The sequence below is a fragment of the Magnolia sinica genome, chromosome 18 (genome assembly GCF_029962835.1).
Source record: "Magnolia sinica isolate HGM2019 chromosome 18, MsV1, whole genome shotgun sequence".
In the NCBI taxonomy this organism is placed as follows: domain Eukaryota; kingdom Viridiplantae; phylum Streptophyta; class Magnoliopsida; order Magnoliales; family Magnoliaceae; genus Magnolia; species Magnolia sinica.
The window spans coordinates 27066784-27138872 of NC_080590.1; the positions used below are offsets into that span (position 1 = coordinate 27066784).

Genomic DNA, 72089 nt, shown 5'->3' on the forward strand with positions numbered 1-72089 from the left:
GTACCACATGAGCCCTGCAAGTCTTGAGTTTCACTACTTTTTAAAGCAAAAAATAAATATGATAGCATTTTGTAATTAATTTCATCCTTGGAAAAGCATCTCCGTATCATTTCTAATGGTGGATGCTTAATTTGCTAAAATATTGATTCCTTAGGAATTTTGCGGTAAAAATTCCTTTATTATAACAAAGAAGAAAACATGAGTTATTCACAATTTTTTTTTCTGGGATTGTTTGGAAGTATCAGGGACCAAAATTAAGATTATTTGATCATCTGACTATTAGATTGGTAGATATTTAACCAAAGGCTAGAAATGAAAAGTATCCAAAGGTTCTATTTCAACAAACAAGTGATCAGAGGCTAGGATCGTTCGGCTAACCTGATTTTGAGGATCCACTAGCAACGGTGGATTCCACAATTTAGTTCACTTGTATAGTCCAATCAACCTATCTGAACTGTAGATGGGATGGTTTCTATCTGCAGATCCAATGCTCTAATATATCCTTGATTTGGCCTTATTTTCTATAACCATCCTTTTCTAAGCCATAGATGAGATGGTTCCTAATAAATAAATGAATAATATTGTTGATTGGACCTATTTTGGTATGAATGATCTTGATCATTGATATCAAAGGACATTGATCAAATGGTTACTATTTGTCAAATCCGTGTAATGTTTGCATGGTAGCCCATGAAATGTGCATGGAACCAGCCTGACTTTGGATAATATTTTTGGATTCAGAGTAGAGAAAGGTGTGCTTGTTGGGCCTGAGGCACATTATTGGGCTGGATCTGGGCTTTTTTAATAAGGCCCAAACAAAGTGGTCATTATTGTGTTTTTGCCAGTGGGATGACTTCGGGTCCATATGTCATGGTCCAATTGCAACCCTTACTTTTGTGAATCCACATCAGGGATATCAACCATTAGTTTTGTCTCGGCCTTTCGGCCTGACTTGTTCAGTACAGAGCTGACTCGAGGTGACTCAGATGAGTTGGACCGAGTCACCCTTTGATCTCGATACCCAACAAAGATGGACGCGGATTAGCTACTGACAGGTTGAGTAGCGAGACTCGCTACTGGAGTGATGTCACCAACTTTTGTTGGCCCCACCATAATGTATGTTTTGTATCCACACTGTCCATCCATTTGGAGAGATCATATTAGGTCATAATCCAAAGAATGAGTCAGATCCAAAGCTCTAGTGAACCCCACCACAGAAAACAGTGGGGAGAGTGATGCCCACAGTTGAAAACTTCCGAAGGTCCACCATGATGTTTATTTGAGATCCAACCTGTTCATGTGTTAAAGCAGACATGAAAGAAGGGAAAACACAAATATCAGCTTGATCGAAAACTTTTGTGGCCCTTAGAACTTTTTAATGGTGGGCGTCACTCTCCCCACTGATTTCTGTGGTGGGGTCTACTCGAACTTTGAATCTGACTCATTCTTTGTATTATGCCCTAATATGATCTCTCCAAATGGATGGACGGTGTGGATATAAAACATACATTATGGTGGGGCCCACAGAAGCTGGTGACGTCACTTCAGTAGCGAGTCTCGCTACTCAACCTATCAGTATCTAATCCGCATCCTGTTAGATGCTACTAGGTCAAAAGACGCTTCAACTATTCAAATTGATTTAGAGACTGAGGAGCCTGCGTTCCGTGCTTTACACTTCACTAGACTACTATTATTTAGTAAAATCTCAACTAATAACTATATAGAAATGATTCTGTATAAACCACGTCGTGAAATATTAAGTAATGGCTATATAAGAATGATCCGCTATAAACTGCATTTCAAACATTACTTTCAATGTTATAATATGATAATAATAATAATAAAGCTAACATCAGTTATAACCAGAAAGAAATCTTCAAGTTCGAAATCTCCTATCAATGACACATAAAAAACCCATTAAAAGGGATATATATATATATATATATATATATATAATGATCAAAGGGTTGAAATGCACAATTCCGATATATGTGTTTTGTGCATCCCCATCCGCATATGCAGTGTTCCCACTATATAAATGGTCTGGATTATTGCAACGTGGCCACAGATCCAACAGAAGCGGTCCTGGTGGGAAATTTTGCAACTTGAAGCCAACCCTCAAGTAGAAAGTATTAACATTGGCTGGTCTGGGATGAGGCTTTTCCAAGCTAATATGAGAGATAGATACTTTAGCTCAGGCCCAGTCCGCGCCCACCAGCGGACCATTTGGGTCCAGGCCAATAGCCAAGTACCTAAAAATATTGAGAAGGACTTTGATACTCGGACAGAGTGTGATGGATGATATGCAGCACTTAGAGACTACTTAAAAATTGTAAACTTGGAATATAATTAATTCAAATTAAGCTGACCAAATTATTATCCTAATTTCGAGATACTGTGATCCAAGAATTATGTGTATTTGATTTTCTGATCACCAGATTGGTGGGAAATTATTGGATGGTTGAAAATGATAAATATCTAATAACCCTATTTCAACAAGTGTCCACGGATCAGAGGTTGGGATTTTAATCTTATTTGGGGACTTTGACTCAGCTAAAGTTAGTTTGACAATTTATTCTGTTTAATGTGAGTTTATTTATACCATGCGTACACTTTCTCAGTGCCTGTATATCAACTGTAGCACCCGGCCAGAGTATCAAATAACTCCCGGAGAATGTTCAACAAGTCAGGCTGGGCCGAGGTATGAAGCCCTTACCTTCAGCCCATGGATGACTGGGCTGGCAGTCCGTTCCTCATTCCATTCCCTACACGTGTGTCTTCCAGATCTAGGCCGATCATCAAGTGAACGGCACTATCCATATGCAGTGGCCTGAAAATCAGTCTGGTAGGTGATTGAGAAGGCCACATGTGTACAACGAATGTGGACCGTTGATCAATCCTTAATGGTTTTCCTTTTCTTTTTTCGTTTTTTTTTTCCAATACCTTCGCCTGCTGAGGCCAGTCTCTCACTTACAAATTGTATGTGGGACCCTTTTCGGGTATTTTATAGGCTCAAAATCAGATGGTTGGATGATTTTAAACTACCACCAATGGAAATTAGTTTGTTGAATCGGGACCTTTGACTAGTTTTTCATTTTAATTGCCATCAGATTTCCACTAATCGGTCACTGAGGACATTATCACAATGAAAGTTTCAAGTTATAACAGGATTGGATAGATTAATTGATTAACACACGTGCACTGTGTATAACTTCTAAGTGCATGAGCATCAAGCATCACTCTACCAGAGTTTCAGATGATTTTCTTTGGTATACGTCAACATCATATTGGCCACCCGCAGATAACGTAAGGAATATCTTTTTTTGTTTTCTGTTCATATCATAACATTATTTCAGAATATACAATGCTTTTGCAAGTCAAAAGCAGTTCTGGTTTTACATCCATACAGTTTTCGAAAGCGAATTGGCTGGTGTACCACACATCAGCTATATAGCTGGTGTAGATACGTGTCGTGCGAAGACGAGCGCCGACGCTCCTCGAGCTCTTGTACGAACGGTTCAAAGGAGATCAAAGTTACATGGGCCACACAATGATGTATTTACTATATCCACACCGTTCATCGAATTTTAGAGATCATTTTAGAGCATCATAGAAAAAATGAATCATATCCAATACTCAGAAGGACCACACCAAAAATAGCAGCGGGGATAATGATTTTCACCATTAAAAAATTCACAGGGCCCACCGTAATGTTTATTTTCCATCTAATCTGTTAATAAGGTCACAAATACCTGGACGAAGAGGAAAAACAAATTTCATATTGATACGAAACTTCTATGACCCCGAAAGGGTTTCAATGGTATACGTTCAATCCCCACTACTTTTTGCAGTGTGGTCCACTTTATCTTTAGATCTGTCTTATTTTTTGGCTCAAGGCTTAAGACGAACTGGCAAAATGAATCGACCGTTTGGATATAACATATACCTCATGAAGGGACCACAAAACTTGCTGACGTCAATACATCAGCTATATAGTTGGTGTGTGCTACACCAGCCAACCCGCTTCCACAGTTTTTCATCCGTAAAAGTAGGCCCCACCCGGTCTTGTTTTGTTAGCAGGGGTTAGACGGCTCCCCTTTAACCCAAAGCTTTGTGGGGCCCACCATGATGTTTGTCTTACATCCATTCCATCCGTCCCTTTCTTCAGCTCATTTAAGGACATGAGCTCGAACACGAGTGAGATCCGAAACTCAAGTGGTTCATAGCACATGAAACAGTGGGGATGGAGACACCCACCGTTGAAACCTTTCTGGGCCACCATAATGTTTCGATGCCATCCCACCTTTTCATAAAAGTGACTCCCACCTGCAAAAAGGGAAAACAAAAATATAACCCTGATCCAAAATTTATGTGACCCTCACAAATTTCAACAGTGGAGGTTCTATCCTCACTCGTGTGGTCCACTTGAGTTTTGAATCTGTCTCATATTTGGGCTCGTATCTTGAAATGAGCTGATGAAACGGGTGAACGGAGTGGATATAACACAGACATTGTGGTCGGCCCCACAGAGCTTTGGGTCACAGGGAAGCTGTGTAACCCCGGGTTACAGGCAAGTAGTGTCTCCAATGTGCACGTGGTTTTACAAACAGTGAATTCTGGCCGTCTATCTAGTGAGTCATTCCGTAGATGGGCTAAGTTTGAAAAATCAAACCGCACACGCAATCTTGACGTCTGATTTCTGACCAGAAAAATTGTAGTGGAAAAGAACAAGTTTTAACGGTCAGCTTCAAGGAAAAAAAGGAGTCGTTATCAGATGTCTGGGTATATCTACTCCATGTGATCTGTACAGTGAACTGTCAATGATAGGGCCACTTTCTGGACGGTCAGGATTCAATATTATTCATCCAGGTGTGCTAGAGGAGCAACAACAAGTCATGATTGATTGAGTGGTTCATCGAGCACGGAATCTGAAAGATCCTCCTCGTTAGCACAAGAGCCATCCAGCGTCGGCAGTATGGTCCACCCCATGGACGGTCTGGATTCAACTACATTACTATATTGGTTTGTTATGCAATGGAATGAAAATAAATAAATAAATAAACAAAGTCAAAATAGTTTACTTCAATATATTTTAAGACATCGTTACTGACCAGTCAGCGGTTTACCAGGATGTTTCTTTCACCACGTGCAGAGGATCCTGGCCGTAGATATGGTGGCCGTACAATTGATGAACCTTGGTTTGACTGATGGTGGTCTTGGCGGACGCGATCTGGGTGTACTACCCCCGCCTGTTCCGATTTCGAGACAGGCTGGGGCTCTGATGGGCTACCGTGACTTACGGGTTATATCCACACGGTTCATCCATTTTTTCATATGGTTTCAAATCATGAACCCAAAAATGAGGCAGATCCAATGCTCAAGTGGACCACACAGAGGGGATTAAAACTTTACCGTTGAAAACTTCCTGAGGCCACATAAATTTTGGATGAAGCTGATATCTTTGTTTTCCCTTCATCCAGTTTATACGACCTTATAAACAGGTTTGATGGCAAATAAACATTACAATGGGCCCTAGGAAGGTTTCAACAGTAGGCGGCATTAGCGCTGCTGGTTCATGCGGTGTGGTCCACTTGAACCTTGATCTTCCTAATTTTTGGTATCATCCGATAAATGATATAGGAAAATATATGGACAGTGTGGATAAAATTCACACATCACGGGGGTCCATCAGAGCCCAGCCTGTCTTTTAGCTCCATGCATGCCAGCGCCCACAGCTTGGAATTTGAACTAGTCAGGCCGGGCCTGCTGGATATAGCTGGAGGAAACGGATTGGCTACTCCCCCTGACACCAGCTCCGTGGCCGGTGGTCGGTGATCTATGGGCCCAACCATGATGTATGTTTTTCATCCATTCCATTCATCCATTTTTACTGATCATTTTATGGCATTATCCCAAAAATAAGGGGATATAGATCTCAGGTGAACCACACAAACAATAGTGATTGGATATCTACCATTAAAATCTTCCTAAGTACCATTATACTGTTTATTTGACATCCAATATGTTAATTAGGTCATACGAGCCAAGATGAAGAGAAAAAACAAAGATTAGCTTGATCTAAAACCTTTATGGCCCCCAAAATATTTTTAATGATCGACTCTCATTCAACACTATTTCATATAATGTGGTTCACTTGAGATTTGGATATACTCATTTTTGGAATTATAACGTAAAATTATCTGTAAAAATAGATGGATGAAATAAATGAAACACATACATCATGGTGGGTTCCACATACCACCGGCTACCAGCCATTGGCTGGTGTCAGGGGAGTAGCCAATCCGTTACTCACCCGAGTTGAACATAGTCAGACGCGGATTAGCTATTGACAGGTTGATTAGCCAAAATAGCTACTGAAGCCATGTCACCAAGTTATGTGGGACCCGTCATGATGCATGTGTTATATCCGCACAGTAAATGGTGATATAAATTTAAGGTATGATACAAATAATGAGTCATATCTAAAGCTCGAGTGGACCCACAACAGAGAATAGTAGAGAGTGCCATCCACCATTAAAAATTTCTAAGAGTCACAAAAGTTTTCGATCAAGCTGAAATTTGTGTTTTACCTTTCATGTCTGTCTTAACTTATAAACACGCTGGATCTCAGATAAACATCATGGTAGACCTTAGGAAGGTTTCAACGGTGGGCGTCACTCTTCCCACTGTTTTCTGTGATGGGGTCCACTCCAGATTTGGATCTGACTCATTCTTTGTCTCTTGCCTTAAATTGATATCTCCAAATGGATGGATGGTGTGGATACAACACATATATCATGGTGGGTCCCACATAACTTGGTGACGTCACTTCAGTAGCCAGTCTGGCTTCTCAACCTGTATCTAATCCGCCTCCAACAGGGTCATTCACCACGGAAATAGATTCGCTACTCACGCTGCCACTAGCCAATGGCTAGTGGTCGGTGCTCTGTGGGCCCCACCATGATGTAGGTGTTTCATCCATACTGTCTGCTAATTCTTCAAAATCATTTTATGGCATGAGCCCAAAAATGAGCTTGATCCAAATCTCAAGTGGACCGCAGAGTGTTAATTAAAGGCCCACCATTAAAAACTTCTTAGGGCCATGAAAGTTTTGGATCAAGCTGATATTTTGCTTTTCCCTTCATCCAAGTCTGTATGACCTAATCAACAGGTCAGATGTCAAATAACTATTACAGTAGGCCTTAGGAGGTTTTTAATGGTGGACATTCAATCACTACTCTTTTCCAATGGTGTGGTCCACCTGATACTTATATCTACCTCATTTTTAACATAAAGTCCTAAAATTATCTTTCAAAACGGATGGACTGCATGGATAAAACAATTACATCATGGTGGGGTCTGCATAGCACGGACCACTGGCCACCTGGCTGGTGGCAGCGTCACTAGCCAAATCGCATCCATCCACCACGGCCTGCTGATTGGAACCTATTTAAAACATGGACTTGGACAGCCCGGCCCTAGGCCATTGACAGCCGTAGCTAAAAGGAGACTTAAGATTCTTACTCATGGCTATCGTGGCAAATTGCCAAGATTCCAAAATCTCAGATATTATTGTGAAAAAAATCATAAACCGATTTCAAAATCTTAGTAATTTTTAATTTTTCATAATATTATTTCGATCTTAAAATAATAAATACTTAAAAACTTAAACTAATTAATTTCCACCAACATTTTAAATTTAAAAATTATTTATTAATTTAATAATTTTTTTATTTTCAGTGAGATTTTCCCAATAATATCGAGGAATAAAAATTTGAAAATCTCCGGGAAAGGGATTTGTGAGGTGACTTTGTCCAGGAGAACATGGTTCTGTTCTTTTCAGCTATGAAAACTATCTTACATTGCTTTTAGTTGATAGCGCTGTATTCCACGATTTCCCGAGTAATTAGTCTTATTTGGTGCCACCAAATGCACCCAACATTTGCTAACACAGACTTAGGTAAAGAATCCATCTGGTCTTTGAGTTGACTCAAGTTCGTTGTTTTTGAATTGCAGTATTGGTCCATAATTAATGTAAGGATGGATGTGATGAGGTTGAGCATTATCTTCCTCAATGATAACTACTTTGAACTCATGGAGTTTCTCTGTACTCTTTATAGAGATTCATTAAATCTACTAGAAAAGAAAATAGAAAATAATTTCTTATAATTTTGAAAATAAATTGATTGATGATAACAAGTTTATAATCCTTTAAATAGTGATATCAAATTTAAGAATAAGTTTTATAATCAAACTCAAACTCAAACTCTTTGAATTCATGACTTACTATAAATAGTAAACTTGCTATGGTCATAATTTCTACTAAACTTCATGGTTTTCGGCCAAAAATAATAAGCGTCCAATTTGGCCTAATCACGTTATTACCTTAAATTTTCTAAGCACTTTTCATGTCGGGCACGACTCCTAAAACTCAATGGATCAAAAGTTATCATCCAACTAAAACTTATTATAAATAGTGAAAACATAAATAAAATGAATTTTTGACCGTCAATGCTGATATGATGGAATCTTGCATATTCAGCGTGGGCAACCCAGTGTAACGGGTCAGTTGGCTAAAATAGCTTCTTCTACTCTAAAATCATATATGGTACATCGAATAACTTATTCCGGTTTGCTGGATAAGCCTGTTTTAAGGTTATGACCATCCAGATCACTTCTGCATCCGATCAGGCTTTCTCTAGTCTATCTTGGCCACGAAATTGTCTGCAACCCGCTCTACATCAATGATCTCATCCAAACAGTAGATAAAAACATGGATGAGTTGGATGGTCTGGATTTATCAGTACGGTTGCTAACACCCTTAAATATTTTTAATGAGTTAGACGGGCTGGATTCATCAAGCGGAATGGTATGCATGGACTAAGTCTTACCAGAAGTAGGTGGGAATTGTAACAAGCATTCCAAAATGGGTTTTTAAGAAATTACACTTGGAAATGCATGCTCGATTCCGGCAGACCTTTGAATGGTTGGAGATAACGTGTTGGCTGGCTGTTGCTGCTTGCTGTCTGCATTGAAGTCAAAACGATGACCACACGACTGCAAGAAAAACTGTGATACTCGGGAAGAGTATGATGATTGATATGTGGGCCTGCAGATATGGAACACTTGAAATCTAATAAAGTCTAAATAAACGGTTCAAATTATTGACCTTGATATGGATGGCTCTTAAATAGACATTAAATATTGATTGGATTTTCAAATTCACTGAACGGTGGATATTCGATGAATAGTGAAAATGAAACAGTCAAATGGTCCGGATTTGACAAAAAATGCCTTATAATAAGAAGTTAGGACTGTCACCCAATTTTGGATGATGTTGTATCTATTTTAGATCAATATAATTAGTGTATTCATGTATGCAATTTCTAAGTGAGTATGGGGTTTGGAATCCAACCATCGCCTGCGGTCGACAAAATGCATCTCAACACTGAAGTCATGGGTTGTAGTGGTTGTGAAGTCATGGGTTGTAGTGCCCACAACCATCACACTCCAGCAAATACAGAGTAGCTATGTCTCATTCGTGTTTTGAATCAAACTGTAGGTTTCATTTTTATTTTATTTTATTTTATTTTGAGATAAGTCATTTTTCAATGGTCCAAACCATTTATACGATGTTTTATTAGATAGAAAGAAAAGAAAAAAATAAAAACATTTATATAATTAGACTTTAATATGGCCCTAAAAAGAAATCTTGATCAGTGAAAGTACTATCATCAATATGGTGTGCCATAACATATTGTTACAAGACTATAAACGCCGTTGTGTAATGATAATGGTGGCAACCATTATAGGATGGTAACGGACATTATCGGAAAATGACTTGTAACAGCCAGGCCCCTATAATGGCGGGGTATGTTCTCTACAAAGTTTGTAGCTATCCAATAATAGTCTATTACAAGGTAAATACAAAATTTTTAAGTTTTTTCAATTTTATATGTGTGTGTACGCGTGCGCGCATATAAAAGAATATACAAGCAATTACAACAACCGTTACCGTTACAAACTACTTTGGTTATCAACATATAAAAGAATAAGTAGATGATACTGTTGTTAACATATGTCTTAAATCTGAGGAAATTCGATTACCCGAGAAAGTTCGAGTGAAAGTCCAACAACAATGTAGTCGGAGGACAAGTTCGACTAATCGAAGATTGCGCAGATTGTATGCGGACTACGTAAATTTGAAGCGATCTCCGCACTATTCTAAGTCAGCGCAAAAGCTGGGATTTCCTAACTATAAATAAGAGTCCGTATGGTCATTCTAAGATATTGCAAGGCTTCTTAAAAGTACTTCAAGGTTTTCTAAAAGGGATTCTCGAGTTTCAAAGGGTATAGCAAATGGTGAGATTCGAGGTTGTTCGAATCGAGTAACTCTTTTCTCTTTGTAACTTATGCTTTCATAGTGGATTTCTGTCGCTTTGTGCTGTGATTTTTTTCGAAATGATTTTTCACGTTAAATCTCTGTGTTCTCTTGCGTTTGCTTGGTACTCTTGGATTACAATCCTAGATCCATCTCTCTGTGATTTCGCGGAACAATCCCCAATAGATTTATATGGAAAACAAAGAATTTAAAATTATTGTGCACTAAAATATTCTAATAAGAGAGGTTTTTTCTTTTTATGTTCTTTATTGATGATGAAACCCCTTCAACAAAATTTGGATCATTGAAAACCAATTGGGTCCAAAAAGAATGGCTCCTACTTCAAAATTTTAATTTGTTATAGCAAACCTCCCTATGAAAGTGGGAAATTGAAATGATTGTAAACAGGTTTGTTTGGCTACTACCAAGTAACTTTAAAAAAAAAAAAAAAAACTTGTGTAAGTTAATAAGTTACTTTTCTTAAATAAATTGGTTTGATTATTAAACTTAAATAAGTAACTTTGTAAGTTATTTTTTATTACTAATCAACTTCCAAAATTGACTTGCTTTATTTTTATTGGTAAGACAACAACTTAAGAATTTATTTAAGGGAATATGCTCTTTGCTGCAATGAACCCCTTTAAGTTCATGAGACTAGAAAATCCTCCAATGATGTATGTGTAGATGATCCGATAGGCCCCATGTGATGATAGCCCATATCAAGGTGGCCCCATGTGATGGATGATTCACATCAAAGGTTCTCTCCTAATGATGAATGGCCCACATCCAAAGTGAGCCTCCCATGATGGGCAACCCACATTGAAGGTGAGACTCAAATGATGGGCAACCCACATCAAAGGGGACACGGATTATGTACTGACATTGCCAATAATGAGGTGGCTACCGATAGTGCTCTGCGGGCCCCATCACGATGTATGTATCATATTCACGCCCTCCATCCAATTTTTCAGACAATTTTGTGGCATGAGCCCAAAAATGAGACAAATTCAAATCTCATATGGACCACACCACAGGAAAGGGTGGTGATTGAACACTCACCATTAAAAACATATTAAGGGCCACAAAAGTTTTGGATTAAGCTGATATTTATGTTTTCTCTTCATCTAGGTGTGCGTGACCTAATCAATAGGTTGGATGATAAATAAACATTACAGTCGGCCTTATGAAGTTTTTAATGGTGGGCATTCAATTGCCACGATTTTTTTTTCCTTTTGTGGTGTGGTCCACTAGAAGTTTGGATCTCCCTCATTTTCCGGCTCATGCTCTATAATAGTCTTAAAAAATAGATGGACGCTTTAATAAAACACATATATATCATGGGGGCTCATAAAGCACTATTAGTAGCCACCTCGCTCCTGACGTTGTCAGTACGCAATCCGCGTCCCATCAAAGGTGGGCTCCACATGATGGCAATTAATAATGGTGGCCCTCACATGATGGATGATCCACATTAAGGTGGGGTTCACATGATGGACAATCCACATCAAAGGTTGGCCTAATGATGAGGGGCCATATCCAAGATGGTCCCGCATAAGGGAAGTCCCATATGGAAGGTGGGCCCACATGATGGACGGTCCACATCAAAGGTGGGCTCCACATGATTGGTCATGGATATTGAAGATGGGCCTCATGTGATGGACAATAACATTGATGGTAGGCCTCACATGATGGATGACTAACATCAAATGTGGGCCTTATCTAATGAACTGTGCACATTAAAGGTCGGCTCCTAATGATGAATGGCCCACAACTAAGGTGGGCCATGTATCATAGACGGCCCACATCAAATGTTGGGCCCACACAATAAATGATCCACATTAAATGTTGGCCTCGCGTGATGGACGGTGGATGTGAGGGACCAATCAAACTTTCGAAATAATTACTTATAATGTTGGAAACCAAATATACTTTTTTACTTTTTGAATGATAAGTATGTTGTTTACTAAACATACTTATTTGTTGCTTAAGTAAAAACCAAAATAAGTTGCTTATGACATGAACAACTTATCTAAAGTAACTTAGATCTAAAAGGCCCCTTAATATATATCCTTTGTTTTATTATTATTATTATTATTTTGTTTTTTGTGTAGAAATGAATTCAAAATAAATTTCCCCACATTTTCTCTTCACACGTTTATCTTTAAACATTGAACATTTTATCCCTATCTCACATGCATCTAGTGGTAGGCATGGACCTATTGAAATGCTCATATGCCATCCAATCCATTCAACATGGTTGCTCCACCAAAAAATAAAAAATAAAAAAAATGAGACACTCTAAAAATTAAATTGTCCAACCATCACATAACTTTAAGGTTTTGAGTAGTTGTCCATTATTTTCTAAGAGGTGATGATTTGATTAGCTTGATTTTTTTTAAATGCTAGAGAAAACCCTGCTAAGTATCACATGCATGTGAAATGAACACCTAAGAAAAGGCTATTTTTGTCCTTTTGTATATATTTCCATAACATCTCTAATCTCTTTAATAGAGGGAAGGCGCTTGAAATAATCTGAAATTGGGGGTCTGTTTCCAATTATACGTTGAATATTTTCCAAGCCGTCTCGTAGAAAGTACTTATTGCACATATTCCCGTAATATCTCTAACGTAGGGGATGTACTTGGAATAAGATGAAGTAAGGGGTCTGTTTCCAATTATTCCAGGAATATTTTCCAAGCCGTCTCCAAGGAAAAAAAAAAAAAAAAACGTTTTGCACGGGAGAAAACTGTTGCAATGCATGGCTTTTCAACCTCTAAGAATCCCTAGTTGGAACTTGCATCGACCAAGTGGAGCCACCATCAACATTTAGTGGTCCAAAATTCAAGAGGGACCACGAATCATATGGGCCCCCCACCCCGCCCATACCATCACATGTACGTTGAAAAAAAAGTGGGCAGTTTGAAAAAAGACGTCGGCATATATTCAATGTTGATGTATGTCCACTTTAAGTAGTGGACCTTGATATTTGGTCCAAGCTCATTCACCTCTCCTCTAGATAATCTCCTCAGCATTTCTCTGGACTTGAATTGCTTCACCCTTGGCTTGTTTGCTTGATCATATCCATACTCATAGTCGGTCGGTACACCGAAGAGAAATGACTAGGGTTGGAACTGGGTCCACCAGCTGTATCTTGTCTTTAGCCCTTGTAAAAAAAATGGGCCGGGCTTGGGCGTATTTTTCAAGTGTTTCAGAGTGCAGCTTGAGAACTCCGGCTAAGTTGTAAAACCTGGTTTTAGAATTAACAAGTTGGGTCTCATGATGGTGATGGAGAATCTAAAAGCACTCACATATTGTTGGATACAGTGGTGGATTGTGCAAATCCAAAACCGTGTGAATGACGTCTGAGCTAGCTGCGCATACCGTCTGAGCTAGCTGTGGTGTTGAGATTTTTTTCTAAGTTTAGTTTGCTAGCTGGGTGAAGATAAACAATAGATATTTTCTAAATTTTTTTCTTTCTTTAGCTGCCCTAGGATTAACTTAGACAGGAATAAATTAGTCATTTCACATAATATGAAAAGCCTATAAAAAGGCACCTTGTATTCGTTCCTATTCATTCAATTCCAATACAGCAGCAATCTCTCTTCTTCTTCCAAAAGTTTCAGTTTTTTCTTTTTGGTGGCTGCAGCCACACATCGGTAAGAAGATGGGTTTTAGACCCAACAAAGTGGTATCAGAGCTACTGATCATTGGGCCTCATCAACAAAAAGCAGGTCCTGCGCTACTTGCTTTAGGTCTGAAATACCCAAAACAAATCAGCCGTGAGAAAGAGGTCCTGCACTCCCTGTTTTGGGTTTGCAAATACCCAATAAAAAAAAAAAAAAAAAAAAAAAAAATCAGCCGTGAGGAGGCTAAACTGCATTTCTTCATCATTTTTTTCTGTCCAGATTGTGTTTGAAACGTCTAGATTTTTTGCTTGTAAAATTTGTCAAGCCTACTATCTAGGTTTTGTTTGAAACGTCAGTTGTGGTGGGCCCATAACCCATAGGTCCCAGTTTTTTTTTTCAGAAAAAGTTTCCAACAAGTTTTCAGCCACAACAGAATTTTTTTTCAGAAAAATCTGTCCAATTTTTTTTTTTTCAGATTACAGCAAAAAAAATAAATAAATCTGTTTATCTGTTTTCTAAAATTCAGATTGCAGCAAAAAAATTCTGCGGAAGAATCTGTTTATCTGTTTTCGCGAATCTATGAAAAAAAAATTGTTTATCTGTTTTCAAGAAGCTGTGCAAGACTCCACCGTTTCAACCAAGAATCTGTCCAAGACTCCACTGTTTCAACAAAAAAAAAAAAAAAGATCAGTCATTCTTAAAAAATAGAAAAAGATGGCGAGCACCATCCAGCTGCAGGTTCATAAGTTGTCAAAGGACAAATATGAAAAATGGTGCATCCAAATGAAGGCATTGTTCGGGTCGCAAGAACTATGGGAGATTGTCACCGATGGGTATGAAGAACCCACTATGGAAGAAGAAGCCGCTTTCACCAATGAAGAAAAGATCGCTCTAAAAAATCAAAGGAAGAGAGACAATGAGGCTTTGTTTCTCCTCTATCAAGGGTTGGATGAATCCACCTTCGAAAATATTGCCGAAGCAATATCAAGCAAGCAAGCATGGGATACCCTTGGCACCATCTTCAAGGGTATAGATCGAGTGAAGCGGGTTCACCTTCAAACATTAAGAGCCGAGTTCGAAACGACTCACATGAAGGAAGGTGAAAATATTACTGATTATTTTTCGTGTTTGCTTGTAACTGTCAATAATTTGAAAAAAAAAATGGTGAAAAAATTGAAAATGTCCGAGTTATTGAAAAGATACTTCGATCCCTCACAACCAAGTTTGAGCATGTAGTTGTAGCAATTGAAGAATGAAAAGATATTGAGAAACTCTCCATTGAGGAGTTGATGGGATCGTTACAAGTTCATGAGCAACGAATGCAGAAGAATGCCAGTTCCATACCGATGGAACAAGCTTTGGAGTCAAGATTGACTCTAAATGATAACAATGATGGACGTAGAAGTTCACAACGTGGTGGACGTTTTGCTAACAATCGCACAAGAGGCAGAGGGCACGGATACCAACAAAGCCACAGCCAAAACCAACAGAAAAATACAAATTTTTGTAAAAGAGGAAATGGTAGAGGTAAATCTATACATGGACGAGGAAGTACAAAGAACATACAATGCTATAACTGCAACAAGCCTCTGGAGTAAGCCGGTGACTCAAGACTAGCTATCCAACTATGCTAAAGCATCAGGCCATAAACAAGAAAGCTCCACACTTCTCCTTGCACAAGAAAAAGGTAGTGATCAGTAGGATGTATGGTATCTCGACACAGGTGCAAGTAATCACATGTGCGGCGACAAGAAACTCTTTGTGGAACTCACAGAAGGAGTTCATGGCGATGTAACGTTTGGAGACTCATCAAAAACGCCAGTGAAAGGTAAAGGTAAAATCAAAATCTTTCAGAAAAATAGTGTTCCAAACTATATCTTCAATGTGTACTACGTGCCCAACATGAAAAGTAATATACTAAGTCTTAGACAACTCCTCGAAAAAGGGTATGTCATACACATGGAGAACTCTTCTTTTTCCATAAGAGATATGCATAGACGTTTGATTGTAAAAGTCCAGATGGCAAAGAATCGTATGTTTTCTCTCCATATAAACACAATGCTTGAGAAGTATTTTTATGGAAAATCAAAGAATGATTCCTGGATGTGGCATCTTCGCTTTGGCCATCTAAATTCAGTAGCCTGAAACTTCTGTCCTCATCAAGCATGGTGCATGACTTACCTGCTATTGAAGCTTCAGAACATGTGTGTGAGGCGTGCACACTTGGAAAATAACAAAGGAACTCCTTTCCGAGTGGAGTATCCCGAAGAGCAAGAGAACCGTTACAGTTGGTTCACACTGACATCTGTGGACCATCACACTGACATCTGTGGACCATTAAAGTCAATCTCTCTTGGAGGTAATAAATACTTTATTACCTTCATTGACGATTTCAGTAGAAAATTGTGGGTGTATGTAATCAAAGAGAAGTCTGTTGCTTTTACTATTTTTAAAATTTTTAAGGCCTTTGTTGAAAAAGAAAGTGATCTTAAAATCAAAACCCTCCAATCTGACAGAGGTAGGGAGTACACCTCAAATGTTTTTCGAGAATATTGCAGAGAACATAACATTAAGCAACAACACACTGCAGCGTACACGCCACAATAAAATAAAATTGCGGAACGGAAGAACCGCACTATCCTCGACATGACGAGGACCATGTTGAAGGAGAAAAGTCTGCCAAAGAATTTCTAAGTAGAGGCAATTGCATGTACTACCTATCTGCTCAATAGGTGTCCGACCAAGAGTGTCAGATTCCAGACACCGCAGGAAGCATGGAGTGGATACAAGCCGAGTGTGGCGCACCTTAAGATCTTTGGGCGTGTCGCCTACGCTCAAGTTCCAGAAGTGAGAAAGAAAAAGCTTGATGATCGTGGCGAGAAGTGCATCTTCATCAGCTACAGGGAAGAGCCAAAGGCATACAAGCTCTACAACCCACTAACCAATAAGCTGGTGTTGAGTAAGATGTGGTATTTTGTGAGGAAGAAGCATGGAAATGGAACGAGGGAAACTCGGCCAAAGAAAAGTAAGTCAAGGTCGAAGAATACGAAGAAGAGAGACAAGAGAAGCAAGAGCAGACACCCACATCACCCCCTTCGGATCTCAGAAGTCCAGGAGTACGCTCCATCTCTCCTAAAAATACTTCATCAAATCAGAATTCATCCAGCATATCTTCATCCGATTCTCCTTCACCCTTGGCTCCCATTAAAATCAGAAGCCTCAATGACATCTATGCAGAAACTGAGCAAGTGAATTTATTCTGCCTGTATGCGGACCACGAGCTTCTCACATTCGAGGAGGCTGTGAATGAAGAATGTTGGGGAAAGGCTATGGAAGAAGAGATTCATGCCATCAAGAAGAATCGAACATGGAAGTGCACCTCACTCCCTAAAAGCCAGAAGACCATTGGTCTCAAATGGGTGTACAAAATCAAGCGGAATGTCGATGGTAAGATCGAACGATATAAAGCAAGGCTCGTAGCAAAAGGTTACAAACAGAAATATGGGGTAGACTATGAAGAAGTTTTCGCCCCAGTTGCTCACCTTGACACTGTAAGAATGATTATCTCCCTTACAGCTCATCACAGTTGGATGATTTACCAACTGGATGTGAAATCTGCATTCCTAAATGGGGTACTCGAAGAAGAAGTATACGTTGACCAACTTGAAGGTTTTGTCATGCAAGGAGAGGAACACAAGGTGTATCGGCTGAAGAAAGCCTTGTATGGGTTGAAGCAAGCTCCTCGTGCTTGGAATGCACGGATCGACGGTTATCTTCAAGAGAATGGTTTTGTCAAATGTCCATATGAGCATGCCATCTACACAAAGAAGAATGCCCATGGTGATATGTTTATCGCTTGTTTATATGTTGATGATCTGTTGTTCACTGGGAACAGTCAGGCGATGTTTGAAGAATTCAAGCAAGCTATGTTTAAAGAATTCGAGATGACTGATGGTGGATTGATGTCCTTTTTTTTGGGCATTGAAGTGAAGCAACAAGTCGACGACATTTACATATCCCAGAAGAAGTACACAAAGGAACTTCTTGAGAAGTTTCAAATGATCGACTGTAAAGCTGTAAATACACTTGTTACAACAGGCCTGAAGCTCACAAAAGATGGAGAAGGAAGAAACGTCGATTCAACCCTATTCCAGAGCCTAATCGGAAGCTTAAGGTACCTCACAAACATTAGGCCAGATATAGTCTACAGTGTTGAGCTTCTAAGCCGTTATATGGAATCCCCAAAAGAGTCACACTAGCTAGCTGTAAAACGAGTACTGAGGTATATCAAAGGGACTATTGAATTCAGTCTCTTTTATCCATACGATGATAAAGCAATGTTGTATGGATACTCAGACAGTGATTGGGGGAGGTGACCAACATGAGAGAAAGAGCACCACTGGCTATGTATTCTATCTCGAAATGACTGCTTTCACATGGAATTCGAAGAAGCAAAGTGTGGTCGCCCTATCTACATGTGAAGCAGAGTACATGGCAGCATCATCCACCGTCTGTAAGGGAATTTGGTTGAGAAACCTGCTAAAGGAGCTGAAGCATCCGCAGGAAGAATCTAAAGTCATATATGTTGATAATAAGTCGGCAATCGAGCTAGCAAAAAATCTGGTGCAGCATGGAAGAAGTAAACACATTGATACCCAATACCATTTTCTGAGAGATCATGTGAAGTAGAAAACGGTGAAATTAGAGTATTGTCATACTACGAAACAGGTGACAGATATTTTCACAAAGGCATTGCCGATAGATGCATTCAAACGACTAAAAACGATGCTCAGAAAGAAGCTGGTTTTGGTTTGAAGGGGAGTGTTGGATACGGTGGTGGATTGTGCAAATCCAAAACCGTGTGAATGACGTGTGAGCTAGCTGTGCATACCGTGTGAGCTAGCTGTGGTGTTGAGATTTTTTTCTAAGTTTAGTTTGCTAGCTGGGTGAAGATAAACAGTAGATATTTTTTGGATTCTTTTCTTTCTTTAGCTGCCCCTAGGATGAATCTAGACAGGGATAAATTAGTCATTTCACATAATATGAAAAGCCTATAAAAAGGCACCTTGTATTCGTTCCTATTCATTCAATTCCAATACAGCAGCAATCTCTCTTCTTCTTCCAAAAGTTTCAGTTTTTTCTTTTTGGTGGCTGCAGCCACACATCAGCAAGAAGCTGGGTTTTAGACCCAACACATATGTTATGCATCTGTCAATCTAATGCAATTTGTGGATGGATTTTAGCCCCATGGTGGGCCCATCTAGACATGAATAGTTAGGGTTGTAAACGGTTTGGCATGGGACAAGCTGATTAATCCAAGCCCATTCGATAAATGCCCAGGCCAAGAACTGACCCAGCTCGCTTGATCAACATCAAGCCTAGCAGATCATGCTAGGAAGAGGTGTACACAAGTGGAACCGAGTCGAGCTTGGCATAGGTCGAACTCAGCTCAGCTCGATCCTCGGCTTGGTTTAGTCAGTAGATTGAGCCAGTTCGAGTCGAGTTCGAGCCAAGATTGAGCCGAGTTTGCCTACGCGGCATTTTCACAAACACATGGACTGCGTCTTCAAAATCTCACTGTATGTAAAACAGCAGCAGCAGTGGTTTTATAGGTATTTCATCAAACACCTTGTAAGCAACATAAAAATCAAGAAAGAAAAAAAAAAGGTATTTGTTTCAAATACATACCTTCCTTTCCACCAACCACACTTCGTTGAGTCATTTCATCAAGCACTTGGTGAGCAACATCAATATCAAAGTAACCAAGTCACCGAATTGGTTCGATCTGAGTTCAATTCAAGTTGCGTTCGATCTGAGTCGAGTCGAGCTCAGGCAAGCTCGAACACAGTTCGAAATTTTTTCGAGCTCAAAAAATCAGCTTGACTCAGCGCGAAGTCAGTTTTGAACCAAGTCGAATCGAGCTTTTTCGAGTCCAGTCGAGCAAGCTAACCAAGCTAACTCGGTTCGTGTACAGGCCGCAAGTATGTGAAAACAGCTTTAAAATGGGCCATGGCTAGAGCTGGGCATCGGACCGAGTTGGATCGGATTGGGTCCAACTCGATTTGGTCTAAAATCTACGTAGGCTGACCTGAACTCAATCCGATCTAGGACCAAGTCCAGGACATCTAACTCAAACCGATCCGATGCACGGTTGGCTTGACTCGAACCGAGTTCGACTCGGTCAGGGAAACCGAGTCGAATCGGGTTGGGTACGATTCAGATTGAATTTTTTAATGGTGAATCATTATCCTCGCTGCTATTTTCGGTGTGGTCCATTTGAGCTTTAGATATGATTCAATTTTTTTCAAATGCTCTAAAATGATCACGAAAAATGGATAAACGGTATGGATATAATAAATACAACATTGTGGGGCCCAAGTAATTTTGATCTCATTTGAGTCATTCGTACAACTCAGAGCTTGAGGCATGTCTCGGCTCGCCTTTGCACGACATGTATCTACACGGTGTTGACGTGTTGTGCATGAAAGTGTAGTGACATGCTGTGCACGAAAGTGCAACCGTGCACGGTGCATTGCTGTATTGACGTTAACAAGTCCTGTGGGTCTGATCATGGGGTATGTGTTATATCCAAACCGTCCATCCATTTGGCGAGCTCGTATTAAGGCTTGAGACAAAAAATAAGACAGATCTAACTATCAAGTGGACCACATGAATTGTTTAATGGTGAAAATCATTATCTTTGCTGCTATTTGTGGTGTGGTTCAGATGATCTTTAGATATTATTCATTTTTTGGATAATGCTCTGTAATGATCTCTAAAAATATATGAACAGTGTAGATATAATAAATACAGCACTGTGGGGCCCATATAACTTGATCTCTTTTAAACCATTCGTACAACTCGGAGCTCGAGAAGCATCAGTACTCGTCTTCGCATGACACGTACCTACAGCAGCTATATAGCTGGTGTGAGGTACAACACTAGCCAATCCGCTTCCGATGCGTGGGATATTTTAGGTGTAAGGTACTCCAGAAGAGTAAACATCATCATAACCATTCAGACCCATCCAATGCCTGCGATCGTGTATTTACATCAATCCACATGATTCAAAACATTAGATCACCGTTGATGATGCAGAGACTGAATGATAAAGACTACGTGAGTGTAAATGCACCATCAATAGACATTTATTTATTGAAATCAGTAAGGTGAAGGTTTCTGTCTGTCTTTTATCCGAAATCGGTAAGGTGAAAAAATAAGAACGGTGTAACTCAGTGGGCTCTTTTATCATACTGAGTAAACTCTATTAGGGCCCACCGTGAATGCATGTGGTTTATCCACTCCAGATCGGATTGGATCGGATCGGTCAGGATTGACCACGATCCGAAAAACATTCGGATCTAAATGGCCCAACTCAATCCACACCAATTTATGCCGTTGGTTCGGTTTGGATCAGGTCGGATCCACCGAATCGAGTTAGACATGCTCAACTCTAGCCATGGCTTCCTCCATCCATTCCTAACTATTGGGCCCACCACGATGTTTTTGCCTTACATCTGCGCCGTCCATCTGTTTTGACAGCTCGTTTTAGGGCATGATCCCAGAAATGAAGCAGATACAATTCTTAGGTGGACCACACTACACGAAACAGTGGTGATTAAATACCCACCATTAAAAACTTCTTGGGAGCCACCGGAATGCTCATTTGCGATCAAACCTGTTGATAAGGTTACAAAGACATGGATGAAGGCACCACACGAATATCAGCTTGATCCAAAATTTCTATGGCCCACAAGAATATTTTAATAGCCAATAACCACTATTTACTGTAACGTGGTCCACCTAAGATTTGAATCTGCTTCATCTTCTGGATCATACCCTAAAATCAGCTGTAAAAACAAATGTATCCACGGTCAGAGACCTTCCCTCTACCATGTGACCGGTTGCCTGCGATCCAAACCGTTCATATGATGGGCCTCCCAACGGATGATACGTATACAAAAATACTCCGACATGCGATGGATCTGATTCTTTCGATTTCTTAACAAGCAAATAGACGGTTTAGAATGGCAATACAACAACGTTCCAAATTCAAACCATGGAAGGGCTAATATTCAATGGCCATCATCTCCTGATGTATGGTACTACTCTTAGAATGGGACACTGATGATTGGGGCCGACTATTTCAATGGTTCGGATCGCTCAACCATGAACCCTACCTGTACCAACCACAGCTTTAGTTGAGCATTTCATGGTTAATTACTCCTCCGTTTTAACCGTCCATTTTGACGGACGAATTGGACGATCTGATCATCCATCACTGTCACCTTCCGTTAAACCCAATACACGTTGGGGCCCACGGACTGAACTCTGGCTTCAAAACTGCGTGCCACGTGTGCATGTGATGACATACGATTACGCACAAAGCATCATTAGTCGGTTCCTTTATTGTGAAGGAGGTTGTAGTCATCCAGCATCTTATGCAACTCCACCTTGATTAAGCCAAAGTCCCCCGAAAAATCATTTGATACACTGATGGAGTATGACCATCTCATACTCATGCACAGGGCCATTATACACTGTAAATATATACATACCTCAATCGAAACCGTCCAGATCACGTGTTCCGATGTGATTAAATCATATCGATGAGTTCATTTTATTTTTCCCATATTTCAATGGATATCCATCCATCTACAGTCCGTTCTTAGAATTTGAACAGTTTGGATTTGGTTAACCATATGCCTTTTGTACGGTGATGCATGCATGAGCATCGATACTTACGCTCTACCAGAGGGACACGGATTGCGTACTACCCCCGCCCGTCCCTAGCTCCGAACGGGCAGTTCTGTGGGAGGGCTCACCGTGATGTATCTGTACATCCAAGCTGTCTATCCCTTTTCTCAAATTATTTTAAGGCATCAAAACAAATATGAGGCAGATCCAACGATCAACTGGACCACACCAAATAATAAGCTTGGTTGCATTAAAATGCGCAGAGCATTAAATGTCAGTTGCAACGAACCGCCCGCCCGTCCCTACCAGAGTATCAAATGTTTTCAACGAACCCTGCAGGTGAGTGCGGTTTGCAGCCACGCACTACACACTACACGCTCCATAAACAAGCGTTACACTACTGCCAACACGGCAAACATGTTCGATATCCCAGCCATCCATTCGGTGGGCTCCGAAACAAATTTCCAACGCAGAACCCTTCCGATCCACTCGTAGTTTTTATAATAATTCAACGAAAAAAATGATCCACGGTCCAAATCAACTTATAAGTATGACCCGTCTGATGAACGGTCCAGATCCATTTTATCCTACCCCCAATGAACAGCCCAGATCCATATATTCCAAGTAGGCACTTCGGTGCGGCTGCTTTCGACGCTTGCCGACGCACCGCTGCAAATATCATTCATCATCATGCATGTTACACTATCGTCAACGCTTATTTTAGCAACTTGGCGCACCCAAATCACATCACCCACCACCTCCTCCCTCTTAGTAAAAAGACACCGCAGATTCTCTCTCCCTCTCTCTCTCTCTCTCTCTCTCTTCAATGGCGATTCTCATTTCCAAAACCCTAAAACCCTTTCTCTCCTAGAAGAATCTAAATACAGGCAGAAGGGCGGAGGGGGAAATTACGACGATGCCCCTGAAGGGCCTAGTCCGGGACGTCCGGGATGGCCTCAGCAGAAGCTTCTCGAGACGGAGCTTCGATTTCCGTGGAAGCAGACGGTTCAGATCGGCATCGGCGAACAGATTCGATTTTGATGCGGTGGAGATCAACGGCGGAGGAAGCGGCGGCGATCAGGGTTGCTGGGCGAGCCTGCCCCCGGAGCTGCTGAGGGATGTGGTGAAACGGTTGGAGGCCAGCGAGAGCACGTGGCCCGCGCGGAAGCATGTGGTGGCTTGCGCGGCTGTTTGCCGGTCGTGGCGACATATGTGCAAGGAGATCGTTGGGGCGCCTGAGATCAGCGCTAAGCTCACCTTCCCCATCTCTTTGAAGCAGGTGAGGATTTTTCCTTTTTCTTCTCTGTAATTTTGGTCGGATTTCTTTCTTTCTTTTTTCTTTATAAATTTCTGCTCTTTTTTTTTTTTTTTTTTGGAGATTTTGGGTGGTTGGATTTTATTTATTGTGACATTGGTGCTCATTATTGGAATTTCTTTTGCAAAGTATGCTCAGATGAGGCCCATGATTCAGTAATCTAGACGTTGGTATGTTGTGTCCCACTGCAGATGGACCATGCCCGGAAAATCAGCTTCATAGGGAAATCCCAGCCTTTTTCTAATTGGAGATGGTTAGGAAGAAGAATATAGCGATGTTCTTCATTCAATTAGAAGAAGTCACTAAGAATAGGTGGCTAGGATCTTCCAATCTGGGTTACATTTGGGGCATGCTCTATCCATTGTGGGTCATGACGGATGAATGGTCTGGATTTAGGGAACCATGTGTCCCACTTGTCAGAACTGAAAAACCATGTTTTGTAGAAAGCTCAGGGTTATGGATCGTGTAATTATTCTTGGATAGTTTTCATGATACATTTTAGTTGTATAGTGTTTGCTGATTCCTCCATCAGATAGTATACAGAGCTGCAGTGGTGATTAATTTTTGAGGAATTATTGGCTCCTGACCTACACAAATGTATAATTTGCTGAAGTGTTTGATTCTGACATGTGGGAAGCTGGGTCTGTGGTCCGGTGATCCGACTATTGATCCGAAGGGCTCCACCATGGATGGTTGATGTGTAGGAAAATCTCTTAGATTGGAAAGTCCTAAATCCTTTGATCTGTGGTATCTCTCCCATCGGAAAGTCCTAAATCCTTTGATCTGTGGTATCTTTCCCATCGGAAAGTCCTAAATCCTTTGATCTGTGATACCACAGATTTGATGGGCCCACACTGATAGAACGGTTGGCATCATCCAATGAAAGATTTTGGGACATTCCTGTCCTGAGTGGGCCCATCAGATCAACAGTTTGGATTCCCAAATCATGGGCCTCACATTTATGGCATCTTCCCACTTAGCAGACTGCACATTTGCTGAGTCTCAGAACCAGATAATTCATCTTAATTCTATTTATTAATATTCTATTGATCCATTCCATTTTCTTTTTCTTCTATAATCTGGTTCTACTGGATATTTTCCTTAATTTATAGGGAAGTAATATGGGATGTTTTTTTTTCTCTCTAATTTCAAATATACTGGATCTTGCAGCCTGGACCTCGGGCTGGACCGATTCAATGCTATATCAAGAGGAATAAGGCCACTTCTACGTACCAACTCTACTTGGGTCTTAATCCTGGTATGCCTTTCTTGAATTGTCATCAACTATTGTTTGCATGTTTTATTTTTCTCCCTCCCTTGCTTGCAGAAACCGAGCTTCCTAACATTCCCAGCATATTCTCTAGTCTCTACAAGTGTTTGGAAGGTGAATTTTATTTAGTTGTAGAAATACTGTTAATACATCGGTCAGTTTCCTGTTATTCTTGTGTTTGACAAGAGGGTCTAGCCAAGCTGCACTAACCTGTAACTTTTCTTTGGGAAACGATTATGTGAACCGAAAGTTTGTCCATACCTCTCTCCCACCAACCAATAATGGTGGGTATATTAACATATGTTTCAAAATTGGTGTTTGAAAGTTTGCATTTGGAATGATTGTGAGATTCCTGGGCCAGCCAGCCATCTTTTAATGGTATGAGATAATGTGTGCTCCCTGTGCTCATTGTAATCGAGGTCATGCTCTTTTTATATAACTAATCAAACTTAATTTTAGAACAAGACCCTACGATCAAATATTAGATTGGTCAGACTTAAATGTTTGCTGTGAGGATTAGGGTTTGGTTGGAAGTACTTCAAGAAACGTGTTTGTGAGATTGTTTGGGCAGAAGATCTGGGAATGAGTAACTCACCCATTCAGGTTTGTTTTTCCATGCCACCCAAAGTGCTCTGTAAGTTACAAAAGAGGTCGACCTCCTGATGTATTCAACTAAATATCCAATTGGGCATACTTCCATACCTTTCATGGTATTTACTGCATCTCCCAAAGAAAGGGAAAGTGGACTTTCAGTTTACAATTTAGGGCTTTGGACAACCAACTTTTGAGGTGGCTTCATTTATTAGGTCCAGAGTTACAATTTTGGACTACAACAGCATTTGAGGCCATCATATCCAAGTTTGCTAGGTTAGTGGGAGTGAGATCTAATGTAACCCTAGGGATGATATCAAACTAGAAGCACAAAGATCCTGATATCTACCATCTTTCGCTATTGATTCCGTCTCTATATGCTGCAACATATCTCCAATCAACTCAAGAATTGGCAAGAAATGCAATAACGGTAAGGAAAAGGATAAAGACTTGTTTGGTAGACACCTAAGAATGAGTTTGTCTCATTTTAGTTAACCATAAGTATGTATTAGAGATCATATTTCTTTTTAGTAAAGATAAAAAATAATCTTGATAACCAACTATCATCATCTCTAATATACAATTACATTTAACTAAAGTGAGAGGTATCTACCAAAAATGTCTTAGGAATGCAGGATTGCTCCAGGAAAAAAAAAAAAAAAAACCAATGGAGTGATTGAGGGGTGAGGGGAGGGGGCTTTTGAGCCCCACTGCAAGTAACAAGTATAAACTGTTAAAGAACCTCAGTCTATTGATAATAAAGTGTATCACGCCTCATATCTACAGTCTTGGACTTTGTAGGGTTATTCTTATCTGCATCATTATAGGACCTGAAATTTGGCATATCTTTGGGGATAGCTTTTGATTTAGTTCGCATGGTCTTGTACCTTTGCCTGGTTCATCATCGTTGAACTTGCCTTTTCTTTTCCTTTGATACTCCATTGTGTTTCTCCTTGTTCGTGTTAACTTGGAACACTCATTAATATGTAAATTGCTGCAATAGAGGTGTTTCTGGAAGAACATAGACTTGAGTTTGTTCATGCCTGCTGAGTCCACAACCAAATTCACAAACAATACCAGATAATGCAGATGTGATATGTTCTTGGCCTGATGCTTGTCTAGCATTTGCTGTGCATCATATGATACTTGAAAACCAAATGGGCTTTTGGTTCTCTGAGCAACTATCCAGGTGGAGCGCACCTTTAGTGATCTGGACCTTTCATCTGGTGGGTTGTCTGCCTCAAATAGTACATATACCCTTTGATATTAATCTAGTTGATGACAATGGATGGTTCATGAGCCCTAATCCAATATCAATAAAGAAACAGTTCACAGTTGACAAGAAAAAGAAATATACCAATTGTGTGATGGGATCTTCTGGTAACCAATAGTTCCAGGGCATGACTTATTCAGTTGGTTCCCACCGGATAACAGCTTGGAGAACAAAAAATGCAGGTGCACCTTAGCTGTTTGATCTAATAATGTAGTTGATTTTTGATTGAGCATTGTATATTCTCTCATGTTAACGTGAAATCTGTATAGTGTTGCTAATGAGTCCTTAATAACACTGTCCAGTCATTCCTTTATTAATGCAGGCATTTACAATTCATTCATCGATTATACTCTGCTCTGCTTCTATCATTTATTCTATGTATGTTCTTTGAATCAATCTTACTTCCATCCAAAAACATACATATAAATTTAAGGAAGTTTGAGACTTTGGTTTGAATTTATTGTGTAAATTTTAGATATGTTTCCTTGGACAGTGTTATAAATTCTTTAGAAAAACAAAGAAAAAGAAAACTAGTTGTCAGTTTCAGACATGGAAACGAGCAACTCGTGCGTACAATCATTTTGTAAGGTGAACTGAATTCCAGCATCCCTTAACCATGTCTTTTCTCTTCTTTTGTTCCTAGCCTGGTTTTACTTGGCCAAAATATCCCCTTTTGAATCATGGGCTTCTTCTTCTTCTTCTTCTTCTTTTTCCTTCTCTGAAATTCATTGGCATTCATCATTGCTTATTTCATATGCTCCCCAGAATGGTTTCATTCTGTTCTTCCATCCTCTGTATCATCTCTAGAAGTTTCTACCTTCCACAGATCATTCTTGGACACCAACTCCACTTTCCTGGTCCATTTCCCGTGTGCTTCTAGTAACTATTGGATATCGTCATTTAGTAGGGCTAAATTTCATGTTATGGAGTGGGCGATTGCTTCGAAGGCGATTGCTCATTTTCTGATTTCTTGGCTCGAATTGTAACTTTCTTTTGGGGTTTTTTTTGGCATTGTAATCTTTGGTTGCGGCCTTTCTCAATAAAATCACTATTGTTTTTTAAAAAAAAAAAAAACCTATTGTATATTGCCAGTAGTCTGTGCCATGTACAGGTGCATGTGCTGTCTTTGAAACTTTAATTTAATTGAGATCGTATGACAACTGTGTCATTCTCATGGTCTTGCCATTCAACCAAGGGTGGCTTTTATGTTGACTGTTGAAATATGGTTAATTGTTGAGAACCAGCCAACAGAAAGGAAATTCAAGGGCCCGCAGCATTACAAAAGAGATGCATTGGTAAATGTTTCAAGATGTAATTGTACATATAACATGTGTACATTGCTGTAACCCTCCAGACCTCTGAGCTTATGTCCCAATGACTTTGGGCGTGATTCTTTGACATATATAATCTTGGCATGATTCTTTTACATATATAATCTTAGGGGCCTCAGCATTATTTCAGGAACCAGTGTTGTGTTCTTCTGGTAGACAACAATGTAAATATCTGCTGATGAGTGGGAGGTTTACTTCTAGTTTTGGAGTTTGTATGCCATTTCTGATGGACTTGTTTGAGGCCTTGGACATTGAGTCTAGCTATTGTATAATAGTGGCGAACCACTATCTTTTCCACATTTCGCATGGTGAAGAACGATTAGCGTGTTTCTGAATTACTGAGAACAATAATACTTGGCACTGATGCATTGATGTTTACCTATTGTAATTATTTCTGCTATGATGTTTGGCGCTGATGTTATATATTTGGCTGTAGACAACGGAAAGTTTCTTCTTGCTGCTCGAAAGATCAGGCACCCAACACGTGCGGAGTACATTATATCTTTGGATGCTGAAGACATATCTCGGAGTAGCGTCAGTTACATGGGAAAACTAAGGTAAGAGCCACCCATTTTGCACCTAAACCAAGTGAATTCTTCTAGCATGCATCCTTGACGAGCATGTATGGGATTTGCACATTCGAAATCATAGGTGGCACTTGCATGCATGTGTCAACATGTCTCAAATGCAGGTAACTTGGAGGGGGTGGGGCAAGGTCTGCTCTATTCATTAGGTTGGCCACCTGTACATTGGATGCGGTATCGGATAAATGCCCATCTTTGCAGTGCATGTCTCCACCTAATGAGTGGCCCGGGGCTGGGACATTTTCTACCCGTGTTTGACTCTGCCTAATGAATGGCCTGGATCCCATGCATGTGCCATGTTGGCCCTGTTCTGTGAGTCCCTTCAACAGGCTCAGTCATTACTAAACATTTGTTGTGCTAAACAAATCATTCTTCTGTTGTTCCTGTCTGCTCAGGTCTAACTTTTTGGGCACCAAATTCGCCATCTACGACAGCCAACCACCTTACCGCGGAGCCGTGACATCGACAGGCCGCTCCAGCCGGCGATTCTACAGCAGGAAAGTATCACCAAAGGTGCCTTCTGGGAGCTATGGCATTGCCCACATTGCTTACGAGCTCAACATGCTTGGCACCCGTGGTCCCCGCCGCATGCGCTGCACCATGCACTCCATTCCTGCATCTGCCCTCGAACCCAACGGCACCGTCCCATGCTACTCGGACCTCCCTCGTTCCTTGGAGGATTCCTTTTCTGGCATTTCTCTCTCACAACCCCTAGACCACTCTGCTGCAGACCTTAAATCAATCGACTCTTCCAGGTTTTCTAGCACCCGTTTCACAGAAGTCTCAGTTGACGTTGCTGGGAAGGACGGCCCGCTGATTCTGAAGAACAAGGCACCAAGGTGGCATGAGCAGCTCCAGTGCTGGTGCCTCAACTTCCGCGGACGAGTGACAGTCGCTTCTGTGAAGAACTTCCAGCTGATAGCTGCTTCGGGCGGGGGAGAGACAGCAGACAATGCTGGTGCAGGGACGTCCCAGGCAGGGTCAAGTGAGCATGACAAGATCATCCTCCAGTTTGGTAAGATCGGCAAGGATTTGTTCACAATGGATTACCGGTACCCATTGTCTGCTTTTCAGGCATTCGGCATATGCATGAGCAGCTTTGATACCAAACTGGCATGTGAATGATAGAGACAATCACTAGTGGTGGTTATTCGCTGTCGCTATTTCTGCATTTTAGCTGTTTTGTTGTTGTTTGTTTTTTGCCGTTTCTGTTGTTTTTATTGTCATGGTCATCATCGTTGTTTATAACATTGAAGTTCGATTGGCTATGTTGAGGGCTACACATCAAGGTGACATAGCTGCTGCTGCGAGAAAGCCATGACCTTTGATGAATATTGTATCTTGTAGTTGTGGTTGTATAATCAATCTTTGTCAGAAAACAGTGGGAATGGTTGTCAATGTATCTTCTGAGAGATCTCATTTATGTGGTTTGATTCCTCTGACTCGTTAATTTCCTTTTCAGGAATGGATCCAGTGGCCGACGCCCTGGTGAGAAAGACGAGCATCTTGTGTCTCTTATCATCTTTCATCTTCTCTTCTCGTATTCTCCTACCCTAGTGAGCTTTCTCACCGGCAAAATGCCCAAAGCACCATATCTTTTCAAAGATTGGATGGTGATAGAGACTCTGGGATATATCAATGTCACCATGTCATCTTAGATTGAATGGTGATGGGGGCCATCCGGAAGTCGAAAAGTTGCGCTGATTGGCTGGCGGTGTCCAGATCTCTATTTGGTGGACTCCAAAAGGTGAAGCAAGAAACTGAAAACTCCCTTGTTCTCAACTCATGCTTGAAAGAGTAATGATTTCAAGAGCGGTTTGAGGTCTAGAGCAATAGCCTACTCAAATTGTGGAATGTACCTAGTGCGCATTTGCATTTCCAATCAAACGGTGGATGGCCCACTCATTTCAACTGTTCTTAAGAAATTCGTGAGTGGAATGATGATTCCAGAGGCAGCAGGTACGATGGAAAAGCAACAACCCACTCAAATGTGTAATGAACACGCCTCCACGAATTTCCCACTGCAAATTAGCCAATGATACAGGTGGGCCCGCTCATGGTCGGCAGGGTATTTCCCATTGCAAATTAGCCAATGATGCAAGTGGATCCTTCGATTGGAAGGGTTCCGTCATGTGATATGAAATCACCTCGACCAGATGACCAACAATAATGGTCTGCAAAATGGATGGTAAGATAATTTTCTTTTTAATTATTTTTTATTACTTTTCACTGCCATTTTTCATGTCTTGAGGTGGATCGCTTTGATCATCCGATGACAATGAGTTTTAGAACTCATTCCTCTCCCCTATCAAATGGCTATGGGCGGATCATAGATGAGCCTGCCAAGGAGAGTGCGAGGACCTTGTAAATCATCAGAATTTTTTCCCTATAAATTGGTTTCACTCACTATTTTAGTTTTGATCATCCATTTGGTGGGCCATTTATTGGATAGGAGTGATTGATCAGTTCGTTTCTGCATTTATGCTCACTCTGGAGAGCTCTACATCAGTCCCACGTGTGGAAGATGAGTTGTCATCATCATCTAACATATTAAAAGATAGTGACTTTGGGGACATGAATCTACCCATGCAGCACGCCTCTTTCAATTCAAACTATAAACATGGGAGTTGGTACAACTGAGACAAAGACACCTCTCTCCGGACTCGGATTGCTTAGCCTAGTTTGCTGCTGTAAAAGCTCTATGGGCCCCACCATGATTTATGTGTTTTATCCACACCATCCATCCATTTTGCCCTCTCATTTTAGTGCATGAGCCAAAAATGAGGCAGATCCAAATCTTATTTGGACCACACCGCAGGAAACAGTGGTGATTGAATGCGCTCACCGTTTAAAAATTCCTGGGGCCACTGTAATGTTTATTTGCCATCCAACCTGTTGGTTAGGTTACACAGACATGGTTGAAAGGAAAACACGAATATCAGCTTCATTCAAAACCTTTGTAGCCCCCATGAAGTTTTTAATGGTGGGCATTCCATCTCGACTGTTTCATGTCCACGTGGCATGGTAACTTCTTAATCAATACCATCCATTTAGTTAGTTTACCCTACTCGATGGCGCGTGGCTGAAACCAAATATAGATTGAATGGTTCAGATCATCTGATTGGTGACCTTTGAAAGAACAAAAGTTATTAGCCGTCAACATTCAGTGGGGAAATGTGATGTTTGTTTGCTAAATGCAATTTTTGAAGTACCTGCACCAAGTATCCTCTCAAAACCTGTTATTTTCATGGTCCAGATCGATGAATCATCTTACCATCTGTCCTGCCGAGAGTATGGGCTCCACCATATTCAGCTTTGACCTTTTCTGCTATATCCTGCCGAGAGATGGGTTCCCACCATATTCAGATTAGACCTGTTCTGCTATCTCATTAGCACGCCTTGCATAGAGATATCCATCAATCAGGTCCATCCATATATTTGAACCCTAGCAAATAGCATAGAGATGCATCGATAAGGTCCATCCATATATTGCACAATAGGTAGTGGTGTATGTATAAAAATCACATCTGCATGGACCTGATTGATCATTACATACCATGGATGTTGTCTTTTTACATGTGCACCATCAAGTGGTTTCTTACTAGTTCTTTAATGAATGTAAAACCAACAAAGGGTGTCTACTCCTTTATAAAGTGCTTCCCCCCATGAGGGGATCCATTATAGAGAATCATGCCCTCCACATACACATGCAAGGTGTCCCACCGCCGGCTTCGAAAATTTTGGACCACTCATTTTCCATGAACTTGGTGGTAAGAACTAGTGTCTTTGGCAACAAATGAATGGGAGGTCCACTAGAAGCAACGTTTTCAGATCATTGGCCAAGATCTTTATGCGCCATTTCGGGCCACACATGGAATGAAAAAGGAGATAGAAAATTTGAGACCAGAGATGGTGTCGGTGGAGTATAAGGGATTAGCAAAAAAAAAAGTCCCTTGTTCATCATTTGCAATGGTATACTTTAAGAGGGGCTAATAAAGTTAGCTGCTTGTCTTGCAAATGAAGGGTGATTAATGAAATTTGGTAGGCAATCACTAATAGATAAACCACTGTATTGATGACCAGAAGATAAGTGGGCCCCACATGCTTTCGCCTTTGTAGGAAGTCATGTTATCCGGTTGGGTCCAATTTCCTATTGCCGAGATCGATCTTATTAAGATGGTGATTAGGTTACTTAGGTAAAGATCCAACAAACCTTTGGGGTAACAAATGTGCAGAAGAATGTAATCCTGTTTGGACTTGCTGAGATGTATACTTAAAATGCGGTTTCCATGGAAAGAACATTTCTGTTTTGCTTTTGTAAATCTTTAGGAGATCCAATTTCATCCCTCCTGTTTCCTGAAATATGCTCATTTTCCATTCTGCACTCATATATAAAAAATGTAATTTCTGAGAAATTGGGGTGAAAGGAGAAGAAACAATTAATCCCTATAAAGTGCCCTACATGGCTACATGTACCACGTGTCCCTGCCCACACGTGCACAGGTGTTATTATCAATATCCAAGTGCTCCACATGTGCCAATGTGCCACATGTGCATCATATCCAGGCCTTACCCTAGGATGGCCCACCTTGGGTTGTATGGGAGCTGAGCTTAAGGAACCATTCAGATGCACCCTCAAAAGATGCGATTGATGCCTAAACATCATTTTGAGCCAAGCCCCTTTTTCGTGTGTTGTTCATTTGGATACACTTTCACAAACCTTGTTTAATTCCCCACTCATTGAAAAAGGCACTAAAAAGCCCACTCGCCAAAAACCAATTGAATCAGTTTTTGAAAATCAACTGACAAAGTCTTTATGGACTTGCTTTTGCAAGAAAACCCTTTTGCAGAAGTTGCGTCCAAACAGGCCGTAAAGGTCCATGGGATAATCCTAGGATTCATAACACTTGCATGTTCTACAGACTACTAACAATCTAGTGCTTGAGATCCTTTTGTGACTATAAGAAAATACTTGCATGTCCTGTTTGAGATTATGAAGATTTGACAGTTTCTTGCAAAGGAATGATGTTTGGCCCTCAAACTTCATAAGAAGAACAGTAGGCAATCAAAAGAAAATATATTTAGCCTTCACAAACTTTCGAACCTGGGTAGGAGAACACTCGTACCGCATTTCTATAGCTTAATTCCGCAAGTTCTTCCTCCGGCATCTCGATGAGGGATGCAACATAATGCAGTACCTGAAAATAGATTCTCTTGTTATTGTTTGCATGGAAAAGATGTTGGAAGTTCAAAGCAGAAAAAATAGAAAATAAAATCTCTGATCTTTCAGAGTGGCAGCTTATATTGTTTCAGAGAAATGCTTTTTGTTTTTTTGTTTTTGTTTTTGTTTTTGTTTTTGAAAGCTGATGCAATTTATTAGGGCCCAAGGCAAAGAAAGAAAAGGAAACAAACACAACAAAAGAGAAATAAAAAAGAGAAGAAAACAAGGAAACAGAAGCCCCAATTCAAATCCAAACAGAACAAAACATCAACACACACTCAAACAACATGGTAAATACCCAACAGAGAAGGGGGCATCCCATTCGAAGAGATTTGCTAGTTCCCAAAGACAGTTGTTTCTCTCCAACCAAAGCGACCAGAGGGAAGCCAAAAGGGCGAGCCTCCATTTCCAAGTGGGGAAGCATCTACCCAAATCACCGTGCCAGGAATAAAACTAATGGGTCTAAATTTTTTTAGACAATCCATACCATAACTCTTGGGGATATGAGCCAGAAAGGTGCAGTCCAGCTCCGAGGACAATCGAGCAAAGTCAAAGAACACCACTGTAACAACCCGTACTTTTCAGTACTCTAGTGTTACCATTTATATTAAATCTAGCACAAGCGTGGGTGGGAACATGCGTAGCATACATTAGACATCACCACCCAACAATTTAAAATCCGTCCATCTTGACAAATTGAATTGGACCGCGACGACAATGGACGCTTAAATGTCGAGATCGGTTTATGAATACAATTATACATCAATCTAACTGTCTAGGACACTGTTCACCCATATTTCGAGTCATCCAACCAATTGATTTTTCAGATGGACCCTTACGTTAATAGGGAAACCTATTTTCATATTGCTATCTCCTGAATAGGTAAATCTAATAATCTACCTTAGATCTAGAAGTCCGTATCACGAGACCCCCCGCTGCTCATCGTACCCTCAATGTTCCGTCGATCAATCTAACACTTCATTCCTCTAATCCATCCATCGATTATAGAAATCGACCTTTAGGTTGTAATTAGACGACCCTGGAAACTGTTAAAACCGTTCAATGGAAGACCCTGACCTTATTAAAGGGGACCCAACTTACCAAACCTATCTATCATTAGGCTTACAACACCTAAGTTAACAATCCACTACTTGCCCACCCTCATCCCAACTTTTTATGACTAAATATATGGTTAGGACTCACCTAAATAGGCCCTGGGAACCTATAAACGGGTGATGATCAAATTAGGTAACGATCTGACCATCAAAATAATGCTTATCAACAAATCGAATCAAGATCACTTGATGTGACCCACCTGAACATTTGAACTACCTGATCTTTAGGCAAGGGTACCGATTTGGGTCGTCCAAAGTGACTGGATGGGGAGGATTTCACCTAAACATCATTGTGGGCCCCACACATGGTGCATGTGTAAGCCAACAAGTGTGCAGCTGCGACCACAAATCCCAGTTAAGTCAAGTTTGACCCGCTGACCCGAGCAAAAGAAGAGAATTCTTCTTTTCTCTCTCCTTCCCGCTAGTGACGAACTGGGTTCGTCCGTTTGAATGTGGGCCCACCATATGAAATTGGATCAATGATCCGAACTGTCCATCGGGTCCGCACGAAAAATATGACCAGAACCCAGCTCTTCATGCCCATTACAGTAAACACGTGTGACCACAACCACCAGCACAAATCGGGTTGTGCGGCTAGAATTTTCAAAAACGAAAACCGTTCCGCCTTTTTGCTGTGAGGCTGGCTAACCGCGTGCGGGATTCCCTCAATCTCAGCCCTTCGTGCGGAAACATCCCAGCCCTCCATTCTCTCCGTTCTCTAGGGCTTTCTTTACAACAAAAGAGCCGCGGCCGCTTATTGCACTCAAACCATTAGGGAAGTTAATGACCACCCAAAATGTGGACCCCACAACGATCAACGGACACATCCAGTCCGTTTAGAAGCATTGGATCATAGGATAAGGCCGTGGAGGAGAATCTGCCATGGGTGGCCATATCATCTCCTCCGCCCGACCGTAAAACCCACCACTGTGTAATGGGCCTTATTTCGCGATCCGAGGCCTTCACTTGGTAGGCCAGGCCATCAAAAACATATTCATTGTATTACGTTGTTAGCAGACAAACAGGATTCGATTAGATCAACTCAAACCAGCATCTTAACTCAACAACTAATCCCGAATTAGTTACATCCGAAAGTTTTAGAAAGGCTTTCGAGAGCTATAAAAGCCCTCTTTCTATTTTGGGTAGTCGGCCCTAAAAATCCGAGAGAGAGAGAGAGAGAGAGAGAGAGAGAGAGAGAGAGCATGGAGCGGCTCTAAGTTGTGCCGCACCCACCCATCCAAGTCGTGGCCGAGTCGTAGCAGAGCCAGGCTCCATTTGGATGCGGAAGATGAGCAGACGAAGAAAGGAAGGAGAGAAGAAGAAGGTGAAGAAGAAAAGAAAGAGAGAAAGAAGCAGGGGCGTGGGATATGAGCTGCTGGCTGTTGCCACCATGCCGCACTAAGACTCGACCCGAGTTGTCGAGTTTGGGTTGAGTCCAGATACTCCTGGACTTTCGAGAAGCAAAGAAAAGGAGAAGAGAAAGGGAGAGGATAGAAGAGACAGAAAGAAATGGAGAAGAAGGAAGAGGAAGAGCGAGAAGATGGAGGGAGAGATAGCGCCCCTGTTACACGGTGTATGCGGACTCGATGACGAGTCGGGCTGAGTCCAGCACCTCATTTGGGGGTTTTTCTAACAGAAATCAGAGCTCGAGATTGGTTGCTACAATTTCTCTGCACCCTCAGGTATCACAAATCAGTCTCAACTGGTTGTCTTGATATTGCACTCAACTCGTTATCGAATTATCTCTGCGAACACCCGACCGAGTCAAAGTACGTATTACCTCCAGAGCTCCACGGTTGAAATCAGCCAAACAGGCCCTAGAGATAACACAAAACCCCTGAGTTGAAATAACCTAGAAGTTGTAAATGGGCTCCATCATCCTCTCATTTTTACCATTAGTAACTAGATTGAGTTGACTCAGTGCTAACTTGTTGAATCAGTGCATCTAGGAATGCATTTAACGGGCTACACTGAGGGTTAATCATACCTCATCCACCCTCCAACGGATGAGAACAATCACCGTTCAGATATAAAAACTGACACCTACTTGGTTGTGAGTTGACTCATTCAGTTCCCAACTGAGTTGACTCGGTTGTGACTCACAAATGTCTTGTGACATTTTATCCAAGTACAACCAGCAACTATCTATCCTGGAAGACATACTTCCCTTCAACAAACCCCGACAAGTGAGTAGAAGTGGAGATTTATGTAAACATTAGGCTATAGGTAAGTAGGATTGGAAATCTAAACTTACACTTGCTTGGATTTTAGGATCCTGACATTCACCCGTAGGAGCATTTCAAATCAGCAAAAGGATACATACCCAAGGTGAGGGATATCCCACATGGCTTCCTCATATCATTGAATTCCAATATAGTTTAAGCTTAAGTGTATAAAGCCATTGAAATTGTGAAAGTATTGATTGTGGTTCCTTTAGTCTTGAATCGACATTGTTAATCATGTAGGAATGTCTTAAATTGTATTACTCTAACCTATTTTATAAGAATCGAATTACAATCATTATGTTATATTTGGAATTACTCATGTACATGCATATTTCTACTAGTTGCACTAAGAGGCAATAGATCTTGTTTCCATGATGAGGTTGCTCCATCAATTCCATATATATATGCTAGATTAGTTTTAAATGGAAGTTAATGATGTATTAGAATATTGTAGATAATAACTGGGGTCCTTAGTTTCTCATTTGGATATGGTGAACATGAGTTATTTCATTAACTTCTATTACTCCAATTCTATAATTAATAATTATGTGACTAGGACTTAGAATTGAGTTATTTATGCTACCCTAGCAATTTCTCAATTTTGTACATAGTTTTTTATGCCTATATTCCTTCTATCTCATAAGATGTACAATGAATATCTCTTTTCTTAAGATGAGCAGAAATCCAGTTACTATCCTAATGTGTGGAAATGTCATATTTGGGCTTTCCTTTGGACCTAGAGAGTGTAAATGAATTTATATTAAACCCACATGTGGACAGTTGATATATTATTAAAAGATCATGAGCTTTGACCATATTTATAAAAGTAATCATGTTAATCCTATGGTGTACATGAGTATCATGGTGCATGGCATACACGCATGACATATGAGCTTTTCCGAGTGCTCAATGTAAGTCGCAGTCTAATTGAATGCCTGAAAGTTCTATCACTTCAGTCAAACTCACAGAGCATGTGCATTTGTATCACTTTGGGCGATCTTTCTTTACATGAGGCTTTTCCGGGATTGAACACTCCTCGGGCATACCCCCGTGTATTTTTCCAGGAGATATCCTTGGGCGCACTCACTTGCATGGTCTTTTCTAGGTGGCTAGTTCTCCTTGGGCGTACCTATGAGTATTTTTCTGGGTGACTAGTCCGCCTTGGGCAACCTTTTATTTTGACAGCTAGATGTGCATCCCCAAACTGCGACTTGAACATACATTCATACATCCATACATTTACATTGGAGTTCATACTATTTTCATTATGATGCACCATGTTGGCTGAAACTATCTTAGAATAAATTCATGTGCATGAATCCTTGCGGGAAATTCCCACTGAGTTTTCACTCACACAATCGTGTGGTTGTACCAAATAGATACAGGTATGATGAACAGGTGAAGACCCCTATGATGGGATTCCAGTGATGGCTGGGATGGAGTTTGGCAAGGAGGGCCTCTATGCTGATGCAGTTGAGCAGTGGGAGCTCAACTGATATTTTAGGATTTACTTGCTTTCATATTTCAGACTGTGTTTTGTTTGAGTTGTAAAAATATTTCCCCGGTTGTGGGATCTCATTCTGCTCCCATTTACATGTATTAAACTTCTTTATTGTTACTCTTAATATTCCAGTTTACATGGTAGTTGTCTTGTTTTACGTTATGAGATTTGCTACTAATTAGATGTGAAATTGTTCACTCCATAGTGTGATACTCGGGTTCTCAATGAGGAGCGACTATCCTCCGGTTTTGAGAACCAGAGTGTTACAACCACAAAGGCAAATAAATCCTTATAGATCAAGTCCTAAAAGGATTGAAAAAAAAAGGCAGAGGAAAACCATTCAGGCCCGGATCTTTATCCCACCCTAATCCCCAAACAACTTCCATAACTTCCTCCAACCAAACAAGCAATTCGAGGCTAGAAGCTTCCTCGGAGGAGAGAATCAAAATCCAAATTAACTAAAGAGGGCCCATTCTCCCCTTATCCGACAACAGATTAGAATAGAAATTACTTATAGCCTGAGAGAGAATCTTTATCTGAAACCTTCTTACCATCAACTACCAAAGATGAGATACAATTGGCCTTAGCTTTAGCGCTTGCTATTCCATGAAAGTATTTCGTGTTTTTATCACCTTCCTTGAGCCATAACGACCTCGAGCGTTGGCACCATTTGATCTCAAGCTCTTTAACCCTAGAGGAACAGTCAGAAGATAGCTCTGGTTAGGATCTCATCATCCAAAAGAGCTCTAGCTTCCTCCTTGACATCCAGACCCTGGATCTCCCCGAGAAGAGCATCCATCTCTTGCTCTGAGAATTAAAGACTTCGCAATTCGAGGAAGCTAATTTGGATATCAGCGGCTTCATCTTTTTAAACAAAATAAAGCCAGCATGACCTACAACATGGAAGGAAGACCACCAATCAGCTAAACCCTTCGACTTTGATCCAAGCTAGCTCAAAGCAGAAGGGCTTGGACCCCAATTAACCTTGTCAACTTCCACAAGGATAGGGCAATGATCTGAGACCAGTTTAGGCAATCCTCTCTGTCGAGCCAAAGGAAACTTTTAGATCCAACTAGGAGAAACAATAAACTTGTCTAACAACGACATTGCTGGAGGAGATTGCCCATTTGACCACAAAAATTGGATACTCCCCACCAAGAGATCCACCATACCATGCTTAAGGACCCAATCATGAAGCCTTACATGCTTTGAGTAACCCTACCTCCATGCAGCTTCTCATGAGCGAAATGAATGACATTAAAGTTTCCTCCTACGCACCAAGTAAGCTGACATTTATCATAGATGAGACAATCCTCCCAAAAGGAAGGCCTCAAAGGCAGGTAATTGAGGCGTAAATCCCTTTAAAAACCCATCTAAAAATGGAAGAAATCTCTTGGGAAACCACACTGACCGAGAAAGACCCCACCTAGCTATCCTCTTTACACTAGAAGGAGAGACTCTACATCAGAAGAATCCCTCCAGTCGCCCTAATGGAATCGAGGGATCCCCACTTAACATTTCATCAACCCCAAATGGAATCAACAATCCCCTGATCAACCAATTGGAGTTTAGATTCTTGATGTAAATCCTATCACCTAAGGCCTTAGATTTGAAATATAATCAAAGAACCATCAATTTTTCTGAATTTTCCAAATTTTCCAATCCAGAAAATTCATATTTCCTGGATTAGAAAATCCACCTAGATCGTTAGACGGACCTATTGCAAGACGAAAGTCCTATCTGTCGCCGGATCCGACTAAATTCAGATTTTAAGGGTCAATACAACATGTTTGTGATGGATGGCCATGATCATTGCTGAATTTTCCTTATTTCCTTCTTGTTTTATATGTATAATGTTGAATTTTATTGTTAATGCTTGCATAAATCTGCCCCTTTCAAATACCACATTCATTTTATTAATTAATTTGTTTTGTTTTTTTTGCATAAATCTGCCCCTTTCAAATACCGCATTCATTTAGGGTTGGATTAGGCCGTCCTACACCACAGATAGTCAAATTGCTAGTTTGTCTAATTTACTTTACCGCTTGCAGGGAATTGTAATTCACTCAGAGGAAAATGATTCTTTTTTTTTGGAAGATGAAAGCTTCAGGTTCCGTCACAGTCCGCTCCTTCGAGTTTCTCTCCAAGCTGGCGAGCCCAAATCCTTCCACGTTCGTGCAGACGTATGGGGCACCTCCCAAGATCATGGCATTTGTGTGGCTGGCAGGGAGGGGTCACGTTCTCACCATTGACAACCTTAGGAAAGGGGGAATGATTCTCCCGAATATGTCCCTCTTGTGCCAAAGAGATGAAGAGACCGTCAACCACCGATTTCTCAAATGTCCTTTCTTGACTGTCATTTGGTCAAAGGTTTCTCCCTAGCTAATGTCTGTTGGGTCATGCCTTTTGCCATCAGAAATTTTCTGCTCATGTAGCATGCAATGGACAGAGGATAATTGAGTAGAAAGAAATGGAGCCTTATTCTTTTCGCAGCCCTTTGGGCTATTTGGGGAGAGAAACAACCAGTGTTTTTGTGACAAGAGTCTCTCGGCGGTTGGTGTATTTAATAGAGTTGCTCTGTTATTCAGGGATTGGGCTTCTTGAGTTGGGGGTCTGTTTGCTCTGTTTCCTTTGGGGTTTCTGTTGTTGCCCAGCGGGCACTGTTGTTGTATTATTGTTATTTCTCCTTTTTTCTTAGCTTAGGTTTGTTTTCTTGCTTTGTTCTCCTCCTCTTTTTTTGGCTTTTGCCTAATAAAATTTGCACCTTTCAAAAAAAAAAAAAATGCAAGCTAAGCCATATCTAATACTTCCTCCTCAACTGAGTGATGCAACTGGTGATAACATTCTCTGCGAAGGGAAGTTAAATGTGCCCAATAAATCAGGATGTGAAGAGGGTACTGAGATGCCTGTTCTGTGGAGATCAGAGCCATGGTTCGATGATCCAGACTGTTTATCTGACAGCCCCATGTAGATGGGTTACCCAGAAAATGTTCCAAATTGGAAGATCCTCACTATTCAATTCAATCAGTAGCCAACAAATAGACATTTGGGAAATTAATATAGCAACAATCCATCTAAAAAGACCAAAGATCATTTTGGGGCATGCTCATCTACAGTGGAGCTCATCAGATCAATGTCGCATCAGGATCCAATAGCCAATCTACACAGAGAAGACAATCATATCACCAATGAAATCGCAAACAGCAAACATTCAGAACTTGTGCAACAGAAGACTTCATGCTTAAAAGAGAGCACACAAGATCAAAACCAAAGTTTAATATGCTCTGAAGGAAAGACAAAACAATAAACTCACATTGTGAATATTAGCCGGATGATTGAGCGTCTCCTTTGGCAAAGTAGAAGTATCTGTTAAAGTATAACATGCATGATCAGGGGAAAGGTCACCATGTAAATCTGAATTTTGTCCTTGGCTCTGTAGCTCGTGCGGAACGGAAGTATCACCCTCAACCCAAAGCAGAGAACTTAAATTTGACTTTGGCAGTGCATCGGGCGCATCTGACTCCAATAGAATTCTTTCATTCGGTACCTATAGGATGAATCAGAGGCTCAGTAGCATGACCTTCTATAACATTTTATGTAACAAGGAAATGTATGATGCTTGGTCAAACATTTGCTCAGCCCAATATAGTATACATGATGGGCCCACTTTTTGGTGATCCATATTGCTCAAGTGATGTGCCCCATGGTGGAGGGTGGATCGAACAAACAAGCATTCTCTTGGTTGAACACCACACTATCCATCTTATGAAAAACTGATTCAAATTGACATTGTAATCAATCAAACTAACCGATTTCAGCATTTTCTTAGCCTTCTGAGGTTTTAATGACATGTGGTGCCCAGAAAAAGAAAAATAAGCCCCAAGCTTTGCCAATCCAGGAACGATCTCAGCAGACCCAAGATATGAGTGGAGAATCACACCAGCTGGGAATGGCCCTGTGCATCTGACCATGAAAAGATAGCATGTGACTAAGCGGCATAAAGACAATAAAGGAACTTGGTATCTTTCATCCTGTTAAGCAGTACAATAATTAATTACATGGGAGAATATATAAACTGTCACTGAATATTCTCATCAATGAATAATCATCACTCACCATTGTGGGTTGATTTCTATCTCTTCAAAAGATGAAAGATGATATCATCCAATGAGAAAGAAACAAACCATGATGACAGGAGAATGGCATTTTCAATTAATCCCCTCTCGGGTAACAGATTCATGTGAAATACCAAAATGAATGGCATGAAGAACCATACTGCATTATTTCCAGAAGGTCACCAAAGGCTTGAACACAATGGACAGAAACAGGTCTCTCTAATTCTTTGGCCAGTTCAAGTTGCTGCCGGAAAACTTCAGTCTGAGAAAAAGAAAAACAAACCTAACATGGAAACACTTGCAAATATCCGCCCATACCTTGTCCTTCAGCAATTACAGCATAATGGTAGAAATATTGAAGTGATCCCTCCCTCCCTTCCTCCCTCTATGTGTGCATTGTTCAATCCAAAGTGGTTTGGACTTAATATTTCTACAACTTGCTGACTTGACTCGAAACTCGCCCAAGTCAACTCAAGGCGGTGAGATTTCAAGTTGAGTCAGCAAGAAACTCGGTCCCAAGCATGACTCGGCTGAGTTTCAGGGAGACTCGTTGAGTTGACTCGCTGACTTCACTCGAAACGATTCACTCGCCCTCAAATGCTTAAAACTCAAAATGCAGTGAGTGAGATTTGAACCCTCACACTTGCTAAGAGAGCCAAGACCTTCAACCAGTGCACCGTAGTAGCCACCGTTGTTTACACTCATTCGTATTTAATTATAAAATATCTAGCCAAGTCATGTAAAGACTACGAAGTCTTCGAGTCAACCCAACCCAGCCGGACATCGAGTCAAGTCAAAATTTCAAGTTTTTGAACTAAAGTTTGGCCACAAGGGTGGCAGCCATGAGATCAAGATGTGATCCCAACAGTCCATAGATAATAGTCCAAAAAGAAAAAAGGAAAAAAAAAAAAAAAGGTTTATTAACAAAATAGACCTCTGGTTTGTGTTAATTATGTAATTAGGCAGCTATTGGGGAAGCCTTTTTTTGAGACCTCTAACAGCAACAGGCTTGTTTTTCGGACGAAAATGGCCTGCACTACTTCCGATGCCTATTACGGCAGTTGCAAGGGCTATATTCATTTGTCCAACACGTGAAATCTACACTATTGAAACTTCAATTGCGTCCACTGCATGGGTCATCCGTGTCATTGAATCTGCAGCACGTGTCTGATTAAGTGAAGTCCAAATTTTTTGCCTTAGTAGAAAGGCCCATTGGTCCACACAAGCTAGCGGTTACACTGCCCCTTCCTTTCGTTAGGTATGGTCCACCCTTGTGTTGGATCATGTTGATACATTATGTCGTGCCTTAAAATTAGAATAAGAATCGGATGGACGACGTTGATTGGATTAGGAGCTTACGGTGGGCCCCACAAACGGTGACAAAAAGAAAACGAATGAGGCCCCACTCCACAAAAACATACGGAAGGTGATTGGTCTTTCGTTCTGCCACCTTGGTGTTTTCTGGCAAACTCCAGACGATTTCTCTGTCGAAAAAGCCTCTTCCCCAAGAAATCTCGTCAATCCGGGTCCCTGCCTCAACGATTTGCATGGTTGCAAGGTTCTACCACCTCCGGAAGGCTCGACAGTTCTTTTGCTTGGTCAGAAATCCAAAGTTACCGATGTAAGACAGCATGATCTACCCTAGATGTGCGGAATTAGAATTTAAGATAAAACACAAAATAAACAATCAATTTTCAACGTGGTTATTCATTATAAATAAGAATTATGTGAAAGAAAACTCATCAATGATCATGGCCATCCATCACAATCATGTAATACCAAAGATTCAAATCTGAAAAGTGGATCCTACGAAAGATAGGACTTTCATGTCTCACAAGATGAAAGGTCTCTGTTCATCATGTCTCACAAGATGAAAGCTGAAAAATGATTGTGTTTTATCTTACAAAACATGGAAGAAAAATTAATAACATCACAAAAGAAAGAATATTCGAGGAGACAATTACAATGAATAAAATAAACGACACTTCACTTAAAGGTCTCGGTTCATAGTTTAAGAGTACTAGGGTCGCGATTCTCACTTGCCATTACAAGGGTCTTGGTTCTCACTTCGAAGAATACTGCTAGGTTCTCAGTTTGCAGTTGCACGACTCTTGTAAGACTATCGGTTCGTAGTTCTCATTTTCAATATTGCACTTAGGGTCTTGGTTTGCAACTGCCATTTAAGAGTCTTGGTTCACAGTTGACCCTTCATGTAAAGGTCTTGATTCGCAATTGCCCTTTCTTGTAAGGGTCTCAATTCGCGGTTCCCTTTCTTCGAAGGATCTTGATTTTCGGTTGCCCATTTCTGTAAGGGTCTCTGTTTCTGGTTGCCTTTCTTGTAAGGGTCTCGGTTCTCTATAAGAGATCCCTCACACGGAACTGAAACCCTAACATCTTGGAATTGTAAAGAGTTCCCTACATGGGAAAGGGTCTCGGTATTCTGTTGAATGTCAAGGTCTTAGTTCGCAGATTCCTATAATGGTCTCAATTCATGCAACAGAGATCCCTGAAGTGAGACCACCACAAACCTCAAACCCACGAATTTCATCCTCCACATTACAAAAGAAATGCATTCTCTTACTTGTTACGCCTCTAGAGTTGTCGGAGCACTAGTGGTTGAATCGTCTTCCATGAAGAGAAGTCAGACCGATGGGAGAGTAAATTTGGATTTCCAACCAAGCAAAAGAACTGTCGAACCTTTAGGTGGTGGAGCCTTGCAACTAGGGTTGTACACGAACCAAGTTACCTCGGTTAGCTTGCTTGACTTGACTCGAAAAAGCTCGATTCAACTTGGTTCGAAACTGAGTTCAAGCCAAGTCGAGCTGATTTTTTGAGCTCGAAAAAATTTCGAACCGAGTTCGAGCTTGCCCTAGCTCGACTCGACTGGGATCGAACCCAACTTGAATCGAACTTGGATTGAACTAGTTCGGTGACTCGGTTACTTTGATATTGATGTTGCTCACCAAGTGTTTGATGAAATGACCCAACGAAGTGTCGGCTGGTGGCAAGGAAGGTATGTTTCATCAAATAAATACTCTTTTTTCTTCATTTTGATGTTGCCTACAAGGTTTTTGATGAAATACCTGTAAAACCATTGCTAGTGTTTTACATACAGTGAGAATTTGAAGGTGTAGTCCATGTGTTTGTGAAAATGCTGCACAGGCGAATTCGGCTTGATCTTGGCTTGAACTCGGCTCAAACTGGCTCGAGCTGCTGACCAAACTGAGCCGAGCCGGCTAGTCAGGCTCGAAGACCGAGCCGAGCCAAGTTCGAGTTGAGGTTAGCTAGTGGCCGAGCCGAGTCGAGCTGTGCCAAGCTCGACTCGGTTCGACTCGTGTACACCTCTACTTGCAACCGTGCAAATCATTGAGGTAGGGACCCGGATCGATGAGATTTCGTGGGGAAGAGGCTTCTTCGACGAAGAAATCGCCCGAAGTTCACCGGAAAACACCGAGGAGGTGGAACGAAAGACCAACTGCCTTCCACATGCTTTTTGTGGGGTGGGGCCTCCTTCGTTTTCTTTTCATCACCATTTGTGGGGCCCACTGTGAGCTCCTCCAATCAACGTTGTCCATCCGATTCTTGTTCTAATTTTAGGGCATGGCACAAATTATCAGCATGATCCAACTCTAGGGTGGACCACACCTAACAAAAGGAAGGGGTAGTGTAATTTGGACCACTAACTTGCAGGCCAATAGGGCCAAAATTTTGGACTTCCACTCAATCAGACACATGTGAGTCGTGACAGATTCAACGGCAATGGCCCACGTAGTGGACTCAATTGAAGTTTCAACGGTGTGGATTTCACACATGTTAGACTAATGAATACAACCCCTACAACCGCCATAATAGGCATCAGAAGTAGTGCAGGGGCATTTTTGTCTGAAAAACAAGCCTGCTACTGTCAAAGGCTTTTTTTTTTTTTTTAAAAAAAACTTCTCCAATAGCTGCCTAAGTACATAATTAACGCAAACCAAAGGTCTATTTTGTTAATAAACCCAAAAAAAAGAAGAAGAAGAAGAAGAAGATAATAACGATAATGTTAACGATAGCACCAACAATGATGTACACAAAGCGCTATCAGTAAGATGCCAAGAAGACAAGGTGCTAATGAGAAGACCTGTGCTGAGAAGTCAATTTCCTTCCCACGGGAACCTTTATCCAAACCAATCTGAAAATTTGCCACATTTGTGGATATGTTAGACACATAAGCCAGACATGCAAGATATGTCTAATAAATGCCTCAAGAGAGCCAATTTGTTGAGGAATTTTCTTGAGATATCCAACAAGAAAATCAAATAAGCACGTTACGGTTGGAAATTAGTGAGATGCCAGCTGATTCACTTCAATACCTTACGCCTAATACAATTTTAATACATGGGAAAACAACCATGCTAGCTTAAATATTTTTTGTCTCGTGTCACTTAAAGATGTGTGTTTTGATGTAATATAAAATTGAATTGCAATTAAATCAAACCGTTAATTCCTTAGCATTCATATCGAGGCTCTTGGCCACAAACTGCAAACCTTCAATTTGATTCTGCATCCAAGCGCAAGCTTAAAGTTTGAAACAGATTCAACATTGAAATAGAAAATGGATCTTTGAAGTTACTTTGTTGGAGACAAAGGAATATCTGAAACTATAAAATGATTGAAAACTTGAACGTGAGATTTTGTAATGTTGTCAGTGAAAATGAGATGAAATGACAATAAGGCAGTCAAGTCCAAGCTGACACACTGTGGGTGCATGCGAGAAACCCTCCAATTACTAAAGGTCATGCAACATGATGTGCCTTTGGCAAAACCACAGTTACATGTTTGGACTGCCAATGCTTCAATCTGTGTGTGCTAATGTGGCACATGGAGGTGCTAGATCCAAGCCCTTCCACTGGGCGGGGCCCAAGTACAAATGACACTGTCCAAAAACCAAGCCAGCCAGCTCATTGGCGGGCCATACATGTATGTAGAGTAATGAGGACCTTCATCATAATTTTCATCCATCTGTTTATTTTGTACACATGGCCTGCCTGATGATTGTATCAGCCTGTTACGGGCTAGGGCTGCTTGTTCAAAAAATTTATTGGCTGGTGGCCAACCTCATGAACAGCTTGGATCTCACACGTATCATGTTGGAACATGAGGAGCAGCAATTTCCTGGACAAGTCAAAAATATTAGTCCCTTTGTTAGGGCTCTTCCCACAGTAAGATGTGTGGGGGATAATTAACCTGCATGTACTACAGAAAGCATGTGTTTGGATGCTTAGGTGAACTGAATTTTTTCAATTCAATCAATTCAAGGCAGAGGGAAATGACCAAGGCAGGGGTGGCACCAGTTAAATTCACAATGACTACAATTAAGACATCAAAAGCATATCCATGTGTTTAAGGCCAGCTTGAAATCGTAGCAATTGCAATTCACGGGCCCATCCCTCATTATGGATTGAGCTAACCCCTCTTTTCTCATTTTCTCATGACAAATTCAATTCAATTAAGTTAGATCCCCAAACACGCCTAAAAGAAGAGGAACAAACGTACTTCCCCAACTGCAGCAGAAGGCGTAGTGTTGAAGAATTCCCTCATTGATTTCAACCAGTTGGGAGACCTTTCCCCAACATACCTGATTTAGATAAGGTGAGAAAGAAAAAGGATATATAAAAGGAAAACCCCAATCTAAAGTACATATGAAGAAGTGCTGTTGGCTTTACTGACACACATTAGTGAAGGTGCTCATAGGTCCCAACCATCCATTAGAATGACCACCTCTTGGGTAGGCGCTGTACGAAACCCACACAGTTGGGTGATTATCAGAATAATGATAAGCTGCCTACAACATCAATTTTCATTTTTTGAGCAAGCAAGTAGATAATATATTAATTAGAGGGAAAAGAAATCCCAATACAAAAAGAAGAGTGGGCTGCACCCTCAAACACTAAAAACTGAGCATTGACGTTTGACTCTTTCTTTAGAAGAATTTCCAAGACAATGTCAACTAATTGGTAGCTCATTTTGACCAGAATCACACAAAGTGCAATTAATAGATGTAGTAGGCCAAATTTTGCATGGTTTGGACCATCCAATCAATCTGGGTTTCCAGCAGGGGCCAATAAAAGTGTTTGGGCCAATGCACAGCCCATATCAATTAGCACATTCAATGATGCATGTTGATTAGCACACTCATGTAGATGTAGTGAAGGTTAAAGGAAACCTAATATAAGTAAGCTCACCAGGGATGGAGGCCGAAGCAGGGAATGATAGATGGATACTGCTCACCCATCTCCTTCACCACATGCCAATCTTTCTGTTTCAAGCAACAAATTGTCAAAACTCTCCAAAGATAACTGGGAATGGTTGTAAAGGGAAAGAAAAAGAAAAAGAAGAGGGGAATAAAAGGGGGGAGAAAAAAAGGTGATCTATTAGGTGGCAGATTCCCACCTTCAACCAACTGATTTTTATTTGATCCCTTGATTCAACATCTTTAAATAGATAAACAATTAGAATCTACCAAATATTAGCTTATTTGAATACTAGCTTTACTTATTCTAATTACACTGATCACAAACCCATCCTTCCCAAGATCATATTGCCTCAAACAAACCTTTCCTCAAAGTTTAAAGTTTGGAAATTGTTCTAGTAGTGAAAATCATGTTTCCCATGTGGAATCAACCAGCGTTGTGTAGGCCCATTGCACCAAAACCTCATTAGTAGCATGGTCTCTCGTCTTTTGTGTCAGTTTCCTCATCCTCATACTGTGGTTTAGAAAATCATCTGATACTGCTTAGTTATGTTCGAGCCATATCGATTTCAGGTTTGGTGGAGGAGGCATCTCCTTGATGGCCTTTGGCAATGAAACAAGTCGCCAACAACACCGAAACAGATGAATCTGGGTAAGCCGTACTAGTAGTTTTAGTAATGCAGGGGCATTTTCACACTGAGCTCGAGTGAGATTGCCTGTGGGATGCAATGGCACACTCGGGGTGGGCAGCCTGTGTGAGGCAGGCCCCACCCGTGCGAGGCGGGTGGCTCGTGTCAAGTGGAACCCATGTGAGGTGGGTCCCACAAGGAGGGTTCCGCCGACATCCTAACCCATAGGATGTGGGGCTTGGGCAATGAGATAAAGGGATTGATTCATCATGCTTTATCAGTTCGAGCTTTTTGAGCAAGTGGTTAATTGTCCTGATTCAATTTGGTATTAGAGCAGAAGGTCTCGTGTTCGAGACTCCTCACCGGAGGTGATTAATGCAGGAGCATTTTCACACCGGGCTCAAGTGGGGTTGCCTGTAGAATGCAAGGGCCTGGGCTATGAGATAAAGGGATTGACTCGCCATGCTCTATCAATTTGAGCTTTTAGAGCAAGTGGTTAATTGTCCTGCATCATTCAGTCCCTAGGCAAGTCACTCTCCAAAATCGCTATTTAAATCCACACCTCATATCCTTCCAAGGCTAACCTACATAGTGCCTCATTTGGGTTCGGACCTTGCTGGAGTAATGGTCAATTAGGAAGCAGCATTTTTAGCTTATACTGGATAAACTCACATTCAATTCTTGTAACCATGCAAACTTGAATGCTTGCATAAGTGAAGTAAGTTTGACGAGTTGAACATCTCTTATTTCATTCTTGGCCTCAACAAAGAACCCCACCAATAAGGATTCCAGTAATCATGTGATTCAGCCAGACAACCCTTGGAAACAGAAAACAGTCGAAGTTTGCTGCAACTTACTTGACACCCCACAGGACTGGCTTGTAGACAACTCCTGAAACTAGTGCACAACACATTAGTGAATTGAGCCCAAATCACTTTGCCAAATTTCCACACAACTCTTCAGTACCACGGTATGGCATTGCCACAAAGATTGTAGCAACCCCCACCATTTCACAATCAAGGGAAATTCAATCTTAAGATGCATTATCCTTCTCTTCTTCCTTCTTTTTTTTTTCTTTCTTTTTTCAAAGGTAAAAATACTATAGTCTTAAGATGCATCATCCGTCTGATTGGCCCTCCATAATTTTCATCAGTGGCAACAGCAGGTTGTTCCAATTGACAAGTGAAACCGACTCCTACATCCATTGTTCCTCAGTGGGAAGACTGTACAATCACCGAGTCTTGTTGTTCAATATCGTGGAGGCGAGTCACCTTCCTTCAGCAACTGATCCAATTTAGCCATGATGTTTACTTCTCCTCTACAGCTGCAAGCTACTTTGTTGTGGCTTGATGGTGCTTATCGTAGTTCCCCACAACATCTTCCACTCCATTTTTATCAACTTGAAGTGTGTCCTATTGGCCAAGGGTCTGATTCCAATGTATGAGTTATGACCCTCTAAGTCCAAGGATAACTTAGGTAAAAGGGATAGACAGGGGAAAGGAATAAAGAACATTGGAAGCAGAAGAATTTGTATCAAATAGATACAAAGGTTGATGACTCAATAGGTCTCTGTATAGACCGACTCACCTGCTGGAAATCTGTGGTGGATATCTATATGGGCTTTATGGGATCGACTATGATCTTTTGGGTGGGAGATCATCCACCTTAAGCCAACCAATTTCTTCATTGGTCCTCCTCCTCAATTCAGCACCTTTAAATAGATAACCAATCAAAACCTATTGTAATCCTACTGATCCCTTATCCTAGCTGTACTTATTTAAAGAGGAGTTATTTGATACGAGAAATTTTCTCCTGTGAACTGGTTCTCATGAGAACCCATGAGAATCCACTGAGAACTCTTCCCATGTTATATGTATATGCAATCCAGGCCATACAAACCTTTCGCCTAGCTGGGACGAAGGATCGGACAAAAACTCAGGCTGTTTTGCAACTCAGCTGAGTCTCGATGAAAATCAAGGGCGGTTGTCCCTTGCTGCTTTGTTTCCTCTTCTATGGGACACCTGAGTTTTGAATTGGGCTGATTTCTAGGCCAAGAGGTTACATGAAATGACGCATCTAATGGACGGATTGGATGTCATTAATCCATCATGTGGGATGGGTTCTCGAATGGCCCTCATTGGATTCATGAGAACCGGTTTACTAGAGATAAATTCTCTATTTTATACTGTGGCGAAGGGTGATGGTTAATTATAGGGTGGCGGCAGTGGGCCAGGCCGAGGTTGGCCCAGGTCTAGCCTTCGTGCCCTAAGCCCCTAGCCTCTTGTCCTATAGGGCTAGGCCAGGACTAGCCCTATAATGTTTTAAATATATGCTATATGTACAACTGGTGTACAATTAGTGAGTGTGTGTTTATGAACTATCATACTCCTCCAAAGTATCAAAGTTTCTTGTGGCATGCTTGTGTCAAATAAGATCATTTGCCAACCAAGCATATGCCTCACCCAATTATCCACTATATACATGAACTTAAATGAGTGCATCAATGTATTGCTCACCTTCTAAAGTGGGATCCACAATTTGCACACTTCAAAAGTACATGTGTATCATCCATCACACTTTACCAACTTATCAAAGTTCTTCACACTATTATACTCCTAGTCTATGTGACTAATACCTACATACTATATAGAATACACTAAGGCAACAGGCCGGGCCAAGCTTTGGGGGGGTTGGGCCTTTCATCGTTGGCACTAGCTTAGTCCAGCCTGAACATCGGGCCTTGATTTCAAGCCCTAGCCTAGCCCTCGAACCAAGTTTAGCGGCCCAAGCTTTGGCCCTTCAGGGCTGGGCCAGGTGCCTCCAATGTTTAAAATAATGAATAGTGTATGGCATAACATTCACTCCTCTGAAGCATGAGGCGTAAGCTACAAAATGTAACATAACTTCTAGATTTTTAATCAAGCTTGCGCCTGGTTGCACCAATTTCAAATCAGACTAATTAATAATGACATTTGACAAAATTTCTTGATATTTGGTGCCAACCTAAAGCAATAGGAATGTGCAATGATTAAGTATAACGTGAAGCAAAGAGCAACAAAATTGATTAATATTGTTACTCATATTATTTTACTAAAAGCAATGAAAACATTAACTTTTTTTTATTGAAAATAGAAAAATATAACAAATCATTGAAAAAACTAATTGAATTTAATGTTCTAGTAAAATGCAACTTGTAATGTGAGCTACATAGCATGTAGCATAGTCTATGTCACGTACAGCATACCTAAATTATCATATAGCATAAGCTAAACGCGAGTGACTTGAGCTATTTTCATAAGCTACATAGCATAGCTATTTAAAACACCGGGCAGCTCGGCCCATTGCCACCTCTAGTTGACACGTGCACTCAAGACTGTACACACAAATTAAAACAAAATAAACTATTCAGAACGAGGGAACTTCTATGGATAGGTGTCAAAATCAAATAAGTTGGGTGATTTGAAAACCTGAATAATCGGTTTTTTTTTTCTTGTATTAGACCATTCATTAATTCTCATCTCAATCGTCCATTTAATGTCCACCAGTGGGCCAGATGGAAAAACAAATCAGTGTAACTTTTTCTGTGTGCGACATCTAACGTAATGTTCAACGTTTAGTATTCCTCTAAAATTAACTTATTACAAACCCATCCCTTCTAACATGAATTTATAATTTTCAATAAAAACTCTATCGAATCGGATTGGGTGTGTTTGGATGGACTATCGATTCGAATTGCGATTGAGAGTCTAAAAAGGTGAAAATAACCAAGCTATAAGTTCCTTTGTTCGACAGCTAGTTTCGTCCTTTCCACTCGATTGAACTGAGCGTTCAAGATTCGATTCGGTGGTGCATCCAAACGCAGCCCAAGTTAAGGTAGAGAGAGAGAGAGGTGGTATTACCTCAGAGACGCCATTGACGGCGAAACGGAGGACACCGGAATCGAGAGCGGTACGGATGAGCTTGGGTGCCACGTTGCAGATTCTTGGGTCCTGAAGGTGGCAGTGTGCGTCGAACAGCTTCACCACCGTTCTACTTCCGCTGCTGCTGCCGCTGCTCATTGTTCTTTTCTTTCCTCTGGAAAGGGGAAGGATTAGGGCTGAAAGTCAGGAATCGGGATCCTCTGTTATCGGGTCAACAGGGATTCCCCGTTACCGTAATGGTTTGGCGTCCGAAGCTCTTTTTTTTTTTTTTTTTTCAGTGAGTGGTGACGCGGACCTATGAGGATTAAGGTACTAGGAAATCCCAGTTGACCAGATAAGAGGATCCCGAAAGCCAGGCGGGTTGCTCGGGTTGGTGCTCAACCTTAACCAACGCAAGGTTCCTATGCCTCGACCCAAACCCAACCAACCCAACCCAACCCAATGCAACCCAACCTCAGGTTGGGAATTCTCAACCTAAGCCTAACCCAAGCACGCTTGGTCAGGTTGAACGGGTTGGTCGGTGCATACGTGCTAATATTTTCGTTATTACATTAGTTTATTATATTTCAATATAAAATTTATTTTTTGTATTTATGATTTTATTAATTATATATGTGATTTTTCATTATAAAGAACTTCATTTTTTTTTCTTTAAAAAAACAAGCTAAAATTTAAGACAGTTACTCATTTAAAAGTCATATAGCATAGCACGCAAACTATTTAGGAGAGAAAAATCAGGCATACCTTGTTAGCTTGAGTCCTTAGAAATGACATATATAAATGAGACCTCACATCGCTAGTGTGCCTTCGACACAAACGATCCATACTCAATTATAATTTATAAGTAACTTATATATATGATCGGGTTGGGTCGGTCAACCCGAGCCCAACCCAAGTTTTATTGGGTTGGTGTTTGTATAGCCCAAGCTTGAGATCAGACCTGATATATCCTGCCTGAGCCCAACCTAAGGTCGGGTCAGCCACAGATCAGCAGGGTTGAACCCACCCAACTTTCAGCCTTAGGAAGGATAGAGCCGTTTCCCATTTTCTCTTTATTAGCGTCCTGATGCACCCTTCTTTCCAAGTGGGCCCCCTAGCTCAGTAGTCCATAAGATGATTGGACCTACCCTACACCAGAATTCCCTATGTCTAACCGTTAAATCAGTGGCTATCAATTGACAGATATAAGAAGGGTAGAGAATGGTCTTGAAAAGATGCTAAAGATTAGATGGCTAGGATCTTACAATCTTAAAGAGTTGTGGTTCTTTCTCCATATGCAATCGTTAAGATAACAGTCTAGATCACCGTAACATGTTAAACCTTGCATGGAATAAGTACCCTTCTCGGTGGTGCGGATTCGGTATTACCCCCACTCTAACCTAGCTAGATACCAATGGTCATATGAGGTATACACGAGTCAAACCACAGCTACACTCAGCTCGGCCACTAGCTACCCTTAGCTTGAACTCAGCTTAGCTCAGTTGGTCAGCCACTCGAGTCGAGTTCGAGCTAAGATCAAGCATGTGCAGCATTTTCACAAACATATAGAGTACACTTTTAATTTCTTACTGAATGTAAAATAGCAACAGTTATTTATGGGCATTTTATCAAATACCTAGTAGGCAACATCAAAATTAAGAAAAAATGATATTTGTTTCATATACGTACTTTCCTTGCCACCAGCCGACACTTCGTTGAATCATTTCATCAAACGCTCGATGAGCAACATCAATATCAAACTGAGTCACTGAACTGATTCGGTTCGAGTTCAATTCGAGATAGGGTTTGATATGACTCAAGTCGATCTTGGGTAAGCTCGAACTCGGTTCGAAATTTTTTTGAGCTCAAAAATTCTGCTCAACTCAGCTCAAACTCAATTTCAAACCGAGTTGAATCGAGCTTTTTCAAGCCAAGGCAAGCAAGCTAACTGAGCTAACTCTATTTGTATACAACCCTACTTATCAGGGCTCTATAGGAGCCACTGTGATGTATATTTTTTATCCACACCGTCCAACCATTTGGACAGATCATTTTAGGACATACGCCTAAAAAGAAGGCAAAGTGTGTGCTCATGGAAGTAATGGAGATTAAAAGCTTACCATAGAAAAGTTCTCAAGGACACAGAAGTTTTGGATCAAGCTGATTTTTATATTTTCCTTCCATACAAGTTTATGTGACCTTATCCACAAGTTCGATGACAAATAAACACCACGGTGGGCCCCTAAGAAGTTTTCAACATTAGGAATTCAATCCCCATTGCTTACAATGGTGTGATCAACTTGTGTGTTCAATCTTCGGCCCAAAACCCAAAGGTGAACTTCTCATTTAAGTGTGGATAACCACTCAAATATTTTCCTCACCCATTTATTCGTTGATCACGGATCAAAGGGTTACAATATTTAATCGACAAGAGTTCTGCAGCATCCACCGTTCTTCATAGTCCTCACAAGATGAATGGTCCGGATAATCCAGCCATGGGATACATCTCGACGCACTTGAAAGCACCAACAAACATTTGTGAGGTTCAAGAATAAGTAAGAAAGATGCATGCTATATAAGCTATGCACAATAATACATACTTTAAAATAGAAAATTTGTAATGGCTCGAAATTCTTATCACATATATAAGATTTTTAGAAATCCTGTTTAAGCGGAAATCACTTAATTTTACAGTAACTAGCAGAAATATGATGTTTTGGTTACTCAAACTATCAACGGACACAACGGGTCAACACGACGGCTGCTGGAGGGTTAATCTTGTTTGTGAGTTTAATTAGTGTAGATTACTTCAAAAGTGATTGTTCGTATGCATCCTTTGATTAGGTGGGCCGTGCTTGGATAGATATTTAGAAAAATGAAAACCAAGGTCTATATGTAAGATGCATGTATCGTCTTACTGATTATTGGAACGGCTACATATAGAATAGGGCGGACTACATGAAGTTGGGCTGGGCCAGGTCAAGATGAAAGGAGCTTAGCCCAAGCCAAGCCCACGGGCTAAGACAATAGGTCTAGCCCAGCCCAAAGACGGTTCGCCTGGCCCGTTGTGGCCCATGCTCATGTCATTGCTTTGGAGACAATGATGAAATAAATGGTAGAAAATTGGAATGGTAGATATCAATATTTTCATTGATGATGAATAGAAGAATTCAAGATGTGGATCTGAGGCCATTCATCAGGTGGGCCGCTCTTGCTGTAGATGATCTGGCCCAGAAATCAGGTGGGTCGACTCAGCAGGTGGTCATACATGCACGAGAACAATTGGCAATTTAGCAAAATAATATCCTAACAGTCCAGGTTCTTTTGGTTATGGCTCATTGAAGAGTAGGGTCACCAGTTGGACGGCCCTGATCCATTGCCAAGTGCATCGATCAAGGGTCTATACGGTTGATACCATTTACTAAACTGTAGTTGACGCACAGTGGATCAAAGCCCAAGAAATGCGATGTGCATGTTATCCTGTTGATTGTACGTCGCATGGTACTAACATGACTTTCAATGGGTGGAGGATCTGGGACATTCATCAGGTGGGCCCGATTGTGTGAGTGCCATGGCCAAAAAACTGCAACGGTCCAGTGCTGCTGTTCGTGAAGATATCATGGCAGCAATCAACGTTTGAGATCTCAATACATGAAGATGCATGCAGTGTCCTGATTCATCCAATCTGTACCAGTAGGCCCCGTTGTTTTATAAAATCAGACCGTTGTATTGGTCACACCGTGGATTAGGAAGTACCCCAAAAAACTATCAAATCAGAAGATCCTAACCTTTCAATCAGATGCCTAAAAATTGACGATGAAGGAAGATTTACAGCAACCGTCCAAAGATCGGATGCCTAGGATCTTGCAATCTGGAAGGTTTTGGAGACACACATCAGAGGCGGAGCCCGTTGGATCAAGGATCTGGATCATAGAACTGTGGGCCCCACTTGTTTATATGTCAAAAGCAGTCACACGTGTCGATATGGGACACTTGTGCAAAATCCGTGCTTTCCTTCTGTTGGAAGCAATGTTCAAATCTCCTGCCTCAAAAAATCAGGCAGCTCCACTCCTCTGGTGGGCCACAATGTACGTAATAAAATAATAGTTGACAACGTCGTGGATCTTCAAACGATGGGCCCCACTTGTCAGAATTACAGATGAGCGTACTTTTGAGAAATACTTGATACTCTGACGGAGCGTGATGGATGATAGACAGGCATTCAGAAATTACGTGCGGACATGCAATTAATTCAAATTAAACCGTACGAATTATGGGTCCCACTTTAGATGTAACATGAATCAAAAGTTACTCTTTACCGGATATTTATCTGAGAGATGCTCAGCACTATAAGTTACAGTGCTCCCACTTGCATCAGTTCATTTGGACAGTAAGCGGATTGATCTGAACCATCCATTAAGTCTAGAACACTTTCCATGGGCTATGATGCAAAAACCTCACCGATCAGATGATCCAATCCATCCTTCATTTGGCCTTATTTTTGTGGTCATCAAATTTCCAAGCAATGGATGGGATGATCATAAAAAATAGACGGACCAAATTGACCGCAGACTTATTTTGTGTTGAATGATCTTGATTATCCATATTAAAGGCTATTGGGTCTAATGATTATATCTGTCAGATCTGCAGTATTTGCATGGTGTATTATGAAACATGCACTGGACCTAACGAACGATTTAGATTAATGGACTGTCCTAAGTGTCCCAATACAACTAAGGAGTTTTATACTTGTAGTGCTGTGAGAGCACTGGTATATGTGTGTGTGTGTGTGTATTATTGGACAGTTAGAAATGAAAAAAATATCCAATTGTCTTATATAAAGTGGCTCTCAATCATCTGATTTTTGAATCTTAATTTAACAACGGTGGATTTCGAATTAAGTTGCAGTGTGTTTTTTACGTCAATTACCAGTAAAAATGAAGTGTCATCATTTTACCAGCACCTAACCAAATACAGGATCCCAAGTCAAATGCAAATATTTTTAGGGCATATTTGTTCAATTGTATTTATTTGTATATTTACTACTGAATTAAGTATTTGTTACATGCAATGATAAGTGTTAATAGCTATCAATGTGTAATGTTGACTTAGAAAATGTAGGAGACTATATGGGGCCCACCATGATGGTTCTATGCCGGCCATTCATTTTTTCCGGATCATTTTAAGACAAGCTTAAAATTGAGGTATATGCAAAGCTTAAGTGGAATACATAATAGGAAGTAGTGGGCATGATTACACCACCATTGAACTCATTGTTTTCTTTGGTATCTTCCACTTGAATGTTGGATTTACTCCTTTCTAAGCTCATGCACTAAAATGATATGAAAAATTGAGTAGATGACATGGATATAACACATACATCATGTTGGAGTTACAGATAGAGCGTACACGAATTGAGTCCGCTCGGTTAGCTTGCACGACTTGACTTGAAAAAGCTAGATTTAACTCGGTTTGAAATTAAATTCGAGCTGAGTTGAGCTAAACTTTTTAACTTGAAAAAATTTTGATCCAAGTTTGAGCTTGCCCAAGCTCGACAGCTCAACTCAGATTGAACTCCAACTCGAATTGAACTCGGATCGAACTAATTCGGTGACCTGGTTATTTTGATATTGATGTTGCTTAGCAAGTGTTTGATAAAATAACTCACGAAGGAAGGTATGTATATGAAACAAATACTCTTGTATTTTGATTTTTATGTTATTTACTGTGTGTTTGATGAAATACATGTAAATTGATATCATTACTTTATATTCCATGAGAAATTGAAGGTGCACTCCATGTGTTTGAGAAAATGCTGAAGAGGCTTGATCTTGGCTTGAGCTTGTCTTGAATTGGCCCGAGCTGTTGACCGAACCAAGCCGAGCTGACCAATTAGGCTTGAGGACTGAGCCTATTGGAGTTCGAGCTAAGGTCAGCTAGTGGCCGAGCTGAGTCGAGTTATGCTAAGTTCGGCTTAGTTCGACTTGTGTACACCTCCAGTTACAGAGTTTTCATAATAAAATAAAGTTGAGTTTTACTCAAATAATTCCACTCGTTCTAAACAGAGAATTAACATAATTATTATACTTTTATTTTAAATTATAATTATTTACATAGAAATAATAAACCTTAAGAGATAGATAAAGTAATTTGTAATCATTATTTCATAGTATTATGATAAAAATCTTAAATCAAATGGGATAATATTTCATGTGTATTGATGTACAAAGCATTATATATACACAACCAAAGTATCATATTACTCTTAGTATTTTTTTTTTTTCCTTAACCCACTTAGCCTAGTTTGACCCCACTCAGCAGACAACGGTACTTAACCTGAACCTATATATCAAACAAACTTGAAATTTGTACCACACCTAACGGCCTAAAAGGAGAGGACAAAAGAGTAGTGAAGTGCCTGCTGTTGTGTCCCTGACAGCTAAGTGATATCATTTATCACAACAGATCGTAGGTGCTTCAATGGAGTTTGATTGGGTTGTGTGTTGCCATCATAGATAGATCCATTTGGATATAAGGTATTTGGTGGTGATTGAATAGGTATTGGATCATGTGCTGCTGTCAAAATTAACCCAATTAGGTGTAAGCTTGACCCGACACCTTTCAAACATACTTTGGGTGAGCTCTATCTTTGACAGCATCTCATGGCTTAGTTAAATCATGCATATCACAAATCTTGTCCCATTCAGAAGCTTTTAAAGTGACGCAGGTCATATGTCATGCTTCAGAGTACCGCCAGCTAGCCATGTGTGGAATGTGGTCCACACCATGTGAGCATCCTTCCACAGGACGCAACTTACTGTTAAAGGAATCCGACCTTACCTAAAGCTCTGTTGTGTTATCCATGCCATACATCGCTTGAGCAACCATGTTACCCACGTGATTTCAAAATTATGTCGGATTCAAAACTAGCTCAAGTGGGGCGCCACACTATAAAAAACAGCAGGGATTGAATGCACACCATTGAAACCTTCCTAAGGCCAAGCTGATATTTGCGTTTATTTTTATGGCCTTGAGAGTCCCAAGTGGATTGCTTACAGCACCCTCTCACTAATATCCCTATGGTAGGATGTGGCCCAAGCTCCGTGGAGCCTTAGTGATGTATGTTTTTTATTCTCACTGTCCATTCATTTTGTCAGCTTATATTAGAACATGAGCTCAAAAAGAATACAGTTCCAAAGCTCAAGTAGGCCACATCATACAAAATAGTGGGATTGAATGCATACCATCAAAACCCTTGAAGTGATAACTTTGCTTACTTTTTATCGTGGAGAGAGTGGGAAGTGGATTGCCAGCACCACCCGGTCCACAGCAATATTCCCTTGACATGACTGCCAACACATTTTAGGACATGAGCTGAAAAAATAATGCAGATTCAAAGCTAAAGTGGACCATACCATAGGAAATAGTGGAAATTTAATGCCTGCCATGATGTTTTATTTGTCATCTAACCTGTTCATAAGTCACACAGGCCTAAATGAAGGGAAAACACAAACATAAGCTTGGTCTAAAACTTATTGACGCAGCGAGGGATGTGAGGTCAGGCACCGTCTTCCTCAAGAGGATAACCATTCCGAATTCACGGAACTTCTCTGGACTCCTCACAGAGACTTCTCGAATCCACGAAGAAGGAAAGTAGAAAATAGAAATAAATTCTAATAAATTCGAAATTGATTAATCAATGAATAAAAACGAGTTCACCACCTTTTAAATAGCGGTACCAAGCAATGAGAAAGAAATCAGAATCAAACTATAACTAAAACTTCTAGAATTCACACTTACTATAAATAGTAAACTTACTATTTATAGACGGCCGTGATGTCTACTAGTGCGCAAGGTTTTCAGCCAAAAATAGTAAGTGTCCTATTTGGCTTTACCAAACCGTTCTCCTAATTTTTATAAGATCTTTTCACGTTGGACGCTAAAGCCTAACAAATGAAGAATTATAATCAAACTAAAACTTACTATTTATAATAAAAACGAAATTAAAATAGGGAAACAACCATCGATCTGGCGGTATTTCGCAAAGCCAGCTTGGGCAACCCGGCGTAGCGGGTTGGCTGGCTAAAGTAGTTCATTCTACCCAAAATCATATATTTTACGTCAAATAGCTCATTCCAGATTGTGAGATACGCTCAATTTAAGGTCCGATGGTCTGAATCACTTCTATCATCGACCGGGCCTTTTCTATTCCATCTTAGCCATATAACTGTCCGCGACCCGCTCTACATCACTTATGGAGCTTCTCTGTCCCCAAGAAGTTTTCAACAGTAGATGTTCAGTCTCCACTATTTTCTATGTAGTCCATGTAAACTTTTAATCTGCATTATTTTTGAACTCATGCTAAAAAAAATGCGCTGACAAAATGAATGAACGAGCGCCGATAAAACACATATAACATAGTAGATCCCACAGAGCTTGGGCCACTTCGTGCCATTGGGATAACCTGGGTGGGTGCTGCTTCCCTCCCGTGAGAGTCACCTCATGAACAGGATTGAGGAATATAAACATCAAGGTGGGCCATGAAGGTTTCAACGGTGGACATTCCCATCCTCACTGCGTCCTATGATTTGGACCGATCAAATTTTAATTTCTGAAATCACGTCCAAAAATGAGCTGGAAAAATGGACCGAGGGGGGCACAGATATCACTACAGACTCCACAGAGCTACGGACTAGATGTGGGCGGTTTCAGTGGATCAGGTGGATCCCTCTCTGTGGGGCCTACCATGATATATTTACCTTACATCCATGCCATCGTCCGTTTTAAAGCTACCAGGGCATGCTTCCAAAAATGAAGCAGGTCTAAAGCTTAGGTGGACCACACAAGAAACATTGGGAATAAATACCTACCATTAAATACATCACGGGGGCCTCGAGAATGTTTAAATTTCCATTCAACCTGTTGATAAAGTCACAGCAACTTAGATGAATCGTCCGCACAAATATCAACCTACAAGAAGTTTTCAATGGGCCTAGCTTGCTGTCTAATTTCAGTAACTGCTCATCATCTATCACACTCTGCCAAAATATCAAAGTTTTCCTTCCCGTGAATCTCTCCGCATCCTTAACCGTTGATTACGAAAGGGGCAGAGCGACATGGGCAGAGCGACAGGGAGTAAATAGGGCGCTTGTCTGTATTACGACGTGGGGGCATGATGGTGACATAACAACTCAGTCTACGTGAAAGATAGTCCATCGCAGGATGTACCTTATATAAGGGCATAAATAATAATAATAATAATTAGTTTTTTTTTTTTAACGGTTTTGACCCCCAAATAGTTATAGCAAGGCAGAAAATTTTTAATATCTAAAAGGAGATGAGAAGACATTTTAAAACGAAGTTTTAGGAACTAGGATGTGTGGTTGTTGTTTGGCATACCGTTCATATTTCACCTACGGAAAGTTACAAATTGTTAGATTTTAGCATGATGATTTTACTTTTTTAATGAGTAGCAGCCAGCTTAAACTTTTCTTCTTTATGTATCGTTTGTAGTAAGAATATTGGGTGACAAAGGCTTTGTGAGACCACTATAATAAATATAAGAAATTCCACCATGATAAGTATACAAAATTTATATTATATAGATTGCGTTGGCTCATATTAGGACATCATCTTAAAAACTGAAGCAAATGTGTTAAAACTATAATGCGGAAGTGAAGAGGATCATTCTATGCATCGAGTATGGAGATCAAATAAGATGATCAATAAGGGGCATTCCTAATTGTGAAGTCATAACTGTAAGTGATTGCCGAAGTCTTCGGCAACTTGCACTCTAGAGAAGCACCGAGATGGAAATAGAAGCTCTAGCCCTATTTATATAGTTTAGAAGGGTTGAGGAGTTTGAAACCCATCAAAACTCATCTCCCTTCGAATCACAGGAATTCGTCAATCATAGTCTAAATAAAAGACTGTGTGTGACATATTTGTAGGGTATCACCACTTACACGATTACGAATTAATCACAACTTAAGTGAGGTCCACCAGTATGCCCAATCATGATTTCCAAACTTTAGGATAATCTAGGCTGTTGATCAATTAGGCCCACCTTATCAAATAGTATAAGTTGCCTGTTGTTAAACTATGAGCGAGCTTTTCTTTTTCTCTCTTTGCATGTGGCCACACCCCTACTTTCTTCCAAATCTCTCCCAACACGAGAAAATGCATAAATAAGTTGCCTGTTGTTAAACTATGAGCGACCTTTTCTTTTTCTCTCTTTGCATGTGGCCACACCCCTACTTTCTTCCAAATCTCTCCTATATTTATACCTAACTCATCCATTTTGTACACGGATTTCACATGCCACTTAAGTAGCTGCATTATGCATGGGCTGTACTCTCCTTGAGCTTTTTGTACCCACCATGATGTGTGTAAAATTCACCCAATCCATCACAAGATCCTCATAATGTTTATCCTTCATCGTAAAATCAGCTCCATCCCAACTTCATTTGGGACATGCATAAGGAACCAATGTAAAACAATGCTTTAGATCAAGCTGATTTGGATTGTCCTTTCATCCTAACGAGGACAACCTGATAAACGTGTTGGATGGAAGATACATACCATGGTGGGTCCAACACACAAATCAACGATTGGCGTTCCCTCCCCATGTTTTTCCTGTAATGTGGTTCATTTGAGTTGTGAATAGGGCTGATTTTTTCGCCCCAAAGGCCTAACATTTCGATGTGCACATGATGAATGGAGTAGATTTCACACAAACAAAGCTGTAGGCAACACATAGAAGGGATAGGCTTGGCTTTGGACTGGCTTTAGACCTATTAGTTTGGCCCATGGGCTGGTCTTGGGTTGGGCTCTAGGACCATTGGCCCAAGATAAATATGTCATTCCAATCCTAAGTTAGACAACACATGTATCCTGCATGCAACTGTTAATTTCATTTTTCCTTAAGTCTAATTCTTATGCATATGCAGGTCGCTTGATCAACGGATGGATTAGGACCATTTGGGCGCCGTCCTTGATCATGGGACTCGTCCATCCAACCCTTAAAACCATGGCACCGGCCTAATTTTTAGACCATGACATGGTCTTCATAGACCTACTTGATAAGAAACTGAACATCAGACAAGACCTGGCAATGGGGTGTGTCCGGGCCTGAATTTGGAACTTGCCGGGCCAGATCTATTCAAAATTTTTATTTTGCTGGCCCAGATCCGGCCCATTGGTAGCCTTACATTGACCGGACCCGAAAGCCGGTCGGGTTGAATCTTCCTGGCGTTTTGGAGTCATGACCAGACCGAGTGTTTTCAGACAGTGAGCTCAAGATGGCTTTTAGAATGTGGGCCATATCGTATTCAAGCCGACTTGAAAATTACGTTGATTGGATGAACAGAATCAGATGGCATTGAACACTGACCGAGCAGGTTGGGTCCAGTCAAGGTTGACTGGATCTTGACTAGTTTACTAAAATGGTCCACGACTATTAATTATAGGCGTTAGCTATCTGGCTACTAAAGTGACGTAGGGGAGGACGTGAGGTCAAGCACCATCTTTCTCAAGAGGAATTTCTCTGTACTTATTATGGAGATTTTTCGAATCCACGAGAAAAGAAAGCAAGAAAATAGAAATAAATTCTAATAAATTTGAAATTGATTAATTTATCCATAAAAACAAGTTCACAACCCTTTAAATAGGGATACCAAGCATTGGGAGAAAAATTAGAATCAAACTACGACTAAAACTCCTAGAATTCGCGACCTACTATAAACGTAAACTTACTATTTATAGACGGCCGTGATGTCTATTAGAGCACAAGGTTTTTGGCCAAAAATAGTAAGTGTCCTATTTCGCTTTACCAAGTTGTTCTCCTAATTTTTCTAAGCTCTTTTCACATTAGGCACAGCTCTTAAAGCCCAACGGATGAAGAGTTATAATCAAACTAAAACTTACTGTTTATAGTAAAAATGGAATTAAAACATGAAATTCGGCCGTCGATATGATGGAATCTCGCAAATTCAGTGTGGGTAACCCGGCATAACCGGGTTGGTTGGTTAAAGTAGCTCGTCCTACCCCAAAATCATATATGGTATGTCGAGTAACTCATTTTGGTCTGCGAGATATGCTTGTTTTAAGGTTCTGACGGTCTTCATGACTTCTGCCTCTGATCGGCCCTTCTTTGGTCCATCTTAGACATGAAAGTGTCTGCGACCCACTCTACGTCAGTCCCCTCCACTTCAAAAGAACTCGTTCTTAAGTTCTCGTGCTGTTTCGGTTCATGATTCTCGGTCTGGTGTGCTGCAACGATACCCATGTCAAAAGTTATGATCAATTTATGGTCCACTTTCTTTTGGTCTAACCATGCTAGGAATATATTCGTGACACGTTCTACATCAGACCCATCCGCTTGAAAAAACTTATTCTCGAGTTACTCAAGGGACTTGGTTTATGATTCTGAGATAACTTTTGATACCAATGTTTATTAGCCATTTTCTTATACTTGGCATTAGGCTCTTGAGTTGACACAATACATGTACTCATGCTCTCCTTAACTTAGATAGTATGAATCAGTTTCTTCACTTCTACATTCGAGATCTCACATTTCTTCTGATAATGTAGGCAATTGGGAAAACTTATCCCTCTGATAAGATCAATGTGGTTTTGTATATCTTGTATGGGAGGCAATTTATTTGGGAGTTCATCGAGCACAATCACCTTGAATTCCTGCAACACTAGTTTCAAATCTCCTAGGGTGATCACAAGCTCCATATATTCTTCTTTTAAAAAAAAAAAAAAACTAATGCATATATATCTCTTGTTTCCTCAGATTGTTTAACAAAAGCATATTCAGTTGTGAGAGGCTGTTCCTCAACTTTAGAGGTCGTGAGTTGGTTTTCCGCTCTCATAGAGAGGACACCAATCTTTCCACCATCTTTAGTAAATTTAAATACGTTATCCTGACTTCTATGCCTAGCAATAGTATCAATATTATTTTGCCATGGTTGATTAAGTAACATATGACAAACTTTCATGTCGACTACGTTACAAAGTACTTAATCCTTACAATTTTTACTAATTGAAAACGAGACAGTACATTGTTCGGTTACCTTTGTTTTGTTGACCTCCTTAATTCATCCAATCATGTACGAAGATGGATGCTTTTCTATTTTTAGTTACAGCTTTTCCACCATTATTTTCGACATGAGATTCTCATTGCTCTTGACATCGATGATCACATTACAGACTTTTTGACTTACAATGCACCTCGTTCGAAAGATGTTGTCTTGCTGTAATTCTATTTCTACCTTTCGCATGTATAACGGTTTCCTCATGATTAAAGTAGTGGCCTGCGATTTACTATAATTTGATGGTGCTCTGCAAAAATCGGGGGTATGTTGTATAGTAACCACGGGCTGTTGAGCATCGCCTCGAACTCGGGACGAAATTAGTGCATCCGCAATACGATTGAGGGTTGTCTGTAGCCCCTGCATGGTCAACTGACTCTCTTGGTGGAAAGCTTCTATTTTTTCACAAAGATAATAAATCCCTAGATCACCGTTCATAAGACTTTGGCTCATACTTTCGTTGTTTGTCATTGGCCCGAGGGGAATTCTCGCTTTGATTCCAATTGATGTAGGGGAGGACATGAAGTCGAGCACCGTCTTCCTCAAGAGGAATTTCTTTGGACTCCTCACAAAGACTTCTCAAATCTACAAGGAAAGAAAACAAGAAAATATAAATAAATTCTAATAAATTCAAAATTGATTGATTCATCCATAAAAACGAGTTTACAACTCTTTAAATAAGGATACCAAGCAATGAGAGAGAAATCAGAATCAAACTACGACTAAAACTCTTAGAATTCGCGGCTTACTATAAATAGTCTATTTATAGACGGTCGCGATGTCTACTAGTGCACAAGGTTTTCGGTAAAAATAGTAAGTGTCCTATTTGAATTCACTAAGCTGTTCTCCTAATTTTTCTAAGCTCTTTTCGTTGGACGCAACTCCAAAAGCCCAACGGATGAAGAGTTATGATTAAACTAAAATTTACTATTTATAGTAAAAACAGAATTAAAACATAAAATTCGGTCGTCGATAAGATGGAATCTCGCAAATTTGGTGTGGGACCCTAGCATAGCTAGGTTGGTTGGCTAAAGTAGCTCGTCCTACCCCAAAATCATATATGGTATGTCGAGTAACTCATTCCGATTTGTGACATATGTCTGTTTTAAGGTTTTGACGATCTTGATAACTTCTGCCTCTGATCAGGCCTTCTATGGTCCATCTTGGACATGAAAGTGTCCGCGACCCGCTCTACATCATTAAGTAACGTCACCAAGTTATGTGAACCCTACCATGATGTATGTGTTATATCCACACCGTCCATATACATTTGGAGACATCATTTTAAGACATGACCCAAAGCTAAAGTGGACCTCACCAAAGAAAATAGTGGGGATTGAACGTCTACTATTGAAATCTTCTTGGTGGCCATCGATGAAGCTGATATTTGTGTTTTTGTTTTGCGTATGTCTGTGTAAACTTATGAACAGGTTGGATCTCAAATAAAAATCATAATGGGCCTTAAGAAGGTTTCAATCATTGTTTTATGTGGCCGGTTTCACTTGAGCTTTGGGTCTGCCTCATTCTTTGGTCCGTCTTAAAATGCTCTCTCCAAATGGATGAATGGTGCGGATACAATGCATATATTATGGTAGGGCGTACAAAACTTGGTAATGTCATTTCAGTATCGAGATAGCTACTTAAGCCGTAAGTAGCTAATCCACGTCCCCATTCTATGAATCATGATCGTCTTTTAAGCTGGTCAGGTTGGTTTGATGTGGGTTAGCCCCATCCATTGAGCCCAAAAAACAAAACGCATCGAAGCAGAGGAAGGAAAATATAAAGGGTGCGCTTGGTTGCACCAGATATTGTAAAATTTCATGATATCTGATGCAACCAAACACACCCCACTAAAAAGAAAGAAAAATGTCCATTTGGGTCCATGTACAATCAAAGAGATTGATTAATGATGAAATTTCACGCTATTCTGACTGATTGGTAATAAAATATCATACAACCAGATCGCATCCTAAAAAGAAAAGGAGGGAAAAAAAGATGATTGGATCAGTATACAGTCAGAGAGACTGAAAATAGTACTATAACTGCCATGGGATATTTTTATATCATGTAAGAGAAATTGTTGCATCAGAACATGAATGGTTAACCATGTTCTGTCAGTCCATGCAATTTGGACCAATAGTTAGGTGATCCAAACCGTTAATCTGATGGACCCACTTGGAATACTCTAACCCTTTTGATCAGTAGCCTATTAATGGTCCAGAAATGTTGTATTAAGAGTACACATTGGATGAGTAGGATCTCCACGTACATCATCCATATCTGGCCCATCAGTTTGACGGTTGTGATGCTGAAAAATGATTGAGTATTAGGCACATGTTTAACTGTACATCAGCGGCAGATCACGTGGATTCATGTCTCCTCCACAAGAAAACAAGAAAAGACTCATTTTTGGAGTTGGATTCCCACAATTATTGTATTGACTAGATAAGAGATGAGAGAAAGAGTTTACACCACTAGATCGATGTGGGCCACACATTTAGAGACATCTGAAGAGGTGGGCCAGATCATGGGAGGTTCTCATTCGCCGTCTGAGGAGGAGGTGGCAGTCCCCCAGACGTGGTTAGGGGGACAGACAGCGACCGAACAGCGCAGAGTCCAGGGTTCAACCCTCATGGTGGACCATCGGTCGTTGTGGCTAGCCAGTGTCCGTTCAAGATTGTACAAGGGCTGGGCCCCACCAAGCACAGCGTGAGAGAGAGAGAGAGACCCATAGTGAGCAGGCAGTGGTCCCTTTTCCTATCCCATGGTGATGGTGTAGATTTTCATTTTCTGCGTCTCAAAAATCCCCACATGGTGGGCCCCACCACAGAAAAAAGTGGACAGCCATCCAAAAACCTCCAAGGTGGTGGGCCCGCATGATGGTTGGATCTGCCTGATTTTTCGGGCGTCCAACTTAATTTCTTGAATTATGAACAAATGGGGCCATGATCGGCGATCCAGGCTGTTGATTTGATGGTCCACCGTAGATGGAATATGCTCAAAAGATTTTCATGCTGGATGATGCTACCCATCTGATATACTTTTTTGTGCTTTTCCCCTGACCGTTTATCTGTGGGCAACTGACCCAAGTATTTGAATCGTCTGATCTCGAAGATTGTAACTTCTTTCAGATTAACGGTAAGATCCCCATCCATGGGCCCCAACATCGACGCTCTGACCTGGAGGAATCCTGATACACCAGAATGCTCCCAGTCCGTACAAGTAGGATAAGTCATTTGTTTTAGAAAATGGACTTCCTGGGCCCCAGCAATGTGGGTGGTGGACTATGTCTCTCTCCTAGATGGGTCAATCTGAACCCTTTATCAGCGACTTGTTATAAGGTGGTTCAGAAAAAAAAAAAAAAAGGAATATAGTAACGGCCCATGTTCAAGGGGAAAAAAGTAAAATGTGTGGATGGTTTGGATCTTCAATTTTGAGAGATTTCAGGCGAATAGACCTTCTAAAATTGGGCCCACCAGATCAAAAGTCTGGATCATCCAGACAAGTGTCCCACTTGAAGAAAATGAAAGCCCGAGTATACCATACAGATACTCGGCCCGAGGATCACTACTGAGTACATTTCTTAAGAGCTACAAAATCAAAGGTCCCAGGGCCATCTGAGGATGATGAATGGGGCTGAGAAAGGGAATTATCAAAAGGAATATTTGTAAGGTTAGTTTTGGAATTATCTTTTCAAGTCGGATGGTAGGGGACCCCAAAAGTTTAAATTTTGGACGTTGAATTATTGGATCCTGATTAATCAGTGGGCCCACTGGCTTGGTGACCACGAACATTCATTTTGTGGGTCCCACTTAGAAGGGTAGATCTTATGGCTTTTTTCATATTAGAATATCTTAGCCGTCCACCCCCTGGCCTTCCCTCCACGCTGTCGCTGTATTTCTACCTTGAAAGCATACTCACACATGGATCAGATCTAAATCGTTCATTTCGTACTACCGGTAATGATTAGGCTTTGATGAAAAAGTAAATGCATATATATATATATATATATATATTACGGTTCTGGCCCATACCATGGTGGCATAGAAATGAACACTACAAGATAACTACCAGCAACGGCTCCTATTAAGTTAGAAATATGAGATGGTGTAGATAGTCAGTCAAAGAAAAATAAAGTTAAAAGTCAATCAACGGTTGTAACCACAGGATGTTCGGTTCGGATCATCATACTTACACGTGTGTGGTACACAATCTGGATTCGGGAGTGCATTGACGTTGTGGAATGACTGATTGTCACGTTTGCACGGTAGGGGAAATGAAGCTAAAGTATGGTTACAATTGAATGTGTTGTACTTAGAGCTGTACACGAACCGAGTTATATAGGTTGCTTTACTCCGTTCGAAAAAAGCTGATTCGACCCGGTTTAAAGTTGAGTTTGAGTCGGGTCGAGCTGATTTTTTTTTTAACTTGAAAAAATTTCTAGCTCAAACCCACAACTTGAATCAAACCCCAGCTCAAATCCAACTCAGATCGAACCAGTTCGATGACTTGATTATTTTGATATTAATGTTGCTTAGCAAGTGTTTGATGAAATGAGTCAATAAAGTGTCCACTGGTGGTAAGGAAGGTATTGATATGAAACAAATACCATTGTATCTTGATTTTTATGTTGCTTACTAAATGTTTGATGAAATACTTGTAAACCGATGCTGCTGTTTTACTTTTCGTAAGAAATTGAAGGTGCGCTCCATGTGTTTGAGAAAATGCTGCAAAGGCTCGATCTTGGCTCGAACTTGGCTCGAATTGGCCCGAGTTGCTAACCGAACCGAGCCGAGCTAACCAATCAAGTTCGAGAATCGAGTCGAGCCGAGTTCAAGTTGGGGTCAACTAGTAGTTGAGTCAAGTCGAGTTGTGCCAAGCTCGACTCAGTTCGACTTGTGTACATCTCTAGTTGTACCCTATTTATGACTCCTATTTAGGGTGTTTTTTACGGAAGTACTAGTACCGAGCTGGATGATAGGATCTT

General features: G+C 40.7%; 2 protein-coding genes across 5 annotated transcripts; one reads left to right on the forward strand and one right to left on the reverse strand.

Moving 5' to 3' along the window:
* The first annotated feature begins 23453 nt into the window (after nt 1–23453).
* Nucleotides 23454–30491, forward strand: LOC131232501 (tubby-like F-box protein 14). The gene is made up of 4 exons (XM_058228777.1): nt 23454–23983; nt 25190–25277; nt 28921–29041; nt 29464–30491. The coding sequence occupies exons 1-4, from the start codon at nt 23621–23623 to the stop codon at nt 30191–30193; spliced, it is 1302 nt and encodes a 433-aa protein (XP_058084760.1). The 5' UTR covers nt 23454–23620; the 3' UTR covers nt 30194–30491.
* A 3285-nt stretch (nt 30492–33776) lies between these two features.
* Nucleotides 33777–54203, reverse strand: LOC131232502 (uncharacterized). Of its 4 annotated transcripts, none has more exons than XM_058228778.1 (8): nt 54006–54202; nt 49470–49543; nt 48781–48862; nt 47366–47416; nt 43407–43507; nt 42940–43093; nt 42444–42677; nt 33777–34266 (listed from the first exon to the last, which is right to left on the reverse strand). In XM_058228778.1, the coding sequence occupies exons 1-8, from the start codon at nt 54162–54164 to the stop codon at nt 34150–34152; spliced, it is 972 nt and encodes a 323-aa protein (XP_058084761.1). In that variant the 5' UTR covers nt 54165–54202; the 3' UTR covers nt 33777–34149. The 4 variants fall into 4 exon arrangements, with proteins under 4 accessions (XP_058084761.1, XP_058084765.1, XP_058084762.1 ...); XM_058228782.1 differs by having other exon boundaries at nt 43407–43505; nt 47364–47416; nt 49470–49539; nt 54006–54146; XM_058228779.1 differs by lacking the exon at nt 47366–47416.
* Between the last annotated feature and the right edge of the window lie 17886 nt (nt 54204–72089).

Coding starts and splice junctions, on each gene's coding strand:
- LOC131232501 (XM_058228777.1), top strand. CDS start 23,621: ATGCCCCTGAAGGGCCTAGTCCGGGACGTCCGGGATGGCCTCAGCAGA. Junction 23,984..25,189: donor TCCCCATCTCTTTGAAGCAG/GTGAGGATTTTT, acceptor TGGATCTTGCAG/CCTGGACCTCGGGCTGGACC. Junction 25,278..28,920: donor CTACTTGGGTCTTAATCCTG/GTATGCCTTTCT, acceptor ATTTGGCTGTAG/ACAACGGAAAGTTTCTTCTT.
- LOC131232502 (XM_058228778.1), bottom strand. CDS start 54,164: ATGAGCAGCGGCAGCAGCAGCGGAAGTAGAACGGTGGTGAAGCTGTTC. Junction 43,094..43,406: donor GACCTTCTGGAAATAATGCA/GTATGGTTCTTC, acceptor TTTCATGGTCAG/ATGCACAGGGCCATTCCCAG. Junction 34,267..42,443: donor ATCCGGCTAATATTCACAAT/GTGAGTTTATTG, acceptor ATCTATTTTCAG/GTACTGCATTATGTTGCATC.